At 40.6% G+C, this 72,089-nt stretch overlaps 2 protein-coding genes across 2 annotated transcripts; both read left to right on the top strand.

Moving 5' to 3' along the window:
- Nucleotides 1-10,357: 10,357 nt before the first annotated feature.
- Nucleotides 10,358-16,918, top strand: Cav2 (caveolin 2). The gene is made up of 3 exons (XM_036181220.1): nt 10,358-10,727; nt 11,051-11,238; nt 15,659-16,918. Exons 1-3 carry the CDS (start codon nt 10,578-10,580, stop codon nt 15,807-15,809), a joined length of 489 nt encoding a protein of 162 aa, XP_036037113.1. The 5' UTR covers nt 10,358-10,577; the 3' UTR covers nt 15,810-16,918.
- Nucleotides 16,919-36,167: 19,249 nt separating this feature from the next.
- On the top strand, nt 36,168-68,382 carry Cav1 (caveolin 1). Its single transcript, XM_036181237.1, has 3 exons — nt 36,168-36,294; nt 37,644-37,808; nt 66,179-68,382. Exons 1-3 carry the CDS (start codon nt 36,265-36,267, stop codon nt 66,518-66,520), a joined length of 537 nt encoding a protein of 178 aa, XP_036037130.1. The 5' UTR covers nt 36,168-36,264; the 3' UTR covers nt 66,521-68,382.
- The last annotated feature ends 3,707 nt before the right edge of the window (nt 68,383-72,089 follow it).

Genomic DNA, 72,089 nt, shown 5'->3' with positions numbered 1-72,089 from the left:
TATCATGTTATTTCTTCTATATCACAATTAGGAGAGAATTTCTCTTTTCCTTGCTCTCTTAAAAAGCCCCACCCCTTTAAGACATGCAGGTTAGAGGATCCAGCATCCCTCATCCCTGGAGGAAGAGGATGTAGACTCTTATCATGCTAGAGCAGCAATATTGCCAGCTTCCTCAGGACAATCTTCATACAGGCCATTTTTCTGACGAAGTAACCAAATGTCACTTTTCACTTTCAAAATGCTTCAGTTTGAATCTAAAGACAAATGGACACTAGATTTATACCATGAAGGTTAGCCAGAATCATTCAGCCTTTGACATCTTCTCCTCCACCACCATTGCCCCAATGCACCAAAACTGTATATATCTAAATGTGCTGTGGATTTTTGTTTTCAAGTTTTGTGTGGTTAAGCTAAAAGGAAAACCCATGCCTCCAGATGGCAGCCAACAGGTGAACAATTAGAATGAAGAGACAGAAATGGCAAGAGAAATAGAGTCACAAGCGAAGAATTATGAGAGAGAATGTCTTAACTCAAAACCCAATCTACTGGCTCATAAGCTACATTAAAAAACTATGCTGTAAAGCAACATGGCTCTTCTGACATTCATATTGTCTTTTCCAAGGAAGGAAGTCAAATGAGAATGCATTTTCCATTCCCCAAAAGGATATTTAAGTAAGGTTGATTATTTTGGCTCCTGTTTTGCTAGGAGTGTTTGCCAATGAGCAGTCCATCCCTGGGCATGAATATCTGTCTCAAGCTGGTACTGGATCCTGCTTTTCATCTACCCCATAAGTTCAATAGAATAACAGGAACATCTCACTTTTTACTCTAGACATAGTCAACCTTAATATCTTCTGTGCATGTTGAAGTATCTAATATTTTAAAACTTTTCAAAACTCATAGAACATTGAAAATCAGAATTTTGTATGTAATTAGTCACTCTCATTTACTGACAGTGAAGGTGTGAGTTACAAGTATCACTACAACTGAACACATTTTTGTCCCTTAATACAAATCTTCTCTTAACTTTATACCCCAAATCAATATGTATAGATCTTCAGCAAAAAACTTATTCAGAAATGTCCATGAAATGATGTCTTGTCATCCCCAATTTTATCAGCTTTAAAATGGAAAACTAAATTGTGTTTGTTCATACAATGATATACTACATAACAATGAAATAAGATAAAATGAAAATGAAAGAACCGCTCTGATATACAACATAGGTGAATTTCACAATCAGTTTCTGAAATGAACTAAACAAATAGAAAAGTACAGTGAGTAAAACTATTTGTGCATATAAAATTTTAAACAGAAACATATAGGGAGAGGGGGTGGAGGGATAAGGATGGGCATGCAATAGGCTTCTGGTACTGGTGACATTCTGTCTTCATTTGAATAGAGGGTATAGAATAAATTTTCCCGATGATAACTCATTCAGCTATATATTTACAACCTTGTCACTTTTATATGCATATATAATGTGTCTAATAAAAATATGTTTTCAATTGTGTGTTGCTACAAGAACCACTGGATAGTGGATGGAGGAAGCAGTTAGTGAGATCAAACTTGTAGTCTGTGGAGGCTTTTTCAATTATCTGAACTGAGACCAGGGAGAGGAAGCAAAATGGAAGAGCGTGGGAGCATTGATTTGAGAGATAGACATATGGGTCAGGAAGCAATAAGCAGCTCATAGACATTAAAACTGATTCCTGAGTTTGAATTTTAACCAACTGTGTGATCAGAATCAGAGTTGATTTGGGATAGAAACTAAAAGCTAGATTTTTGGACACACGCAATTTGAAATAGCAAGGTTATCAGCAGGGTGTATCTTTGAAGTCTGGAAGCACACGTAGAGCACATTTAGAAGCTTCAGCATGTAGATGATGTATTTAACAATCAAATTGGAATGCTGCAATAACTCTTGTCAACTCTATGTATTCAACCTTCCATCACTATAGGTAAATGTGTAAACAGACTGACAGGAAAGAAATGTGTATGAAACAGCATCACAAGCAAGACAATAACTCAGAAAGAGATGAAATTTAATAGAAATGCCTTAATGGATTTAAGATCCAATTATCAACTACTATTATCACCTTTGCATAGTGACCTAACCAAAGTAACAGAAAACAGAGACTTCAGTTTCCATTGAAGTTGATTTAAATCAGAACTGTAATAGAGCAACCAAAAATCAGTCTGTAGAGAAATAAAAGGAAAGTGATGCAATATTATATGTTACCCCCAGCTGCTCAGACCCCAGACCAAGAGTTTTTCCTCTGAGTGTGATTTTTGACACATTGGAATGGGCTCCAAAAATAAAGGATATCATAAGATTGAAAATCATCACACATGAATAGCAACTGAAACGATTTGGGTAGCTTAGTTAGAAAAATGTTCAGTGAGAAGAAAACCTGGTGTTTAAAAACTAACCTCCACTCAATGGAAGCTAAGCTTCAATACTTATTTTTTTTTTGAAAAGCAAAGGCAGAATTAAAATAAATGATAGATAGGTAGGTAGGTAGGTAGGTAGGTAGATAGATAGATAGATAGATAGATAGATAATTACATAGCTAGATGCTGGCACAAAATAACAAAGAATTTTATAAAACCTTATCTTTAGTTTGCTTTATAAACTAGCTTCTTGTTGTTGTGATATTCCAGCAGAGCCTATAAAGGTGCATGGTAGGAAGGACATTGGTCTAAGGCTTTTAAGTTCTTCCCAACTCTGAGATGCTGAGAATGGGCCAAACTATGATAGGGAAAAGCAACATCTTAGGAAGAAACAAGAACTCTGGAGGAGAACAAAGGAAGGAAGAAGAGCAAACTTAAACATTTTCATCATGTGAAGCTTAATTTGACTGGTAATAAAAGAACAAGAAAATAAATAGGAGCAGGGCAAGGTGGTGTGCACCTTTAATCCCCACACCCAGGGAGAAGAGGCAAGAAGATTTCAGTGAGTTTGAGGCCATCCTGGTCTACATAGTGAGTTCCCAGGACATCCAGAGCTATATAGAGGGACCCTGTCTCAAAAAAAAAAAAATCTACAATACAAAAAAATAGGCAAAGTTTTTCCAAAATGATAAAATAATAACTCTATTTTTGTCCCAAACATTTAGCTAATTGTGCTCTACTCCTTCAGAAAATACTTTGCTTTCATAATAAAAGTCTTCAGAGCCAAGTCACTTGAGTAACATGCCCTTTACAGCAACATTCTGCAAATTCTACTGCTTCCAAATAAAGCAGTGTGCAGTTTTTCAGGACCACAGTTGTTTTACTATCTAGGTTTATTTTCAGTGTCCTGTTTATCCAAGAGCTTCCAAGAACAATGGTTTTTAAAAGGGAAAGGACATGCTTTTTATTGAACTGATTAATTACCTAAATAAATATAGACTGATAGTGACAATCAGAATTTCATGTTCATTCACCATAGGGAGAATTGTAATTCTGTTTACAAACAATTATTATCCCTCCCAGATAGTGAAATGGCAACAGAAATACAGGTTGTATAGAAACAAATGGCATTCCAATGAAAGCTTTGGTGTTTCTCTGGACGTTTGCATGTTCTTAATTCTCCAAAGAATTTCCTCTTCCTCCTCCTCCCTTTCTTCATTTTTTTCTTACAAAAAGAAAATACAATCATTTACTAAAATTACTTTGCAATACAATATTTATACATTTACTAATTAGTTAACTAGAAAAAAACTACCTTATCCACATACATAAGAATGTCAATAGTCCTGTTGGTAATGTATTATAATTGAATAACCTCATTTTTATTTCCTCTTCTATCCAATACTGGGGCTGTTTTAAATGAGAGATTAAGAACTTAACAAGCATTTGGTAGACAGTTTGAGGGCTAACTATGCTTTGGGGACCTACAAAGAGTAAATACAGACACCTATATTTTCTATTTTTAATGTCTTTATGTATTATAAAAAATCTGCCTTACAGGTTTATGCCACTAAGGAACAGAAATAGACAAACATGTTTTTAAAAAAATAAGCTCTGGAACCAAAATTCTTCCCAGATATTTATTGATAGGAAAATCTAATCTAAAAATTCTTCTGCCCAGCCTCTTGGCTGCATCCCAGTCTTCCATTTACTCTGCAGAATTGGATTCCCTTTGCTCTCTGCTCAGAAATGACTCTTTCATGAGCTGAAGGATGCCTAATGGACACTAAAACAGTACTTTATGAGAACCAGGTGGGAGCACTCTGTACTGTGTCCTTATTTTTCTACTGAAAATATGTGATAAGGTTAAAACTTAAGAGGAACGATTCTTGCCATCTTTTCTTTCCTGTCCTTTAAACTTTGAGGGGGTGGAGCTGTTCTGTCTTGCCTTGGCTAATGTAGACTAGGCATGCAATTTTTACAAATTGGCATCACCTCTAAATGAAAGCTGAAAAATATTTGTAAATAAGAGAAAACTGGGGCTGGGGAGATGGATCCTTGGCATGGTGGCTATGACTGTCAACTTGACAGCATTTAGAATTACCTGGGAGACACACTTCTGGCATGCTTTTAAGGGATTAATAGATTAGGTAAACTTCTGGCAAGCCCCAGAAAGGCTATCTAGATTACGTTAATTGAAGTAGGAAGATCCATCTTAACTGTGGGCATCACCAGCCCATGGGTTGCAGTCCCAGACTGAATAAAATGGTGAGAGTGAGCTGAGCACCAGCATTCACCGCTCTTTTTCTTTACTGTGGACTCAGTGTAACTAGTCGCCTTGAACTCCTTCTACCATGCCTTCTCCACCACCGTGAACTGTTCCCTCTAACTGTGAGCCCAAAACAAACTCTTCCTTAAGCTGATCTTGTGGCATATTTGATCACTGTGAGGGGGAAGTAACCTACATAATGGGGCAAGCATGTGGATTTCGGTTCCAATCTCAGCCCCCCATATGACATCTGAGCAGTGTGATATACATCATGCACGGTAAGTCTAGGGCTAGGGAGGCAAACACAGGTGGATCCTGAGGGCTAACTGGCCAGACTGTCCCATCAAAATGATGAGTTCCAAGTTCACTGAAAGACTCAGCAGTCTCAAGAGAGCAAGGTGAACAATAATAGAGGAAGGTACCAGGCCCCAGCCTCTGGCCTTCACATGTTCACAGAGGGGCAAGTGCACCTGCACACACACAAGTACAGCACATATATGCATGCACACATACACACAGAGAAAGAAAATTATTATTATTATTATTATTATTATTATTATTATTATTATTATACAAGACAAAGCCTTAAATATGTGCTATAAAAATTTTTTTGTCTAAGATAAAATCTCAAATCAAGCACCAGTGGACGGTTCTGTGGTTTAAGGCACTTTTTACTGAAACTAACAATCAGATTTCCATCCCTGGGAATTGTGGAGGAAGAGAACCAAGCCTCTCAGACTGTCCTCTGACGTCCATGTATGGGCCGTGGCATGCACATACAAAATTAAAAGATAAATGTAATAAAAATGTTTAACCTCAAATCAAAAAAACAACTTTGTGATCCATTGTTGAGATTGGGAAAAGGCAGCTCCACATTGTTGCAAAAACCAGGATCCCACCTGCATAGAGAGGAAATTGCGCTTCTTAAAAGTGTAACTTAAATTGAGTGCTCACAAAAGGTTAATGAGTTCCTATTTCATGTTCCGGAAAGATAAAGCATCCAAGTCCTATAGAGATGTCTCTTTAGTATATACAATACTCCAGAAATCAATGAGATACTTAAAAGGCTAAACAGGAACATCCTTTACTTATGGAAAACAGGATAAAATAATGCTAAAATTAATCATCTCTCATTGTTCTGAATGAGAATAGAATGCCCTCTCCAATCACCATCAACGGTGAATACAGACTTGTCAAGCATGCTCTCCTTTCCCCTGTTGTTCCTAAGAGCCAGGCCTTCCCACACAAAAGGTGATTCAGAACATTATCATGTATGGCATTTTTTTTGAGCCAGGGAGGTCCTATTTGAAACAGATAAAATATTAAGCTGGCACCAATTATAAACAAGCTACTGTGTCTGAATATTAAACTAGAAATTCCTGATTTACTGATGCAAGACTTACTTTACATGGGATAGGGAGAAAAGACAAATGGAATGTAAGAAAAAAAAGGGGGGGACCTTTCATAAAGTATCTGGCACCACTTCACAAGTGTGATAATTGAAGGTCTTTAATGACCCCCACTTTCTATCTGACCCTTTAAACTTCAGGCAGGGGGCAGGGTCCAGTATGTTGTCAGGAGATGGGGGATGGTTGAAGGGAAAGTGAAGAAGAGAAGGAAAGGTGTGATTTGAAAAAGAAAGTAGAGAGCTATTTGAGTAAGTACTTATTCAAAGTCCCCTGTGCCACGGAGAGAGCAGCTCAAATGAGAAACAACAGTGTCTCCAATTTCTCAAGCTTTGCTCTGTGACAGCGAAAACCTGATCAGCAGAAGTCTGGCTGCTCTCCTCACAAGGATGCGAATTCCTCAATTCAAGTCACCTAGAACGTGGGGAAATTATTCAGTAGGTCAGATTTGCCAAAAATCCCTGAATTTCATGTGGTCTTCAGATGAAATAGAAAGGATCAAGACATCCCCTAATCCATGCTTTTCAGATGTAATCCACTAAACAAGCCCTGCCTTTGTGAGGAAACTATGCAAGCTCTGGCAAACAGACAAGGTTTGGAAGTTGCTTCTTCTTGGGGGTCTCCTGATGGAACTGCATATCTCTTAGCCAATAACCAATAATGCACTGAAATTTTGATAACTGGTTATTTTGAAAATGTTAATGGATAGACAAAATCCTTAATCTTAACTTCCTTCCTTCCTTCCTTCCTTCCTTCCTTCCTTCCTTTCTTTCTTTCTTTCTTTTCCTTCCCCCACCCCCACAAGACAGGGTTTCTCTGTGTAGCCCTGGCTGTCCTGGAACTCGCTCTGTAGACTAGGCTGGCCTCGAACTCACAGAGATCTGCCTGCCTCTGTCTCCTCAGTGCTGGAATTAAAGGTGCGCTCCACTACTGCCCAGCTCCAAGCTTAACTTTTTTATATATGTACATGTAATTTTATGTTGGACTTAATTTTTTAAAGACATGAAGCTGTTTCACAATTAACAAAAGGGGTTTCTGATAAATTAGTATAATTTCAAACATTGTCTTAATGCACAGTGAGGCCTCCATTTTTCCCATTCATGTGGCATTATTCAATAGTGTCAAATTCTAAGGCTCCCAGATCTAGCAACTGGGGGAAGGGTGACTTGGGTCCTCAGGGGACATTTAGAAATGTCTGGAAACATTTGGGGTTGTCATGACTGGGCAGCAATAACGACAGCTAGTAGGGTAGAAGCCAGGGATGTTGCTAAACATTGTATAGTCCATGGGACAAGCCCTCATAGCACAGGATGGCCTGGCTGAATATGCCAATAATGTGGAGGCTGAGCAAGCCTCCTCTAACCCAAGTGCTTTAACTATCAATAAATTCTTTGCATGAATAAGCAGTTCCATGAATAGCCAATGATTAAAGCTGTATGTGAGCAATACAGGGCACCAGAAGATATGTTTGTGATTTGAGAAGAAAACTGAAGAGGAAGATAGACTTTATTCACATGCACACTCACAAACATGGTAAAAATAAGCAAAATTTTAAGAAAAAGAACTTCATTCTTAGACAATGTGAGGGGAAAATGAAGGAACAAAATCCTACTCACAAATACTAACCTATGATCAAACTGAAGTCCCCCATTATTTTAATATGCCATCTAAATCTCCATCTTATTAGAAGCCAGGACATGTAATAGACAGAAAATGAAAGCAACTGCATGGATTCAATATGAGATGTTAGGTCCCCTTCTTTATTGCGGAACATGTTTCTGAGGCTCATTGGAAGGTAATCCAGCACTCTGGAAAATACAATTGTGTACGTAGCCCTTTAGCTCTAACGCATCTCCTTTACCTTCCTTCTTGGAAAATGTATCAGGTTAGCACGCATCGACCATCTTTGCTGTGGGAATCATGATGGTTTAATTCCCTTGAGGACAATGGTAACTGACACAGTCTAAGAATATTTTAGTAGGATAAGCAACATCATTCTTATAGCAATGCTTTAAAAAGCTTGATGAATTGCAATAGTGAAACGGGCAAGAATGTCACTAAAATAAGAGTGTCCATCCAGTTTCAACCAGTGTTAGAGGGATATTGTCAACGTGTGAGTCTTCCTCTTTTAAATTCTATATGGAATGCACCAAATCTAGACAGCTTCTATTTTTAAATTATATATGGCATACACCAAATCTGGACAGATTCTATTTTTAAGTTATATATGGCACACACCAAATCTAGACAGCTTCTACTTTTAAATTATATATGGTATGTACCAAATATAGACAGCTTCTATTTTTAGTTTTGGCTTCCAAAAACATTTTTTTTAAATAAAACCTATAATTTTACAAATGAATCTGTAACTGAAACTGCCTAATAAAAAGCATGTTAGTTTTACTTCTTAATTGCCTCCTGTTTCTACTGCCTGAAAATTTCAGCAATTATTTGCAATGATTCTGTCAGTTTCCCTAATAACTGCATTGAAAATGTGAAGGTACTCCAAAGACTTAGAAGGGATGAAGCTTCAAAGCTAGATGCTCAGCCACCATGCAGACTGCAGTCATGGGGTTTTCTTCTTTTCATGAAAGACATTACTTTTGAGGAAATGTAAGTCTTATCAAAGATTAGTTGGATGTCAACTATCTCTTCCATATACTGGTAATGAACATGATGGCCTCCTGCAGACTTCTGCCTTCTGAAGGCAGCATCTAGACCTGTAGTTCTCAATCTTCCTAATGTTGCAACCCTTTAATACAGTTCCTCATGTTGTGGTGACCCCACAATCATAAAATTATTTTTGTTGCTACTTCATAACTATACTTTGCTACTGTAATGAATCATAATGTAAATATCTGTGGGGTTTTTTGTTTGTTTTGGTTTTTTGGTTCTTGGGGGTTTTTTTGTTTTTTTTTTTTTGTTTGTTTGTTTGTTTTTGGTGGTCTTAGGTGAACATTGTGAAAGAGCCACGACCCATAGGTTGAGAACCACTGATCTAGACCCTATCTAATTCTCCAGAAAGTCAGCCTGTTTGAATGAATGCAGGAGAGTGAACTACTGATAAAACAGCAGTAAATGTAAGGCTGGTGTCATCCCTTTGAATTCAAAAGAACTTACATGAAACCAGGAAGGGTAAGTATAAATGCAGGGGTAGCTGGAGTCTTGAGTAAAAGTGCTACACGAGGGAGAGGAGGGGCTGCCAGGTCCTGGGATTCAATCCTATGATGTTCTGCAGGCTGCCACGCTGCCAGCCACACACTGCAGGAGCAGAAGATTCACATTTTGTTTAACTATAAAAGACATAGAATTTTGGCTCCAAAATATGTTCCCCATTCAGCTCCTGTTTTGTTGTTGTTGTTGTTGATTGTTTGGTTGGTTGGTTGGTTTGTGTAATTTTTATTATTCCCCAAATAGAGTTTTCTTTTTCAAAGAACCCTTCCAACCTAGTTCCTGCAAGGGATTTTGTATGTGCAGCTGGCGCTGACCCCTGCTGTACGTGGTACATGGTCCTCCTATCTTTTGGACCCTGGGCAACCTGCAAGCATCCTTCTAAATCTATATTCACTAAATTCCTGTTTCCCGCAAGCAAATGTGTAATTTTACCAGCCAGTAAACCCTTTATGCCAGCTCCTCCCTTCTAAAGCTCTTGAGAGAATGATCAGCAGGCTCCTTCATGTACCATGGCATGGTTTTGTGCTTCTGTTTACGCTGCTCCTATGAGAGTATTGCAGATCTGTCTGCATGTTAGTAATTCCTGAAATCTTTGAACAAAATGCCGACTCAAGGGAAAATCAAGAGTTAGCTGTAGTTTGGAGGTAAAGAGCAGACCTCTCCTTGAAGTACGAAGGTGGAAACTCCCAGACCAAGTCTCACATATTCAACTCTGGGGAAACTGAAGGGCTGCTGGGGTTCATCACCTGTCAGTCAGTAAGCTTGGCTCCTAGCCTCACTGTGAGGCAGCAATGCTGATGGGATGCTTACTGTGAGTTAGGGACCAAGTAAAAGTTTTGCATGAATTAACATCTATTCTCTCAAGATGAGGAGCAGGTACCAAAGACATTAAACGAACCAAGGTATAACTGCAGACTTTCCTATTGCTTACCGCTCAAGCACCTCGAGACCTCCCTCCAGTTCACACATGTCCCTGGCCAATCTGCTGGCCTTTAGGCACCCGGGTCTGAACTGCTAGCCAAGTGGCCCTGGAGGTCCGCTTTGCCCAGCTCCACCAAGCCAGGAGGTGACTCATCGGGCCTCTTCCCCGTGCTCCTTTGGGCCCTGGCAAGCAACTGGAGAGGTGCCCTCCTCCCACCCCGCAGGCCCGGCGGGGCGGGGCGGGGCTCGGCCAGCCCAGGCCGGGAGCGGGAACCGGCAGCGGGAAGCGGCCACCGCCCGGGCAGCGCGACCTAGGCGAGGCGAGGCGGGGCGGGGCTGGGCGCCACGGGAAGGGGTGGCCCCCGCTGCCCGGGGACCGACCGACCCGAGCCGCTCACGCAGCGCCAGCCACGATGGGGCTGGAGACCGAGAAGGCTGACGTGCAGCTCTTCATGGCTGAGGACGCCTACAGCCACCACAGTGGTGTCGACTACGCAGATCCTGAGAAGTATGTGGACTCGAGTCACGACCGGGATCCTCATCGGCTCAACTCGCATCTCAAGGTGAGTTTCAGGCAGGTCGTCACCGAGGCTGGAGGCTGCTGTGGGTCCCTGGCTCTCTGCAGGAGGATGCCCCTTCAACTCCTGGCCATCAGTGATGACTGGTCCTGTTGGCCCCTACAGACAGCCCTCAGGCTCCCTGCACAGCCAGGAATGTTTGCCCCAATACCTGTGTGCCCACGGTCACCCTAAGAAACGCTGGGAATACTCTATAGCCATCTTTCCTGCGGAATTCCCCCGCTTATAAGGCCTCTGTCCTCCACCACCATCCCACCCCTCCAGACAGGTTGGGTGACAGCATGGGTCCTTGTGTCTTGTCTCTGCAGCTAGGCTTCGATGATCTGATTGCAGAACCTGAGACTACACACTCCTTTGACAAAGTGTGGATCTGCAGCCATGCTCTCTTTGAAATCAGCAAATATGTGATCTACAAGTTCCTGACGGTGTTTCTGGCCATCCCCTTGGCCTTCATTATGGGGATCCTGTTTGCTACCCTCAGCTGTCTGCACATCTGGTGAGAAGGGAAACACGGGGTGGATCTGCCTTCTGAAGCATAGGGATGTTTTTACCACCTGCCCCCTGCCCTTCCCATTTCCCAGGCCGGTTTGCAGAGAGCGCTCTTGCATTGGGTCCCAAGCAGTAGCAAGACTTGAGAAAGCTTGAAGGGCAGTGTGCTTTCTTTAGAATAATAGTCCTTTAGAATAATAGCTAAGAGTTTAAACAGAAGGAAGTGAGGGCCTCTTTCCTGGGTGTGATTTTTCCTTCCATGCAGAAGGCTGAGCTGAGGGCGGAGGTGGGGGCTGGAAGGCTCTTTCCTGCCACAGGCTGCTCTCTCAAGGCCCTGTTGTGACTTGTGCCTGTGGTTCTGGGCAGGTCCTTTCTTTCTTTCATTGCCTTTTATTCAGGCACCATCTGTGCTTGGGTTAAACAAGCGTGATCTCAGAGCAGAACACCACAGTCTGACCAGACAAGAATGACAGGCTTTGGTAAACAGTGCTGTGGTCAAGTTTTGCTATTGGTAAATGGTAATAATGGGACCAGGGGAGATGGGAGGTGTTTGCAATGATGGTGTTGCACACCCACCGTGGATGAATGAAAACTCAAAGTATGCAGCAATGAAGTAAGGCTTCACCTGTGAAGCACAAATGAATATTACATCTAGTTACAAGAAAGAAATATGGAAACCCAATGAACATCAGTGGGATGTTTGTGAGTAATGTTATTCACATTCAAAATGCATCACCCATTTTATAGAACATTTTTAAGCACTCAAACTTTTCTTAAGGGAAACAGCATATTCCTTCAAGAAATTCTTTGGTGTTGAAGGCTATCCACTTTATTCAAAGAATCCTCCTCAGTGTCACAATAGTACTCAGGTTGGCTCCTCAAGGAGGTCCTGCGACACGTGTAACCACAGGTGCCACCGTGTAGTTCTTGACTTTACAAATTTGATACCCCTAACATTCTTTCAGTCTCTAGCTAACTATAGCTGCTGTTAGCTAGTTAGTTCTGCACACCAAGTCTGTTAGATGCTCAGTCTTGCTGAGCAAGCACACAAAATTTTCTTCAGCTCGCCCATCACCTGTGAGGGGGATTTAGACACAGGTGTGAATTGTGAGAAAACACCATTGAACTCTAATGGAGCAACTGGGAAAGGAGGGTTGCTTTGTGAGGGAAAAAAAGGGCTTTTAAAAGATAAACATAAATTTAGATGACCAGAGCATAAACAAAGAATTTAATCCCTTGAACTTGTAAGCAGCCATGTTGGGAGTGCCAAAAGAGTGCCAGAGAAGAGAAACCCTCTGCTTTATGCTTTATGCCGATCCACACAAGCCAGACATATAGTTATGTCATATCTGACATTCCCACACATGTGGATTTTTCCCATGCCTAAATCAACATATAAAACTGGAGAGTCCTAATTAATGGAAGGTCTAAGTCAGTTCTTTTTTCCTGCTTTCAAAAATGTGGAAAAAACAAAACAAAACAAGGATCCGTCATGTATCGTGATGTGCTAGCTTTGATGCTCTTTGGAGGTACAGAGTGCAGATTGATTGACCGTGCTATAGGTCTTCCCACACCTTCTGTGGAAAAATTGAGAGAAAAAAATTTTCATTTGCTAAATGGGGGATAGACATTAACAGTCCTACAGTGACCCAAAGGATGCTTTTCTCCACCTGGCTTACCCAAGAGAGGGAGGAGTTTTGCATCTTTCCACGATGAATCATCAGCCCACCTTCCCTTTTAGCCACATGATATGTATTATTTAACTTCAGCTTGTTTTTCAAATTGCATTCATGTGGGACATTAATATTTAACTGTCCCATAGCTGTCACCAGGTAGCTGTGAATTTATGCTTAAATATTACTTTGTGCCTGGATGAAACAGCTTTATCATTAATGGATTACATCCCTGGACAGATAAGCCAGATCAATGGGATACTGCATTGAAGAGGAAATTCGTGTGAGCAAGCTTGGGCTTTGTTTCCTTTTCTTTCCTTTTAAGTAGTTTATTTTATATTTTTTAAAAAAGGGATTGTTCATTGTTTAACCAAAGTTAAGAAAATAAAAAAGGGCTTTTAACCAAGTGAGAATGTCACCACACATCTCATTTTAGATTTTTGTTTTGATTGTGATTATTGCTTTTGGAAGACATTAAGCTGGTCGTTTATTAATTGTTTTGGTTGGTTGTAAGTACAGAGCTCATCATGTTGCCCAGATTGCCCTTGAACTCCTGGGCTCAAGGAATCCTTGTGTCTTAGCCTCTCCTGTAAGTTGGACTGCAACTAAACCCCACAACAGCTAGACATAAGATTATTTGCCCAAATAAATAACAAAAACTAAAATATAAACATCTAGTTATACTGGACCTTCAGCCAAATGTTAAGGTCTTTAGGACTTGTGAGATTATTCTGTTTGATGCATCAGTCAGATCCACTCACCATTCGGCAAATAAGCTCACTATAAATAAATGCATCATAACCAAAGAAATGTGACTGGGGCATCTATACTCGTATTTGCCTGGAATGTGATACAAATAGATGTCCAGTTGCTGTAAACACAGTGTTCAGCATCCATTCTAAATGTTTGCAGTACAGTGCATGGCTGTGACAGCATAGACATTATGATGCTGTAGAATAAAAACAAATACCAGTCCCTGATCTCAGGCTATTTATCCAACAGCAGCACACAGAATCTGGAGATTATGGAGTTTTCATGGGAAGTGTTTGGTTAGCTATGTTGAGCCGTTTATCATTTATCATCAGTCTAAACTGTGTGCAGTTTTAGAAGAGAAATGATTCACAATGTTGAGAACAGAACTTAACTTCTACACCCAAGGATTGTGGAGCTCTCTAATACAAAGAGAGAGTAACTTGAAGAAAATAAAATATGTTCATCACATCCAATGAGCCCAAATCTTCAAACATGGGCAACTGGAGTTTGTTGCATCGAAAATGCTTAAATACCTTTTAGAGCCCAGAGATATAAGGGTGATGAAGATAGAAAGGATTAGCCTAAGGAAGAGTAGAGAGAACAATTGGTTCAGAGGGAATTGGGTTTGATTAACAAACTTTCAGACATAAAGTTCAGACTTCTATTAATTTGAGGTTATTTTTGCTAAATTTTTTTCATTACATATTCTGATTTTGACATAGGTCTTTCTATTAGTATTTATTTTATATGACAGGACCATGTGGACATCTCAGAGACATACAATAAGGCTTAGCTCAGATAACTGGCCCTTTAAGATTTCTGGTCTCTTTTTAATTTGTGGCAATGTGTGGAAGTGACATTCAGTGAGAAGCACGTGGAATAAGAACTGAATAGTTACCATCAGTCAACTTTCAGTCTGCTGGTTAGTTCTAAAGCACCCATAATTAATTTTCTTATAGAATTGTTTCAAATATTTAGCAGTTGGAACAAAACATAACATAAGCATAGTCTATGTAGATGGGCAGTATGAATAATTCAGCTTTCTAAAATATATCCATCAAGCACACAATCGCTGATCCTTTGGGTTGAAGGCAGAAGGTCTTAAGACATATTTAAGAACAAACCAAGAAAATGGACATTAGTCTCAACCCTCCACCTGGGTAATAGTAAAAATCTTCTCAAGACCTCTCTAGTGCCCAAAATTTACAATACCTTCGTGCTCACAGGAAACACTGTTTGGAGGATTACACAAAATTCACCTGGGTGATATAAAGAATAGTAAGCCATCTTGAGAAAAAGTATACGAGTGTGGGAACACACCTTTTCTCTTTGAACTACACCACACAGCCCTCTGTGGTGAGTGTAATTCCTATGAAAAATAATAATATGAAGCAGTTAATTACATAAATGTTAACCATATAAAACTGAACAGAATACTAAGTGTATTTCCATTCAATTCTTAACAGAAGGTGAAGTTCAGCATAAATTCTAGAAGGAAAGAGAAAAATTCAAGTATCTATTTGCCAGGCTTTTTGATAAATTTGAAAATGAAGAGGTTTGTTTCAGTACATTAGAAGCACAGCCAGCAGGCTCCCACCCAAGAGGCCTGGCTAAGAGAAGAGGCAAAGAGGCCACAGGAAAGGCAGGCAGGAAGTAGATCCTCAGAGAAACAGGAAGTGCTAGTAGGTAATGTTTAGAAGCAGAGATCTGGCAGAGAAATAAACTGCTTTGTTTATTTTTGTTCTACCATTTCCACTAGCATCCAACCACCAGAAAGAATATCAACATTTATCATCCATAAGCCTGCTTTTAAACAGCTTACCTCTTGCACTTCTTATCACTCTGGACATTGTCCACTTATTTATTTTGAACTGTCGAACCATATTAAATAAGTTGAGTCATTATTACATTTGTTCATGCATGTGTGTCAGTCGCCTTGGTGACACTAATTGTTAGTGGCAACACTAACAATGCTTATATTTCCCTCTTTCCCCATTCCAGGATCCTAATGCCTTTTGTGAAGACCTGCCTAATGGTCCTGCCTTCGGTGCAGACAATATGGAAGAGTGTGACAGATGTTGTCATTGGCCCATTGTGTACAAGTGTAGGACGCTGTTTCTCATCTGTCAGCATGCAACTGAGCCATGACTGACAACTTAGACTCCAGGCCCAGATAATTGGAGACTGTACTACTTGTTGATGAAACACTGAAGCACTACTGTTCTATTCACACCCCAAATGTTATAATCAAGAAGACTGTTAAGATGGGACCCACGTTCATAAAAGTTCACTGACAAATCTTAACAAATAATGATTTCTTCACTAAAAGTCAAGGATTTCATATCTAATTTTATAACAAGTATTGGCAACACTCAATGTAGGAACAGACAGTTTTTGCTTTAGTAGAAAATATCCATTTGTAGTGATGACTTGGTAATGGTCAAGGGGCAATTTCCTCAAATACTACAATAATTCTGTGCATAACTGCTCATAAACGTATGGGGTTTCTTATTCTCTTTTACTCTAGGAGTAATACTTTTAAAATCACTTTCACAGATATCGTCATGAGGCTAGCTAGAGATAATATATACAAACATTCTAGAAACTTCATACAGTAACAAACGCATATACCTATGATAATAACTATCAAATATAGTAAGACAAATAAATGTGAAACATAGTCCTCTGCAATATTAGTAGTCTGCAAGCCTATTTAACAAGATGTTCCATTTTGCTGTAGATTTTGTTCCTAATGCAAGTGTTACTCTAATCCAATTGCTTTAGAATGTTTCTTTAATATGTCTGTCATCCTATTGATCTCATATGTAAGGGAAGCATGGCTACCACAGGGTGACTTTCTTTGTAAGATCATCTGTCACATATGAGAATTTTGGGGGCTTCTTTGGATTGCAATGTAAAATGGGCTGTCTAGGTTTCCTATCTGACTTTCCCAGCAAATGTTTTATGACTGGGGTTCATCTGGCTGTGACCATAAGACATGGAGTTACTTTTGTTTACTAGACTTTTTTTCTCCCATATAGTTAGAAGCCTAATCTGTATCCTACATTCCTATGAATGCTGCAATTGCTTTCAAGTAATTCTGGTGCTAGTTAGTGATATTTTTATCTGTCTCTAACATCTAAGTACAATTTTTACTACAGTGGCTCACATAGAGAAACTTATAGGAGAATTGACAATTGTGAGGGTTTATAATACTGAAATACATGTGTAAATTAAAAGTTTATAGTTACAAATTTTCAAGATGTTTTCTGGTATGAATTTTGTGACCTCTAAACATTATCCTGGTTATGCTTTTTCAATTAAGAGCCCTAATTTAGCATATGCTCACTATGGTCTTTAAAAAATTGGCATGTAAAAAATTTCCACATTATAATTACCATAATTTTTCAAATTTCAGAATTATTATCAAAACCTGAATTAGCATTTTCTTAAATATCCTTATGGGTATCAAATCTTCATTCAGTGAAAATTAATAAAACTTTTCCAATTTTCCAATTCTGGTCAGTATTATGTATCGGTGACTAAATTGGAATTCTATTGCAAACCAGATCAAAAGATCATGTCAAGAAACTAAGTTGTAAAGCTCAAACTTATTTTTTAATGTAGTCACAAAAGAAACATTTCAAATCATCCTAAAAAGAGTCCATAGCCTAGTAATAGCCACAAAGCATTGCCACTAACATAATTATGGAGACTGTATTATGTTAGTTTCTACAGTCAGTCTCATGACTTTATATTACTTTTTATAATTTAAGCTTTAAACACTTGGATATATTGATTAACCAAAAAAAATTAATAACAAAACACCAACTGAATAAATTATAAGCTTCAACCTTTTAAAATAGTTTTGACTGATTTTTAAAGAGAATTATGTATAATTATATATAAAAACCTTTAATTTCTAATATATATAATTTCCTTTTTCTGAATAAGATTATTTTCAGGTGATTTTTATTGAAACTTATCATGAATCATTTTGTACTAAAAAATTCCAATTATGGATAAGGCAAATCTAAGTTAAATATGCAGATACATTGGTCCTTTTATCTGGGGCAGTTGGAATTCAGAGGAAAAGAAATTCCCTCATTATCTAAAATAAAATCTAAAAAACAGTAAATGAGTCCATTGATTTTATTATATTTCATCTTTCTTCTGCTTACTTTATACATCTGGAACTGAAGAGGAAGAGCCTTTTCAAATTCAGTTCAACTTATTAAGACCTCCAATAACAAGAGCATGAGTTATTGTTCCTTGCTTTCTTGCTGTATGTGTTGGGAGGAGGAGATGGGTAAATGGCTGAAGTGTTTGCTCTGCAACCACAGGACTAGAGTTAGGATCTCCAGAACCCACATAAAAGCCAGGTCAGCTTGGCAATCCTCTTTAGCTCCATCTCTACAAAGAAAGAGATGGGAGCCTCAGAGCCGGCTGGCAGACTAGTCACATCCACAAGCTCTGAGGTCAAACCCTGCTTCGGTGAATGAGGTGGAAATACAAAACTTCCAACATCAAACCTCAGGCCTCTGCATGCAGATGTATGCATGCACACCCACACGTGCAAGTGTTTGCACACATGAGTCAGTGTGTACACACTCACCACAATTCACATAAGAAAAAAGAATGTTTTCCTTAAAAATTACGAGACTGCTCATTAGTTCTTGATTCTCCTAACACTTAAAGAGAGTCTACAAAACGTTTCTGTCACTTGATGAATAATATGTAGTGGCTTACATTCAACCACTCTTAATCTTTGTAAAATCTCATTTTACTAATCCTAAATAAACTGCTGTCTCTGTTTCTAAGTCTTAAATACAAAAGTAATAACAATATAAATCACCTGTTAAAGTACCTTGTGTTCCAAAGCCAGATTTACCCAAAATTATTTTTGGAAAGTAAGTATGTGAAGAGCAATTGTTGATATTGGCATTGGCTTTCTTGTGGTCAATTAATCTGACAATAAATCAGATATTTGGCTTTTTAAAATACACTTTATAGGTTGAAAGAAATTTAAAAGTCTCTCTTTAATGGTCATCTAAATTCCACTAACTTATTTCCAAGTCTTCCTTGGAAAGCTGTTGCCTGTAGGAAAAAGACCCCTGCCCTAAACATCAGGCCTCTTGGTTCCACGCTTAGCACTACCAGGACTCCTTGGGTTCACATCCTGCAGATGGCTTAGCCTCTGTGTCTTGGATTTCTTATCTATAATGAAAAAACTGAATTATATGGTCTCCCAAGAGCTCCACATCCTACTGTTTTCTATAACAGCAAGATTTGGGTATGTCTCTTCTTACAAGTCTAGCTATTTAGGGACTATAAAATAATGATGATGATGATGATGATAATGACTATGATGATGCTGATGTAATACAAATACAGTCCCTGTCAATTATTCAGTTGAGATACTAAATATACATCCACAGATATACTTTCATTCTCCCACTGATTATAGAACTCCTTTTGTAACTTTGACTCTTTATGACAGAAATTCCTAGATTTTTATGAGCTCTAATATTATTATTCTATTCCTTAAATTAACATATTACCATATATTTTAATTAATGAATTTTAAATTAATTTCTATTTCAGATTAATTTGAAGATTTACCAACAAATCAATGTTTTACCAGTATTATGGTTTGGATTTTTAAATGGTCCCCAAAAGGTTCATGTCCAAAAGGCTTGGTTATCTGCCTGTTGTACTATTGTAAGCTGGTAGAACCTTTAGGAGTCTGGATCTAGACAAAACAAGTCATGTCCTTGGAAATGTGGCATAGAAGAAGATATTGGGATCTGAGCCCCTTCCAGTCTCTTTCCCTTCACTTCCTAGTTACCATGAAGTAATCAGTTTACTCTACCACACGTGTTATCTCTTAATACAGCCCAAATGCAAAAGGGTCCAGCAATTGAAACACATAAAAAAATATTAGCTCTAAAAAACCCTCTACATCTCCAAGTTACCCCAGCTCTTTGCCACAGCAGTAGAAAGCTGATTGAGAACCACTCACCCCCGTTGTCATCACCACCATCAGCTCAGATGTCCCAACTGGCCTCACTCTCTGCCTTCAATCGGTTCTCCACACTGTGGAGATCCTGGAACGGCGGCAGCACCAAATGTATCCAGGCAGTGTTTTCTGAATGAATAACCAGAGGCATAAATAAAAGCAGGGACAGTCTAGGTGCTTCTAGAATTAGGAGAAAGAGTCACATTTCAACTTCCTTTTTTATTTACAAAAGGAGTATGAAAGAGACTGATTTGGGTAAAAGTTTCCTACTTGGATTTTCATGCTCATAAACCACCAAGGGAAAACTAAACCTCTCATAAGGCATATGAGCTACAGTCCCTCCTTTGGGGCAACACCAGTTGTGCTGGTCACTCTGCTCATTGCTGTGACTAGATCTTGGACAAATACAACTTCAGGGAAGGTTTATTTTGACTTGTGCTTTAGGAAGGGAAACACTGGGACATGGTGGAAAAGGCATGGAAGACTGCCGGGCAGTGGTGGCGCACGCCTTTAATCCCAGCACTTGGGAGGCAGAGGCAGGTAGATCTCTTTGAGTTCGAGGCCAGCCTTGGCTACCAAGTGAGTTCCAGGAAAAAGGCGCAAAGCTACACAGAGAAACCCTGTCTCTAAAAACCAAAAAAAAAAAAAAGGAAAAGAAAAAGAAAAAAAGAAAGAAAGAAAAGAAAAGAAAAGGAAAGGAAAAGGCATGCAAGAGGAGTATGAGTACTTGGTCCTATTAGCAGTCAGGAAGCAGAGAGCAGACAGAAAGACTCTCTAGACCCGCCCCCATAGACCCTTTCTCCAGCCAGGCTCCACCCCCTAAAAGTCTGTGGCTTCCTGCACTTCTGTCAACAGCGGACCAAATTTCGAACTTGTGACATTTCTCACTCAAGCCACGCCTATCTTATTTGTTCATTGTCTTACCTGAAACCTACTTTCAAATCTTCAGGAGTCCCTACAACTTGGAAACTTGCTTGTAGGCATGCCTCTGCACCCCTGAGATGGTCGCTTCTTTTGATACCCCATTTCCCACTGAAATAAACTGAAACATGATTTCTGTAAAATTTAACATGTCAGAAAACACAGCCTATACATTGTATCATTTGAGTTCTGGTACAAATTAAACGGCAGTGAAGAGTCCATACAAATGGCTCCATTTCTGTGGCTGCAACTTTATCACTGCAGCATGTTTGTATAAGATAACAAGGGCTGCCAGAAGTTCCGTGGGGTTGCACACAGTAGGCGGGAGAATTCTGAAAAGTCGGTAGAGCCGCATTGAGAACTTACCACAGCTAATGCAATTCATCACAAATCAGGATATAGGACATTTCCTCTGAAAAGCAAAGAGGAGGCGAAGGATGTCAGTGACTAGAAATTCAGGATACAGACTTAAGGAATAAGAATAATTTGGGTTCGATTCACCCAGTGTCTTTTCTCTTCACTTCGAAGTAGTAAAAATGAGCCAAAGAAGGCTCTCCTTGTCATAGTTTAAAATCATTTTGTACCCTCTAGCCTTTCTCTGGCTAGCATCTGAAATGCTACCCCAGGGATCTTACCTCTGATGCCTTTTAAGTGGAAAATAGCCTTGAGTGGGGTCACATTTCAATTGATTGCAGCCTTATATTTTAAACTCCAGTATGAATGGGTAGTCTAAAGGGGACATTGAACGCTGCAGAAGGGATCCCAGGAAGAGCCCTGAGTACCGCATGGAGCACATACACAGACCAAGAAGAAAGCCAGGTTAGACGCACAAAGGCTGGCGGCTGCAATGGCACTGACCTTAACCCTGCCCAGCTCTGTTTTGGGGACCTCGGCTTCACATTCCTAAGTATGGCTCAGTGGAAAGTGAATAGGAGTGGAGAGAGTTCAGTCCACAAAAGAGACTTCTTTTTCTCCGTAAAGAAGAATTGCTTTAGTCTTACTGAATGAAAGTGGGCCTGGGAGGGAGGCTGGGGGCTCTGCGGGAACCATGTCCCCTAAAGACCATCCAGGGAGCAACAGCGAAGATGAAAATGGAAGTGGAGCTGTGACCACTGTGTCTCTCTCACTTTGCCCTGCTCCACTGTTGACCCCAGCTGTGGAGTCTGTGACAGAGAAAGGATACCACAGAGCAGCCAGAGAAATCAGAGGACACCACTTCAACAATTACCCCAAAATAGGACAAGGACACCTATCTGCCTGCACTTGGACGTGTTATGTTACGCAGCTTGGCTGCGCGGCTGGAGAAGTCGTTCTCCCATTATGAGAAAAGGTAGAGGTGGAGAGGGATGAGAGACAGGAAGAGGCGAGACCCTGTGGGAAACAGCCCTGTCGCCAAGGGCAAACAGCAACAGGTCACCTCTAGAGCGTTCTTTTCTTTCCCTGCCTCCCAGCCACTTGTCACTGAGCACCATCTAGTCACAAAAGGGGAGAGAAGGGCAGAAGGCAGGTCCTGCTTCAGCTGAATGGTAGATCAGTTCCAGGCAACTGCTGTCTCCGCTAACTGGGACAGTGAAACAAGGACTTGTTTGGGACGAGGACAGAACCAGGCTGTTTTTCAGGGAGGTGAGTGGCAGGGATTAGCATGCTTATTGTAATCCTTCATGCATACAAGGCTGAGAGTTGCACTCTCAGTACAAGCAAGGACAGGAAGGTTCACACTGGCTGAGTACTTAGGAGCTGGGAACTTCATCTGAACCTTATGATGTGGATTCTATTGTTCCCATTTTCTAGATGATGAATATGATGCCTGGGAGTTGAGGGATTTGCTCCTGATCACCCCTGAAATTAGGATTTGAGATCCATCACCCCTAAAATTAGGATTTGAGCCACGAAATCTGACACCAAATTTTGCACGCGGTCTCCACACAGACATCTGCTTTCCCTAGGATTCTTTCTGTCCATGGCTTCTCCTGTCCGTCCTATTAGTATTCAATCCTATAACCTTCTAGAAGCATATGTTTTCATTCTCCCATCTGAGTCAGTCCAATGACATAGGTCCTCTCCCAACCTGAAAGCTGTTCCCCAGCTCTGTCTCCTTCTAATATAGCTCAGCACCCTGCTTTGCTAGGCACAGCCTTTCTTTCTTTTTACAATCTTACTTCTAGCTCGTACATTCTGACCAAAGTCAGAAAATTATTTTTCAAATGCTATTATTCGCAGGTAGAAGTTCAAGTCCCTCACAAGTCTCTCTACAATGTGTCTCAGCACAGTGATTTATCTAACCACCAGGCACATCGGCACACACTAACAGTGTCATCAATTTCTGCTTAGGCTAATCAGTTCTCTAAGCAGAACATATTTGGTGTCTTTATTTGTTCAAAAATTGCTTTTCAGTGTGTCCAACCCTTCATTGTTATTCAACTCTGTCTGTCATTCTGTTTTTGAAACCCAAGGAAAAAAACATACATACATTTGTTTATTTTATTAACATTGAAGATTTTACGATAATTTTCATAATTGAAAGTAGAAGATCATATTAACAGTTTAGTTCTATATTGTCATACAGATGTTCAATAGATGTATGCAACATGAAAATGCAACAGTAGTGTATCAGTAATGTATTACGATTTTTTTTTAAAGACGAGTCTTACTATGTAGTCCTGGCAGTCCTGGAACTCACTATGTAGACCAGCCTGGTTTTGAACTCACAGACATCTGCCTGCCTTTCTCTGCCTCATGAGTGCTGGGATTAAAGATGTGTGCCACTAACCCAGGCTGTGTATTATGATCTTGCTATCAGTGTTAGTATTGTGAAAATTTTGTTTATTCTATCAAATGTGGTTAGCCCTCCAAAGACCAATAAATCTTATAAAAACTTTTATGCAAGTCTTTTAATCTCCTCTACCTTGTAAAACATTTATGTAAATGTGTTTAAATTATGTTTTTAATATTTACTTATTTTTACTTTTTATGTGCCTGAGTGTTTTTGCTTACATGTATGTATGTACACTGCAGGCACACTTGGTGCCCAGGAAGGCCAGAAGAGTGTGATAGGTCCCTCAAACTGGAGAAATAGACAACTGTAAGCCACCATGTGGGTGCTGAAAACCAAACCCAGGTCTTCCAGTAAGCCATCTCTATAATTCCCTATGCAAATTTCATCTCCATGCAAAAGCCCTGCTGCATGCCAGGAACTTAATGACCCTTAGGACCCAATCCCTTCCCCCTTTCCTTCAGGCAACTTTTCAAATTAGCCAATCAGGAGTAGACTGTGAGGTTGAACCTCAGCCAACAAGGAGGAACAACCAAGATCCCCCTTGAACTAAGAATAAAAGGCAGAGGCCATCTGGTCTGTGGGTGCTGTTTCCTAGCTCTGTTTTATTATAGTGCACCTCTTTGCCATTGATGTTCTCTTCTCAGGGTACTTTCACCTTTTTAGGTATTTCTCTGTGCAACACTGAGAATATTCTTTTGTAATTGTATATATATGTTTATATACATCAGTACGACTTTTTAAATTTTCTTTTCCTTTTTTTTACTTGTGTGTGTTTGCATGAGTGTGAGGAGTAGATATAACATGATGCACATGGGTATGGTGGTCTACGGTTGATCTTGAGAATCTTCCTATACTCTTTCTACCTTAGTCTTAGGCAAGGTCTCTCAAACAAACTCAGCGTTCATCATCATGGTTAGTCTTGCTAGCCAGGTTCTCCAGGAGCACATGTCTACCTTCTGAAGCTGGAATTAAGGTGAGCCTCCAACTGCACCCAACATTTATGCTGGGTTTGGAGACATGAACTCTAGTCCTCTTGCTTGTGTGACCATATGTAGGAAATAGATGAATTGAAATTAGTACTCTGTGACATAGTGTCCATAAGGTCATCTTCCATGATGGAGTGATGTAGTAAGGATCCTCCTAGAACAAAGGGAAGGCAACATGGCATAAGTAACTGTAACACAGACCACACAATTAGAACATTTACTGCCATATGGGGAAAACAAAGAGGCTAAGACATAAAGGGGAACTAGAAGAGGGTAAGGCAATATTACAGGGTGCTCGGGGCTCAGCCTTTAGATGTGAATCTATTTAGCCTGTGGCAGCACAAATAAATGTAGCTTCTTGGCATAAAGCCTTGGTGTCCTATCTCTTTGTTTGAGCATGTACCAACAGTGGAACTTTGAGGAGATGCAACTGTTTTGGAGTCACCCATACTCTGCCAGAAAGTCCATTAAACTCATTGGTCTCGCCATGGTGTAATATTACTTTGGTCTGTCATTTTGGTGCTCACCCGGAATGATTAGACATTCCTTCACATTGCCTCAAAATAAATTCAACATCGCCATTTTGCAAGTATAAAAAGTAAATGAGTATTTTCTAGTGGCCATGAGCATGGCATTTCCTATGTTCATCTTTTACTCTAATTTTTCAATGGATGTAATAAAACAATGCAGTGCTTTGCAATAATGGTTATACCAGGGGCTGGGAAGGTGGTTCAATGGTTAGGAGAGCACACTGCTCTTGTAGAGGACCCTAGTTAGGTTCCCAGCAGTCATACTGGGCAGCTCAAAATTGCCTGTAACTCCAGCTCTGGTAGATCCACAGTATGGGGCAAGACACATGCATATACATAATTAGAAACAAGAAACATAAATATCTTAAAATACATTAAACCAGACTCCTGTCATAGGGCAAGGAGACTATGTTGCTCAGTCTTAGCTATGACTAGTTCATATCTATTTTGGATCTTCTCTTCCTTTACTTCATCCCTCCTCCCCCTTCTCATTCAGTCCTGTGAACTACATATTTTAAATGGCTCTAAAGGATGAAGAGTTTCATCATTTTGCTGTGAAACCAAAATTAATTGGACCACACAACATGGTTTTGGTTTATTTATAACTTCGTCTTAACTGACCTAACAAAATTTAATGTTTTTCTGATTCAACTATGTAAGATGTAATACACCAAAATAAATAAATCACCAAGTGAATGTGTTTCAAATACCAAACAGTTCTACATACATATATGTTCCTACAAAACAATAGTTGTAGAGTCAACAATATCAGAGATGGGAGTAACAGTGGACATAGGAAACTTTGACACAGTGATACATGAAGAGAAGCCAAAGATACAACTACACTGTCTTCTTCAATGCAGATGCAGGCTTGCAGAGAATCTCAAAAATAGCTCACATTAGGACTCGATAACAGAAACAAGATGAAGGCTCTCCAGAGACCTAGAGCAAACTGGATTGGTATCAATGCTAATGCTCTGTAATCAGACTGTGCAGATGTGCATAGGATTCAGGCTAGGACTGTGATCAAAGCACTAAAAATAATAATAAAAAAGAGAAAATCATTTGGATCAGCTAGAAGATACAAGTGAGCAACCAATTGAATCACCTATATACATTCTGTTTAGTCAAGGGTAAGATTCTGGGATGATCAAATTTTTAAAAATTAGATCCTTAAAAAAGTGTGGAAGTCTTTTGGTTTGATTTGCCCCAGAGGTTGATTGGAAGGTCACTAACAGCATAATAACTAAAAATAATAATGATAATAAAGGCACCTTTGTTTAAAAGGACACAAGACACATACATGTACATACTTGCATGCCCACCCACACTGAATGCTATAGCCCTAAAGATATTCAAATAAGAGAAAAGACAAAAAGATTATGAAATAATTTGTCTAAAAGAACTTTGGCAATGATTAACGCCTTCTACCAGGGGCAGGCACAAAGGAGACAATGCTTTATGCTGCATGGTGAACCAGGAGTTTCTTCCACAAGGAAGCATTCAAAAAAGAAACTATCTGAGCCTAAAGTCCACAGTTGAAGTCTCCTAAACAGAAACCCTCTGGAAAAATCACTAGTCTGGTGTGCCTGAACTTGCAGCTCACTGGTACCAGGTGATTTAATGCAATTCTGTCCCTTCCTAAAGGAAGAAAAGAACTACAAAAAACAGTCATGCTGGTTACATGATTTTTAATTTCACACCAATGAGACCAATTTCTAGGAAAAACCATCATTTCCCTGCAAGCAATTTAGCCAAGGTAACCTGTGGGGTTCCCTTTAGATGATGCTCTCTGTCATTTACTTACCAACATTTCCGTATCAGCACATTACTTCCTCTTGTTAAATTGGATTCCCTCTCCATCACCCTGCTGCATTTCTATGAACCATCCTTTATTGCAAAGTGTTTTAGTGTTTGTGTTTTCTGTTTGTTTCTTTGTTTCTTTGTTTTATCTATGGCTTCTGTACAGGTGAGTAGCACTTACTGGCATGGATCCTGCTTTTTAAATGTCTTAAAGTCCAAAGTTTTCAAGTTTCCTCTCAGTCAGTACTTCTAAAGGCACTACAGCTTCCATTGCCTGGGAATTTTAATAAAATGCAATTCTGAGTCAGTGTGTCCGGTTGGACCTGGGACTCTGCATTTCTAGACATTGCTACTGTAATACTGAATCTCTAAGTCACCCTCTGGGTGGCATGGCTCTAAAAAGCACTTTTAGTAAGATGTGCAAAAAGATACATATGAAAGAACTACAGAGAAAACAGTGACAGCATTCATGTATTTTTGGCCCTATGAAAATGTACACCAGATAATTTAAATATTAGAATTTTCTCTATCCACGTTAAAACACATTCACATGCCCTCATCTTCTCTGAACTAAGCAGAGTCAACTAAAGCTGAACTGTAAAATTTGCAATAAAATCTAAACCCAGTTACCAGCCATATAAAAGCAAGGTTGCAGTGTTTTATTTTCTCTGAGGAAAAAAAAAAAGAAACTTTAAATGATTGTGGAAAAGTTAAGTTCTATGTGAAAACCAAACCATTCAATAGCTAATGCAAAACTACACACACACACACACACACACACACACACACACACACACACACACATACACACACGCATACACCCCAACACTTTTTTAAGACTTACATATTTATCATTGTATCATTGCCTTGAAGGAAATGGTATGGAGACACATTTTTCCCCGGTAAAAGCAATTTCTGGTAAATAGTTTATTTACTAGGGAACTCACCAAAGGAAGTAGAGTTTCCTTTGTTAAATAATAACTTAAATCCATATGTGTCTGTAAACAAAGGGCTATTGTGGAAGACTCCACCCAGAGACTTACATTCGCACAAGGATGATATAAGAGCTTCATATATCCACTCTATAATTTTATGATATCAAAACTAATGCCATTTTTATTCTTTATCATTTCATCATGATCAAAACGCATGTTTTGACACAATATTATTAAAAATAATAGAAAGTGTATAGTATTGCAATATGATACAAAAAAATCTCTGTGGATAGTCTTCAAAACAGTATATATCTTAGCTTTGTTTTAGTACATCAAAGTACACTAGGCTACATTACATTATGTATTGCAGCATGATTTGTAGTCAGTTCTGGATAGTATTTATGAGACACTTATATGTTCAAGGAGTCACTATTTATTTAGCTTGGGCAAGATGAAATGTTGTCATTACTGAGCTACTGAAAATCTCTCAACTAGATAAAATGCAGTAATTTGCTTCACCACTTGCCTTCATATTTTCTGAACACTTCCACATGTAATACTTATTTATGGTAAATATTTTCACGTTTATATTAAATAGAATTGCAATTGTATTTTTATTATTGATATACATCTAATCATATGAAGGAATAAACCAAATATTTATTTATTTTTAACTTTTGGCTTTCAGAATATATAATCCTTTGATCGTGTTATGGTTGACTAAAAGTTTGGACTAAGATTCCTTGTCCTGAATAATGGTAATGCAGTTATGAACCAGTTATAAACATAAAGTAAATAGATCATTCAATATCATGGCTGCTAATTTGATTTGGTATGTGTCATCATGATAAGGTAATGACTTGAACCTAGAATTTACATGGGCTTGAAGCACAACTCCCTACCTTGGAATATTGTTAATATACTGCATAATGCTTTCTAAGAATGAGATAAAGGATAGGAATAGAGTATATATCAAAACTTAGATGAAAACTTAGAAAATCAGTAAAAAAGGACAGTCCCTAACACTCCCCTGGCTTCCCTTTCTTCACACCCTTACTATGGCTTTCTCATTGGTAACATTTCGTTTCTCCTCCCTTGACCTGGGATTAGGCCACATCATTTTCCTTATGTCAGCGGACACAGTAAAAGTCATAATTCACCATTCCAATTTTAGGCTTTGGAAGCACTGTCCTCTTGGGCCTCAGCAACTTCTTGGAGCATGAGAGGAACATGACCCATTCAGCTAGCTGGTACAAGGAAGATGAGAAGCATCCAGATCAGCCTCTTCAGATCAAATCATCCAACAGCAATCAACTAGCCCGTGAATCTTACAGAAGAAATGGTGGTTGTTTGAAACCACTGGAGTTTATAGTGGCTTATTTATATAGCCATTTATATGAAACAATAACTGTTTAGTAGACCCTAAAGTGTAGTTTTTAGATATGTATCATAGTAAAATCATTCTGGCTCCCTCTAACTTTCACATTCAGTTAGCTATTGTACCACATAGACAGAGACATAAACTCACGATGGACTGCCAGTCTGTCACAAGTTGACCATGCTTTCAGCAATTTTTGATGGGACTCAAAAATGAATTCACTTTTTTGTTTGTTTGATTGGTTGGCTGGTTTGGTTTGGTTTGGTTTGGTTTTGGAGACAGAGTTTCTCTGTGTGGTCCTGAATGTCCTGAAACTCTCTCTGTAGACCAGGCTGGCTTCAAACTCAGGAACCTACCTGCCTTTGCCTCCTGAGTTCTGAGATTTACAGGGTTTGGTGCTCAAAAGTTTTCTGGAGATTTTATTCACAGTGAATAACCAGTCAGATTGACTTAGAATTGAGTAGTAAAAGGTTTACTGATTCAAGTGTGCACTGATGTAGTGAAAGCTAAATAGAGATCATATTGTTCCACTATTACTATTTTGAGATTAAATAGAGGAATAAAAGCTTTACTATGATGCTGTGCATGAAATAGAAGTGTTATTTGCAACTTGAGTCGGCTGGTTGGTTTGTTACAGTTCAGACATAGTAAATAGAGCCCAGAGATGTTACTGAGCATGATGATACTTCTTCCCAAAGTGTTCTGATGCCCCCCAAAGTTTTCCTTCCCTTCCCAAAGCAAGACTATGATGAAAAAAAGCAGAATAGAGGCTCTTCATCCCCAAAGTCTTGCTCCTGTTGGATTCAGAGCATAGAAACATAGAAATATTACTGAGTGAGTCGGGGCTAGGCTGCCTGCTCAAGGCAAATGAAGTTAAGAGAATGAAGTAGCAATATTTTCTACGTGTGCATTCATAAGCAGATAATTTAAGAGATTCTGAGAGCAAAGATAATGCTTCTTCTTTCTGGACAGGGCTCATGCTGGTAGCAACACTCTGGAGTTCCTCTGAGCCATGGCAAGCCTAGGGAGTGACTGTGTAATTTGGGATGGGACACTATGCTCCTGCATCATTCCTGTCATCCCAGCTCATCATCTTCCCTCAGAGCCCTGGGGTCAGGACAGAAATAGTAAGAAAACATCACTGGTCATAGGCTAGTCAACTTCCCCTCACTGGAACGAATACTTGAGTTAGGCAACTTGTAAGGAAGAAGGGGTTGTTCTGACTCCCAGTTTGTCTCCAGTCCATGGTCAGTTGTTCCTATGGCTCGGGGGACAAATTTAAAGCAGCACATGGTGGGAGCATTGAGAAAGACAAAACTGACTGCTTTACGGTAGGGATGTAAAAGAGAGGAAGCAGAAGGAGCTGAAGTCCTACAGCACTCTTGGTGAGTTTGCAGACAGTGACCTAAAGGTCTCACTTCATAATGTTTCCACCACCTCCCAACAGCACAACCCTGGGGACTCTGGGAACAGTCAAGGTGTAGATCAGAGTCTCTCCTAAGACATGTATGGAAGGACCATGGAGAATGGGGTAGGGGTATCCGCTGTCTGAGGACAGACAGTTGATGTACCTTTCAACAGTTGTCAGGCTATAAAGCAAATGAAGGGACTCCGCCATGTACATGCCTTGAAATTCCTCAGCAATTCATAAGCTCTCCTTTCCATACACCACTGAGAAAATGGAGAAATGGAGGAACTGCCCTCAGTGAAGTTTCTGCCACACCTAAAGGAATGGGAGTTTCTACGAGAAATTGAGTTCAACCGTAGTAAAGGATTGTTATGGTTCACCAGGGTCTTTAACCGTGTCTATAATATTTTCCATTTAAATTCTAAAGCAAATATGAAACAAGACAAAATGATTATACCATCAAGCTTGGTGGGGCCTGATCACATTATTTGTTCACTTGAACAGTTGGATTATTATATGGTAAAAATATTGTGTGGCGGTTTAAGTAAGAGCGGCCATATAGGCTCATCAACTTGAACGTCAGGTCATTACGAGTGGCGCTACATGACAGGGATTAGGTGTGGCCTTGTTGGCAGAACTGGGGCTGGGATTTGGGGGTTCAAATGACTAAGCCAGGCCCAGTGTCTCTTTCTGTCTTTTTTCCTGCTACCTGCACATACAGATGTGGAACTCTCAGCCACTTCTCCAGCACCTGTGAGCCTGCTTACAGCCATCTTCCCGCCATGAGGATAACAGACTAAACTTCTAAACACTCTAAGTCCCAATGAAAAGTTTTGTTTTGTAAGAGTTTTGGGGGTCATAATGTCTCTTCAGAGCAATAGAACATGGATTAAGACATATTGTAAAGTAAAATGTATCCATTCCATTATTGAAGTTGCGGTCTAAACTCTGTCCCCAAGGTTAGTAGCATCCACCATGATTTAGATAGCTTCACCAATACTTTTTTTTTTTTTTTAGTTAGTTAATTTACTTTACATCCTAACCTCGGTTTCCCTTTCTTCCTCCTCTCCTCCCATTCCCTCTCCCCTCTGCCTGACCTCCCCTCAGCCCCTCCCCAATCCTCTCTTTCTGCTCAGAAAGGGGGAGGCATCCCATGGCTATCAACCGAACATGGCATATCAATCAACTTGCAGTAAGATCAACTAAGCACCTCCCCTTGTAGTAAGGCTGGACAAGGCAACCCAATACAAGGAGTATGGTCCCAGCAGGCCGCCAAAGAGTCAGAGACAGCCACTGCTCCCACTGTTAGGAGTCCCAAAAGAGGAGCAAGTTATACAACTGTCTCAGGTACGCAGAGGGCCCAGGTCAGTCCCATGCAGGCTCCCTGGACATTGGTTCAGACTCTATGAGCTCCTATGAGCCCAGTAGTTGATTCTGTGGGTTTTCTTGTCTGCACCCATACTTTAACTGTGTCATCTTATGGAATGGTCACAGCACTCTTGATGGGTATGCAGCAACTATACTGTCCCTATTTTTGTCTTTTTTTTTCTAATTTATTCTTTCGTATATTGATATTTCATCCCAACCACAGTTTCCCCTCCCTCCTGTCTGTCCAGACCCTCTTACATCCCCTCTTCCCCAGATCCACTTCTCCCCATTTCCATTCAGAAAAGGGCAGGCTTCTCAGGGATATAAACCAAACCAAACATGACATGTCACTACAATAAAAATAATAAAATATTAGTTAAAATAAAAATAATAATAATAAATGTAAAGCTAATTAAAAACAAGATGAAAATAGTACTCTGCAGGAATCTTGGTCAGAAAAACATAGAAACAGGTTTTTTTTTAATAAATTAAATAGAAAAAAATACCTTTAAAATACAGAAAGAAAAGCCAGGCATGACACGCTTATAAAGTCCAGTATTTGATAGGTAAAGGCAAAGAGATCAGGAGTTCAAGGTCAGCATCCTCTGACACAGGGAGTTTAACTTTGGATGATGATGATGAAGATCAAAATGAAACCATAGAAGGCTCCAGGTAGGCTTCACGTCAGACAGGGGAGGAATTAACAACATAGCAAGTGTTCATTCAGAATGCTGTTACTTTCCAAGTAAAACCAGAAAATACAGAAGGACGGCCTCCACAGAATCTGGGAGACAAGTTGAGCAGGGAAAAGTATGTGAGGTGGTAATGATGATAAACTAGTGACTATTCAGCTATACAGAGCAATGGCTAAAATGTTGACATGTTTATACATGTACGTATAACTAGTAACTCCCTTGACATGTACCCTTTATCCAAAGGGTCATTAGCTAATTATCAGTGCCCTGAAAAAAGCCCCACTGTCACAGCTGAAGTCTGGAATGAATGGTGAATGACTCTGTCATACTTACACGAACACACACACACACACACACACACACACACACACACACACTTACAGTCCTCCCCAAAATCTCTTCTTTAAACTAAGTGACAAAGACTCACAGGTAATCTAGACATCTGAATGTTGGAAAATATTGAAAAGATTTTGCATCATGTTTGAAGATGTATTTATTTTATTTTACCCATACAAATGTTTTGCCTGCATGCATGTATGAGCACCATGTGTGTGTCAGTAATGGTAGAAGCCACAAGAATGCAGAGGGTCCTCTAGAACTGGGTTTACAGACAGCCTGACCTACCATTTGGGAACTCAACCCAGATCCTCTACAAGAGCAGCAAGTTCTCATAACTCTCCTCAGCTCTGAGCCATTGCACCAGCCCCAGCTTTTGCTTCTTAAGACCACTGGTGTTACTGTATGTGGTCAGACCTTAGGCTTCTAACCACAGAGTAGAAAGAAGATAAAACTAGATGAGAAGATGAAGAGGAATTGAGCTGATGAGAATGGGAAAAGGGATGCATGGTAGGATGCGGAGGCTGGAAGAAAGGAAAGAACACAAAAAGCAGCTAATTCATTATTTAGCCATGAGCAGACTCCGTGTCCCACAATTTACCAGATGCAGTTATTTGTCAACTTAAAAAATGGTCTATCATTCAACAAAATTTCCTGAGAAGGACTTTTAGTGTGTGGAAACTTGAGTTTCTTCATCTCTAAGGCATTGGGAATTAAGAATATCCATGTCCTATTTAGTTCAGCATCTCTGCTAACACATAACCCACAAGTTGACCTTCAACATTGCTTCTAACATGAAAACAAAGCAAATAAACTGCAATTTCCACTCATTTCCGGTCAATGATTTAAAGAAAGTTATTAACTTGCCTTTAAGCCTAAAGTTATCTGTGTGGCTATCAAAGGAAAGACTTGTTTACGTCATCTATTCACTGAAATCTTATACCTAAGTTAGCAAGTTCTGCGTCTTTACTTTCTACGGATTGGGGTGGTTTCTCCCGGCCAGCTGTAACAACCAGCACAAGACCAGCTTGCCTTTGGTACCTGCTTCTTGTCGAGGCAGGTTACTTAAAACAGTTTGTGGGTTTTCCACTCATTAAGAATTCATCTTGGCATCGACAACGCTTCACTGATCAGTATGATGCCAAGTGCCACTGGTGATTTGACTTGGATCTGTATCGTGTCCCCTGACGGGGTGTCCGGTCTCCCCCGCCACCGCCCCCACAGAGGTGGCTTTCCCTATGCTGAAAACTAGTTAGCCATTTGTGGAGGACCTCTCCTGAAGCTCATTTCCTTTGTGGAATGCAAGACAAGCTCTCCCCACTCCTGTTGACTTCTACGACAAGCTCTCCTGTGGACTTCTTCTAAGATGAGCTCTCCTAACTCCTGTGGACTTCTTCCCAGTCAGAATTACTCACCAGTAGCTGCAAACTGAGTAACAATAGGTGGGAACCAGTTACTACATTTTCCCTAGAACAGAACCAGCATTGCTTTGCACCAAATATTGATGAAAGAAAACGTATATTGCTGAAGGAAAGGGCACTCCAAGAGATCATCTGAAGTGGCCAGTACAGGATATGTGAAGCCAGAAAGCATCCTTTTTCTGGTTGTCTATCATGTGCCTTGGCACACAAGTTGATAGAAGACTTCAGAAAAGGTAACAGCAGAAATAAAACCAAGGAAACTTGCCTTTTGGAATATCTTTAATCTCACGGTGAATAATAGCCAGCATAAGTCATCTCATGGTTGTTTGTTTGTTTGTTTGTTTGTTTTTGGGTTTGTTTTGGTTTGGTTTTGGTTTTTTGAGACAGGGTTTCTCTGTGTAGCTTTGTGCCTTTCCTGGAACTCACTTGGTAGCCCAGGCTGGCCTCGAACTCACAGAGATCTGCCTGGCTCTGCCTCCCGAGTGCTGGGATTTAAGGCGTGCGCCACCACCGCCCGGCAAGTCATCTCATGTTTATCACACTGATTCTTTCCCTGCCATTCCTAGTTTAAATTGATCCTTTTATTTTTACAATGCACAGTTAATCACCCTTATTTGATCAGTATAATATATGAAGGTGTGGAAATATCACATTATTAGCAGTATGGTTATCACATGCTAATCAAAATAATTAATTCAAAAACGGTTTGCCTTTTTTCCCCATGAGCAGGGGCCGAGTCTGCTTAAGTCACTGGTCTTTTCCTGTCTTTCCAGCTAGATGATCAGTTCTTCGGGATGCTATTCTCTACTCTCAGACCGGTGTTTCCTCTTCATCTTCCCCCTGATGCCATGTTGCGGTCTCCTGGTAGCCATTCTTACATTTTTTTTTTTTTTGAGCTGATTCTTAAAATGTATCCTCTGTCCCTTCTAGTATGCTATGGAAGTGTTTGCTTAAGTAAAAACATCGTTTTCAGTTTGTAGGGGGTGAATTTCTTAGCTGCTGTCTCTAGTTAGTTACTTGATTCTTTAGTAAAAGGTTTATTTTATTTTTCTTTACAATAAAATAAAAGGAGGTTGGCCAGATTTTGAAACTGATATATTATTTGTTAACTTAAAAAAAAAAGTCTAGTCCCTTTGTCAAAAGCTGTCTCCTCTCAGTCTCACAGCCAAGTGTGTCTTTCTGGGCAAGGATCCTCTAGGGCTGAGGGTGTAGTTCAATGGTAGAGTGTTTACCGCCAGGTAGAATGCACCAAACCCTGGGTTTGATCTCAAGCCAGGAAGAAAAACCCTCTCGGGTAACAAACAAACCTCTAACTAAAATTTTCTACGGTTGAAAATATTCAAAGTGCTTATGATTACAGCATAACCTGTTGTTAGAAATTTCATTTTCATTTTTACAGAGATCAATAATGACATTACAGGCACCCACGCAGATTCCTTCCTTGAATTTATATGTAAAGTGCTCCTTCGGTTTCTAGTCATCTTACTTCCCTTCCTCTGTGAAACTGGGAGACAGATCAGCCCTGGGAGGTAATGGAATGTGGGCGAAGCTGGGAAGCAGCTTAGGACAGGGCAGGATTCCTTCTGCGCCCGGGTGCCCATACTGGGCATCTCTGCAAACTCTTGTGCTCCCTCCACCCCTGCTGAGATGATGCACTGGGAAAACATTCGCTCTCCCAGGGATGCCTCTCTGTTGGTTTATAGCTGGGAAAACGTTGCCCCAGGTCGAAAATATCTGCCCCAACAGCCAGCGCTGATGAAGGCTTTCTCACAGGCTCTCAGCTCCCCGCGGGCGCTCCCCGCCCTCTGCTGCCAGAACCTTGGGGATGTGCCTAGACCCGGCGCAGAGCACGTCCCAGCCAACTGAGAGCAGAACAAACCACTGGCCTGCAGCCAAGAGGCTCCCTCCCAGCCACCGCCCCCCCGCCAGCGCCTTTTCCCCCCTATACAATACAAGATCTTCCTTCCTCAGTTCTCTTAAATCACAGCCCAGGGAAACCTCCTCAGAGCCTGCAGCCAGCCACGCGCCAGCATGTCTGGGGGCAAATACGTAGACTCCGAGGTAGGCTTGGGTGAGGGCGCGCCGGCTCCAAAGTACCTGCTTTTGCTATCTCCCACTCCAAATGCTCGAGCTGCTTTTCCTAAGCCCGAGTCCTCTCTCCACCTTCAGAGCACTCCCCTGGTGCTGGCACCGCTGAGGAATGGGCCTGGGTGGGGAGGTGAAGAAGAGCCAGGAACGTTTTAGGGCTTCCTTTTGGAGAGCGGACCAACAGAGCCCACCGGGAAGAGGATCAGGGTCCTGCCTTGGTAGTCCGCCGGACTTAGGAAAGTTTCCCAGGTGGCACTGTTCGCAAGAACCCCAGGGACAAGCCCCTACTACTGGGAGGCTGAGAGCTGGTGCTGGGGGGCGGGGGGAGTATTTGCCCACAGTCCTGAGGACAATCCCCATCAGGAGCCTAAAGTGGCTGGCTTGGGCGGTGGCGCGCATGTATTGCACTTAGCAAAGTTCTTGAGCACTTCAACAATTTCTGATCCTGAGCGGCGGCCGGGGGGGGGGGGGTTCCGAGGTGGGGAGGCCTCCTTCCTCACAAGTACCACCACCATTGGCAACTACTTCTTGGCACTCAGGTGGCCTAAACGTGGAGACCTGTTCCCCAACGTGACTACCGCTCTGCCTCGAGCAGACAGCCTAGGGGTGATCTAAGTAAGGGTGGGTCGGGGAGTCCTTCAGGTGACATGTCCTAGAACATTGGGGGCTGGGGGAGGGGAGGCTGGCACGTGCCTCTGCTCGGAGATAAAAGTATGTTAGATTTTGACCCACCTAATCCACCCCCACGGCTTAAAGAAAACCATGAAGCAAAAGGGGCTAGAAGGGTAGGGGACGCGGCAGGTGCGAGGGAGACGGAGGAACAGAGAAGATGGGACCACTGAGTCTGTTAGTATGGTCCAGTTGGATCTTAAAGATAATGGTGGAAGGATCGTGGGACAGGATTAACAGCGTCGGGGTGGGACAGTGGAGCAGGTGAGGTTGTGGGGACGCTGGTGGCCTGGCAGAGAGAAGGGATACAGAGCAAGCTGAACGCGGACCCCTAGGCTGGGGAGTCGCGGCCGGGAGCGGCGGGGTGCAGGAGGGCGCGCACAGGGCTTTGCCCTGACCCCTGGCGGCGGGCGCGGGAGGCAGGCGCTCCCTGCCTGGTACCGAGGGGTGTGGTGTCCTCTCCTCCGTCCTCTTAAAAAGCTTGCGGCGCTGGAGTTTTCTGTGCGCAACGCCTTCGAGGCTGAAGCTAGCGAGCCTTGGAGCTCCAGGCTCCCCCGACAGCCGGGCTGACTCCTGACGCTTGTTTTTCTTTCTGAACTTTTCTCTCCACCGCCCTTGCCGCCCTTCCCTGGCTTGGCCGGCTGCCCTCACAGGGACATCTCTACACTGTTCCCATCCGGGAACAGGGCAACATCTACAAGCCCAACAACAAGGCCATGGCAGACGAGGTGAATGAGAAACAAGTGTACGACGCGCACACCAAGGAGATAGACCTGGTCAACCGGGACCCCAAGCATCTCAACGATGACGTGGTCAAGGTAAGTCTTGGTGGCTGTCTGGGTCCCACAACCCTGCTCTCGCAAGTAATTGTGCATCTTTTCATAGCTTCGTCACACAAGCACTGTTTTCCTAGGCTTGGCTGTATGTGAACCCCTGCAGTCCGTTGTCAGAAGTGTCTCGTCTGCCTTCCTCCTCCTACTGGCTAGTTCAGCAGGAATTTAGCTAAAGTGAGCCTTGTAGGAGTTCAGAGAACCTCAGCCACAGGTGGGCTCCCACATTCCTTGGGAAAGGAAGATGATTGTGGTTCATTGCCGTGTTATAAGTCCAGTGACAAGTCGTTTATGTGTTAGCAAAGTATTTGTGTGAGACTTTGTACCACCGGTGAAGGTCAGAATACAAAATGAGCATATTCCTTCAGCTAAAATAATCTAAAGTGATTAGCTTAAAAATATTAAATGAGTGGAAATGTTTAACACTAGTAACATATGCAGATAAATGAACATATTTGTATGCATATTACATGTGTATGAATAGTGTTTTAACTATAAAAACACAGCACATGTGCAAGGCTAAGCCAATTTACCCAACTGAAATAATTTCCACCTCAACTTCTGGATCCCTCTAGCTAAATGTGGAAAGATGCATCTGTGGTGACAGCCAAGGTCAGCCTGCCCTGGGCTAACAGAACATTCAGGTTGGAGTTCTGTTTCACACTTTCACGATATACTTGTTGAGATTACAAATGCGTTACTTTCCTGGGTGGTTGTCCGAATGTAGGTTTGACACAGTGGTCTGATTATCATTGTCATTTTGTTATTCAATTTTGACCCTCACAGCAATTCTAGCTCAAGGAATTTATTGTCTGAATCCGTGTGGGTTGAGAAATCCTGGACTTGAGCTGTCCTTGGCAGAGGGTTTCCTGAGTGGCCTGGAGGGCCAAGGAAAATCCTGGCCTCAGGGGTTCCAGTGGGAAGCCGCTGTCCTGCCCCGCCCCTAAGGCACCACTGAGCAGCTCCGGAGTTTCCTCCTCCAGCATACTATCTATGGATGGGAGGAGCTCCAGCGCAGTTTCACCTTTATGAATAATATATTTCAAAAAGAGAAACGGTTTAATCTACAGCCGGAGGGAAAGTGTACCTGTCAGAATTTACTCTTAGTTTGCTGCTGGTAGAGAGAAAGGGAAAATTGGACCGTTTTCTTCTGGCCAGATTGTGGAATATTTAAAACCAGCAATGAAGGCAACTCATAAACTGGAAGTTAAGATTGCTAAAATCTGTTTATTAGCCACATTTCCTTAAAGGGGAAAGGATGCGTTGCTTCTCAGCCATCTTGTGCTGGCTGCTTTGATCAAGGGGGGCACTGGAAGGATTTCAGATGGGCTCCCTTCGCTGGACCCTCCCTCTTGCTGCCCTGTGCTGGGAGAGGGATCCCCTGGAGCCAAGGAGCCTCCTGGGATGAGTCAGAAAGGCCGGCAGTGTGGATGTGGGTCTCCACATAGCATGACTAAGTGGAGAAAGAAGGCCCCGCTGGGAAAAAAGACTTCAACACAGATGGAAAAAAAGGCATGACAGGCTTGGAGGAAATAGCAGTTTACAAAATATCCTCTCAAGGGCGAGTGTGGGGATCCTCACATTAGAGAAATTACAAAGCTACAGCCACGCCTGCCTTCTTGCTCACAGAAACAGGAGCAAATCCAGACAGTCAGGCAGACAAGAAAAACCCACCTTGAGAAAAGAATTAGGCAAGATTTAGGCAGAAGCCCTGCTTAGGAGGATGTCTTCACTGGCTCTGCAGAGAGACACCCAGGCTACCCCTGCACATTCTGCTCCTCCCCTCCCCCACAGTACTAGCTAGAAAGTTTCCATCATCAGCGAAATCTCTGCCGGACAGTGTCTGGCTAGAGTGTCCCCTGCTCTTCACGAATACCTTAGTATCAAGGTGAAAAACAACTAAACAAGCCCTCTATGTAGAGAGGAAATGAGGCCCCAATTTAAAGTGTGAACCGCATTGTGCATTGTGCACATACTTCAAGTCCTGCGCGTCAAGTGTGGAGGCGTGGCTAGCCTCCAAAGCCTTCTGTGCTCTACACTTGCTCTTCAGTAACACAGAGCATAATTACCCAGGCACTGGTGGCAAGAATATAAATTTAAATGTAGAATTGATTGCCAACAAAATCGTTTTCCTATAGAGGTTCGTCATTGCACATAATGATTTATCTGCATATACACATTTACCCCCAAATATTGCGATTTGAATGTTTTCTTACCTTTCTTCTACTAAGTGGTTCAAACTCAGACCCGCCATTCTTCCTCTAACATTGCTAGGTTTTCTTATTATATTAAGTATATTATGTTCATCATATACTTATTACATGTGATTAGAATTTGGAAGTATATAAAGAATGTTTTAAAATGTATGATTTTTATATCTTATGAATTACCAATCAACTTGTTACATTGTTATGATGTGTTAGACTGAATGCTTGCTTTTTAATTCTTAAAATAAATCCAGCAAATAAGAATATTACTGTAATGAGACAAGAGATGCACATATTATTAAAATCTTAATCTTAAACACACACACAAGCACCACGAGTCCTCTAGCTTAGCCTTGACTGCCAGGACACATGTAGCTAGATTTTTTTAATTTTTTTTAATTTTATTAGCACATTTTATTTACTCTCTCACATATGGTTTTATGTTTTCACTTCCTTTTTTTTTTTACTGGCATGCAGTTTTATGAGGCTTTTTTGTAAACCTTGTCATTTTAGAAATAGATAAAATATATGATATAATAAGTCAAAGTAAATAGTGTCACATATTGCAGGATAAAAATGTTTTTAAAATAGTGAATGCCATTGACTAACAGTCAGGAAGATGCTGCTATGGAAAGAGCAACAGGTGGATAGAAGATTCATTACAGACACTTTAATGAAGAGGGTCATGAAGGACGTGCAGTCTGACAGGTGGAAGACCACAGTCTGCATGCAATAGCTTAGGGGTGTGCAGGAGGATGCAAGGAAGAGAGACAGGACTGTCTCACACAGACACTTTTTAAAAATATTTTCATACAGATATTTCATATATATTATATTTTGAAATATATTATTATGTACTATATAATGTATTGTATGCAATGTAATATAAACTATCATATTATATTATAAAATATATTTCATATATTATATTTATAATATGTTGTATTTTGAGCATATTTTCTTCTATACTTCCCTACCATTTCCCTTCCATTTTCACCCTCCTCTTCCCATTTGTCTTCTTTATTCTCCTAAACACTTCTACACTTTTTTCTAGTTTCTGAGATTATAATTACATCATTCCCCCTTTCCCTTTCCTCCTTCCAGCCTCTCCCATTGTAACCCCTGGCTCTTTCTCAGATTCACAGCTGCTTTTTCTTTCATTGTTATTACATATCTATGTGTACACATAGTTCTGAATGCACAGATCCGGCCTGTTCGGCCCATATAGTGTTCCTTGTGTGTATATGTTTTCAGGGCTGATCATTTGGTATTGAATGGATAACCAGTTGGTGTGCTCTTCCCTGAGGAAGACAATTTCTCCCACTCCCAGCCTTCCTTAGTTACTTGGGATTCTTTGTCTAGGGTTGAGGCCTCATGATCTTTCCCCCTTCCTTAGCACATCTATTGATGCCATCCTCTCTCAGGTCTTGTTCAGTCAGCCCTGTTGGATTCATGGATGTTGCTACTCCAACATTTCTAGGAGACAGAGCGTCACAGTAAACTTCCTGTTCCTCTGACTCTTAGAATCCTTCCAGCTCTTCTCCCACAACAACCCTGGGTATTAGGTATAGTTGTACCATACAAGTCTTAACATCTCACCCTGACTGGAATCTAGAGATTCATATGGCACAATGGAAGCCAATAAAAATGGGATGAGTGATTCTGACCAAAGAGCAGAGGCCTGAATTTCACACATACTTGGAGAGTATAGGCCCCCCAGCCAGCCATGCAAAGCTTTGGAAGAATTCAAGTATGGCCTTGGTGTGAGAAGCTCGAGTTTTGGAAAAGACTGATGCAGCCATGCTGGGTAAGCAGGAAAGAGTTGAAATACAAGTGGCCCACAACTCACAATGGCTCAACCTGATTATTCAGTTTTACAAATCTACAAAAACAAAACAAATTCAGTAGGAACTAGTCTTCAAAAATGTGAATCTTGACCTTTCCCTAGTCTGGTGATATGTAGTACAATGGTCTCTTATGATGCTGGGCAGTGGCAGGGAGCCATAGCTGCTAGTTGGCCACAAGATTACAAGAAGAAACAACCACCAGTACTACAGCGTACCACGTGGCTAAACTATGGTGTTCAGTATGCTAGGCCCATTAAATGCGTCCTTGACATGAAATGTTTTCAACTTAAAATAAACATAATCAAATGTAATCCCTAGTAATTTGAGGAGATACAGATGTGAAAATGAAAATGATGTACACACACTGGGAATAGAATCATCTAAGCACAAAACAACATAATTTGTGGGAATGTAATAGCTTCCATTCTAGCTTCTAGTTCCCCCCTTTGACATTAAAAGAAATTAAGGGTTAATGAAGTTTAAAATGTTTTCCATAGTTTCAAGGAGTGCTCAAACAGGTATTTTGAAATGCACAGCTAAGGAAGAATAGACAAGTTTACATGATTCATCATGGATTATTATTGTGGGGAAAAATGAGTTTAGGGATTCTGAGATTAGCATTGAGACAAATCAGAATACCTGGGAAGAGGTCTTTGTTCAAAAGTAAAAATATATGTTTGTTACTTTCTCTCCTAAAACATGAATATAATGATTCTTAAATACATACACAATTTTCCTTACTCATGGAATGATGGCTTGTATGTGTTGTGTAGACCAATGTCAGTGGAGTTTACTGATGCATCTACAACCCTTTTATGTGAGAAAATAGTGTAGAAAAATTGTGATTAATGTCAGCTAAGCATCACATAAAATTAAAGCACTTTAATATACATGTAATCAAAGCACAGTTCCCAGGCTATGTGGCATCTTTTTCTGTAGAAATTGATAGCAGTTTTACTTATTATGTTCTTTGTTTAAGATTCTTCATAAGATGGTAATTAATATTCTGCATCACCTAAAATCATACCTGGAATTCAGGAATTCCAGTTTATAAAACCACATTGCAGTCATCTTTGATTGGAAGTCTTTACACTTTACTGAGCAAAGAAAGATGCTAAGATGAGGAACATTACTTATTTCTAAGCATATGAAGTGATTTTAATTTCAGCCAGACACAATATGTGTGTGTGTAATGCTTTTTTAAAAGTTGCCCTTTTTATCTCCACCTCTTAACTAATGTTAGAAAACAGTCACAAACTTTGACTTTAACTGTATAAAATATATATTACTTATTATAACCAAGTATACTAGATATCATTGAATTATGAAGAGTTCATGATGTGGGATATTTTTCCATTAACAGCAAGCAGTGCTGGCTACATTTTAAGAGGGTTGAGTTATGAACAGCTGCAGTGGGGAACAGGGTCTAAAAAGTCCAGAGATTTCAAAAGCCACCTGCTTATGCATCCTGTGCACTCAAGTGTATACAACAGCAGGCATGTTTTAGTTCTTCTGAGTTTGCCCCACTTTGAAATAGCAGTCCACTGTGAATAAATGCCTAGAGAGAGCTGGTTGCTAGGAAGAGGGACCTGAGTATACTGACCTGTGGGGCTCTGGATCCTTCTATGACCCTATGTTTGTAGTAGGGGAAGGGTAAGGAGGATGAATTCCTGTGAAGATGGCTTATTCCAGGGTGCATATATTCTTTTTTCTGCTCTGGAGAACTTGTATGTATATGCATATATGTATACAAATGCACTCTGTGGAACTGTTTATTATATGATATGCATTGTACATAAGATTATATATTATATATATAACTTATATGATGCCAGTAAATTATCTTTGCAAAGATATTTTGTCTTTGAAAGATACATATGTGTTTGAAAAGAATGTAGTAAAAGAGCCCTCTTCTCCCACAATAGGGAGAAATTCAGAGATGTCCTGGTATAGTGGGAAGAGTACTGTGCTAAGAAAATACTTATAAACAATGTTCTCTTTTGGAGTTCTGTAAACTGTGATTAGATTGTATAAAATATTACAGTTAATATTTAATATTCTTTCCTCCCATATTGGCTTTTGAATTTTCCTATTGAAAATGTGAAATCTGATGCCTTAAGAAAATGTGTAGCTCCTTTACAAACCCTAGAGGTTTCACAAATTTAGTCAAAGCATCAGAGTCAAGAGAGGAATTCTTAAAAATCCAGATGCCTGGGAATACCAAGTTCTATTCAATCAGAACATATAGAAAGCAGGCCGAGTACCTACATTTTCAGAGCTCCAAATGATCATTCTCCACATGATTGCATCATGAAGTCAGCTTTAGAAAAAGTTGTGCCCAAGTTGGCTTAAGGATATATACTTGGGTTTTCTTCTACTCCAAGAGAACAGATGAGTTATGGGGTAGAGGCTTTGTTTTTCATTTTTTGTTTTGTTTTGTTGGTTGGTTGGGGATTTTTTTGTTTTTTTGTTTTTTTGTTTTTTGTTTTGTTTTGTTTTGTTTTTGGGAGGTTTTTTTGACATTTGTTTGTGACAGAATACTATTTGAGGGTCTGGAATTTTAAACCTCACTAGAGGATTTTGAAACAACATGGAGTATTCCCAAGTCAGCCTTGCTCAATGGCTTTCCATCTCTTGAGGCCATTTGAGTTTAGAGCCAACTGGAATCCCAAAGCCCCAGGGTACCCTGAGTGAGGCAACTATATATTCCACATTGCCCCATACCAGACAACACTGATCAGTCTTGAGCAACCAGGTTTTTTTTAAACCTTGAGCAACTGTGAATTCATACCCAGAAGTGCCTCAATTTGAAAGAAAAAAATGTTCAAAAACATGATCAAAATGCATTGTCAATCACCTGTTACTGATTCTTATGCCTGAGGCATACTCGAAATCTCTCTACTCACTTGTCCAACAGATCATACAAAATGTTCACATCCCAAGTGTACCCTGCCTCCCTCCCTCCCTCCACGTTGTTCTCCAGCATCACACCTTTCCTGCCCTTCAACACAGCCAGCAAGCTGCCCCATTATCTGGATGTGCAGTTTCTAAACTCGACCTACTCTATACTAACCCATTAGATTCTTTCCATAAATCACAGGGTTAAATAAACTAACATGCCTCCATCACATACTTGTCAGTGACTCAATCCAAGAACTAAAATGTTTAACTATTTTTTCAGTTAGTCCAGGAAACATAAAACAGCATATTTTCACATGAGCCATTGTTTAAGGAGGGGGAAATGTTTTTGAGTTCTGTTTTAAAGGAAATCTGCGTGATCCATGTACTGGGCGACTACCACGGGATTTAGTTGGTAGAACAGTGGTACACCTGCAGAGAGTACATATTTCCTGCCTCTCCCGGAAACTGTGTTGATGGTTCAGATATAAAATACATCTTGCTTTCTTTATTGAACCTGATGAAGATGTCTCCTGTTGGTCATTACTTCATGGAAAGGGAAGTACAAGTTTCCCTTTAGCCATTGTTGCCTGTTTGGGTAATTAAAAACCAGGCATTTTTAATTTTGAGAATACTTAAATATGGTTTGGTGGAGTATATCTCACAGTAATTTAAAAGTTAAAATTTTAAAGCTGCATTAAGTATGCAAACTTTTACTGAGCCCAATAACAGCATTATATTATAGCTAGACCATGACAGATTCAATGCTAGATATTTGTGTTTAGAAATCATACTGGGTCATGTGTGTTGCAGATATCAAACACAGTTACATTTCTCATTTACAGTGAATATTGAAAGACACTGAGCCCAAGTAGTGAAAAAGTAGGGTATGGAATGCAAACAAACAAAAATTTAAACATTTTTATAAAATCTTTGTCCCTGGCTAGCCACCTGCTCTGTGCTAGGCTAGGCTACACACACCCCAGTTCCAACTTCCCTGCTATTCACTTCTTTTCACACAGTGCTACCATGTATTCATACATGGCAGGCTTATGTATGAATTCATACATTCATACATACAGCCAGGCTCAGGCATTACCTGAGTAGTTGTTGAATCATGCTCCACCCCAAGAGTATAAGATTTCGTGGAGAGATATGCATGTAGGTAATTGTGAGTAAGATCATATAACTAAAGCAATCAGACACAACGCAGAGAGTTCTTCCTAGTCTTCAAAATCAAGTGCATATTTGTGCAGAAAAGGTTCCCACCAAGAGCAGCCAGGGAGGTGAAGGTGCCTGGCACCAGCAGCAGCTTAGTGTGGCCAGAGCCACATGCAAACCAGAAGGCAGTTCAGCACGGCCTTCTTCACCCAACCAGAGTATTTATATCTTTATAGGTATCAGTGACCCACAAACAGGCTTTGGGGCACCACGGTCAGCTGATGGTACAAGGCCTTTCAAGGGCTGGTTCCAGCATCCTGGTGCTAAATGTGTGCATGTGTGAAGGAGGGAGAGAGGAATGGGATGCCCCCTCCAACACTTCCTACAGCATGGCTCAATGGCAGCTCCAGCAGTCCTGTGAGCTACATGCTTTTGTTACTATCAACAGCACACTCATCTTGCAAAAAAGAAAACGCAGGTTGCTCAGAGCTGCACAAATAGAAAGTAGAAGAGTCTAGATTAGAACCCAAACAGTAGAACATAAAAGCCTGGGCTCTTAACCACTGTAATCCTATACCCCACTGCAACAGGTCACACTCCAGGGAAACAGCGATGCAATACGTGATGGCAGCCTCACCTTGAACAAATAGGCATCTTTGATGTGGTCTATGTTGGGAGTGACAGGAATATCACTGTAGGCCCTGACTCCAGATCCTGATGGGTTGGTAGGAAAGCAGAAAAATTGATGTACAAACCGGTGTAAATTCCCAAGGAGGCAAAGGACACTAAGTTGCAAAGACTTGAAACAAGCACAAACTGCTGGGGCTTCTCAATGAGTGGAAGTAGGCATTGATGGGAGAGCTTTTAAAGTGCCTGGATCATCCAGGCTCGTGAAAGTGCCTGGGGCGGGGCTGCTCTTGCTGGATGTGAAGGGTGGGGTAACCACCAGTGAACAACGAAGCCGGTCCCAACAAGTACAAAACAAGTGTTCTGAAGGCTCTCGGTTGCCTACTCAGTCGCTATAGACATACGTGCCATGGAGCCATACATTGTGGAAACAGGAAGCTATTGAAATAGTCAGATGTTGGTGGGAGAAAGGTCTATTGAGTTCTGCAGGGAGTTTCTCTGAGACTTCCTCCCTAGGCATTACATGTTTGTTCTAAAAAACAAACGCCAGGAACAAAAACAGACTTAACTAGTGCATTTCACAGGGCAGCGTTAGTCTCTTAGAAGAACACAAGTGTTACATCAGTCATGCCTCACTGTTTGCCTTCCCGAGGCTGCCAGCAGTAGAACACGGCCAGAAATGGGCATACCCGGACAGAGCAAGGGAAGACCGGGCAGAGCAAGGGAAGACCGGGCAGAGCAAGGGAAGACCGGGCAGAGCAAGGAAAGACTGGGCAGAGCAAGGAAAGACTGGGCAGAACAAGGAAAGACGGACAGAGCAAGGAAAGGGCACTACATTTGTTAGAATCACCACTGATTCTTTTTGTTACTTCAATAAATCCTTGTTTCTTGTTTGTTCCTAAAAAAACAAAAAAAAAACCAGACTTTTTGTCTGTTCGTTGTTTTGTTTTTTGGAAATGGCATCATTGAAAAAAAAGAAGAAAAAAATAGTTCTAACCAATTTCCCAAGCTATTTTTTGATAAACCCCTTCCGTTTTCTGTAGTTAAATAGATCTGAGAATGAATCATTCCAATAAAACATGCTCAAGAAATACCTAGGAAGACCAACTCCCCACCAGACCCAGAGTACATGGAGTCCCAGAACACTACCGCACATCCCACCATGCAGGGCCCCAGCCATCCTGCAGCAGCAGGCTGGGATGCCTGAGAAGCAAAGTCTGCTCTTTCCTTCAGCAGTTACGTTCTGACTGTTAGAGCATTGTATATATAGCTTTCAGTCACCGTCTCATGGCTCACTAAGAGCAAAGTGGTCTCCTCTCTTTCTTTTGAGGAGAGTGGTCTATCTCTTTCCAGCCTGATTTCATGTCTGAGTTCTGCAGAACCAGGCAATGGTCCTCACTTCTATAGCTGCCCCAAACCTCCAGGTAGACCCCACAGCCCAGCACTGAGTCAGCCACAAGAAAATAGAGGCTCAATTGAATCAATACTCTGAACTTTTTTGATTGATTTAGTCTTTTTGAATGAAAACACAGTTGGATTACATTATCACCTGGCTTCATTTGTGCCCTTTTAATTGACTACAGCTTAAAACTTTGTAAGAAAACAAAAATCAGATGCAGTGATAAAAATTTCCAACAAAGGAAAATGTGTTCTATAAGTATATATGCCTACAGATATACATATTTGTCTGTATTTATAATATTGTATGTGTATTTTTAAGATGTATTTTTTCAATGTTTTTTTTTTTAAACTCCAGTATCAGATGAACACAATATCATACATCTTCCTTGAGCCTTCCAGTGTTGACCTCCTTGGGTGCCACAAGCTCCAGGGTATCCCAAGCACACTCCAAGGATGCCATTAGCTGCTGCCAGGCTTCCCCACTTCTTCCATCACTTCTGCTTTATCACTCTGAGATGCTGAGCGTGCAGAACTTGAGGTTTTACTTGCTTAGAGGATCTGAATTGTCATCCACTATTCCAACAGCAGAGACATTTCCTCTTATCCCAGAGCTGCACTCTTGCAGATCACAGATCTTTTGTCACAGAAAAAGGTAAAAACAAAACCAGAACAGAGACAAAATGGAACTCTAGGGTCAGATGGTACTACTTCATTACTGTGTCTGTGCATTGAACAATGAAAGGTCAACTTTTATCTCAGATATGCGACCTAGTCTTGTCTCCTATAATAGCAGATAGATTTACTAGAATATGTCTAAATCATCAGCTTGACTTCCAATAGGAGTCCCAGCAACAGAAAGAGTGTAAAATGTCTGTATTATTATTCAGTTCAAAATGTATAGGAAGAGGAAGTGCCATCAAGGAAGAGTGTTAAGTGTAATGAGAATGTGAGAGGTGATGTATGATTTGGTTTCAAACATGGAGGCCAGAACCACAATCTTAGTACATACAATGTTTTGTCAGAGACTGGAGTGGACAAGTTAAGAGGTCTTTCATCTCACAAATGACACCAGTTATTAATATCCTTGATTAAAACAAAATCAAAGTGACTTTGACAAATTACAGATAGCCTACAAAAATAATGACCATTACAAAGCACAATTTTGTTAAAGAAATAAAATATATAATGAGAAGCAGATAATTAAACATGAAAAACAGGAAAGAAACAGGGAAAGATGGTCCTTTTTAAGTGAACATGTGATGGGGAAAGCCAATATGCCCATTGAGCATAGTGGAATAGAACTCTCCACCATGATTCCACAGTGCTCTGGGATCATGACCTCCTTTGAGGACCAGGACCTGTTTTGAGAATCATTAGTGTAAATATGCCCTTAATGGATGCACACACAAAAGCCCTTGGGCAATGGAAGATGCAAATTAAGTCTCTCAGTTGCTCCAGAACATTATGCATCTCCATAGTCAAATGATGCTTTAAAGCAAGTGTGATTTGATGTCTCAAAAGAAATGTCACCTTCAAGATTCTTTACCTTACCAGGCTACAGATTGCTTGGTCTTGAAAGGGACTAGAGATTCTGGATAATATTTTGAAAAATGGTACTTTGGAAAATACCAAGGAATGACAGCCCTTTGCTTATTGTCAGATTACTGGGAGATTTACAATAGAAATATTATTCATATAGAGCCATCATTCAAGAAAAGAGAAGGCTAACATGATTTGCTTAAAAAGAAAGTATAAAATATTATCAAGTAGTAACAATGGTTAATCCCAGGAATGTATCACAAGAAGCAGCTTCCTGATAGTTGTGTATTTATTTCCTTGTTTATACAACTTCTCAAATCTTCCTCCTTTTCTCTACAATTACAGTTTTGTGTATGACAGCACATACACGCAGCCTGACACAGACATATTTGAACACCTTCCTCTATTTCAGCAGAGTGCCTACCTGATTTGCTTGGGTAAAGAGTTGAGTAGCTTTGCTTTAATCAGCAATGGAGAATGAGAGTGGTAAACATCCAAAAGCAGAACACTGAAAAATGCATGCATTGTAGCGACCAAAAGGTCAGCACGAAGTATTATCTGTGTGGCAAGCCCTCCCTCCACTCCCTCCTACACAGCACATATTCACAGAGCTGGCTGCTTATATAAACCCCATTGTGGTAGAACCTTGAGATGTAACTTCATGAGAACGTGTGGCTTCCACAGAGAACCTCTTCATCCAGCCTCAAATCATCCAGAGAGCATTTAAAAACCCTGTACATCTGCATATTGGATGCAGAAAATCTGATGTAAGTGGTCTATGGTAGGGCCCAAGCTCTATGGAATCTTCCTTTGTAGCTCCTAGATACAGCTGATATATCGTCAGAATTAAATTCATGCTGGGTTAGACTCTTGAGATCTATTAATAAAAAGCCATGTGTCGTAGTAATATTTTTATAACCATAAAGGCAGTAAGGTATTACTTCACTAGCTCCTTATTAATGGTGTGCCAGAGTCTTAGCCATTTTGCCAGAATATAATGTGTTCTGCTGTAGCAGCCATAGGAGATATACTTTCCATGCAGAGTGAAGTTCATGGTACTTGTAAAATCCAGCTATGGCCTGCCTTCCGTCCATTTGATTATTCTTCTCTATTCTCCCCCAAGAGGACAGTCTGTTGTTCAAAGCACCAAAACGTCACCTCCAGTCCTTTTCTCTTACCTACCTTGGAGATAACAACTCACACTGTTTTTTCTCCTAAAAATGCTGTAAAATACCTGTAGCACCAGTAGCCCAGGGAATCTTCAGAGAATCCACACCAGGCAGTTGCTCCAAAGTTCTCCAGTGTCTCACAGAGAAGAGAATCCAAGTTACTTACTGACACTTACTGATGCCAGTCACTCTTCAGAGCAGAAGGTGAAACTAAGTCCAAAAGTAAAATTTCATTCTAGTCCTCTCTTGGACACGTATCTCTAGTGTTATTTGGGGCCTTGGAAAAGTCCTATCTACTTCCTGTGTCTATAATAATCAAAACGTAGAACCAAGACAATCCCTAAGTCACTTTCGTTTCTAAAAATTTTTGTATAGTTGTATATTGTATATTTGTAATTTAAGTATACAAACATTCATACAACAGTAGAAACCCAGAAATATACCTGACAAAGAGGAAGATTTTGCATCAATAAATTGTGTGTGTGTGTGTGTGTGTGTGTGTGTGTGTGTGTGTGTGTGTGTGTTGAGACAGGGTCCTATTAAGTAACTATGGCTGCCCTTGGGACCAGCTATGTAGATGAGGCTGGCCTTGAATTCACAGATATCCACCTGTTTCTGCCTCCAAAGTCCTAGGACTAAAAGCTTATGCCACCAAGCCCAGCAAATCATCACTAGTATTTTTATTATGGATTTCTTAAATTTTTCCAGTTGGTGCCTTTGTTCTTAATACTGTAACTATGGCAATTAATGATCATCTTTGAAAGACTGAACTCGAAGGTGGCCTGCTGAACCCATGTGTTCCCCAACATGTGCTTAGTTCTGAAGACGATCTGGAGCTGGGGCTCTTGTCACACATCTGGACTCTGTGCTTCCCACTCCTCTCTTCTGCTGTCTCCACATTGGTCACTTGTGTTCCAAGATGAGCCAGAAGTCACTTCTACAGTTGGCTACAAACCTCCAAGTTTTCCTTTTCCTTTTCTGTAGCTAGTCAATTCATCCAAGTTCAGCAAGCAGAGAAGTCATAGTTGAAGCTTTGGTTAGAGCCATGGTCTAATAAAGACCTAGCTAAATCAAAAATTCCTGTGAAGCCAGCAGTTGTCAAGTTCACCTAGTTCGTGTGGCCTTGTTTCTGGAGTTCCTTTACAGGCCATCTGTGAGCAATAGGATCAGATGACTAACATGCAAAAAGGCAACATTACTTTGAGTCATACTTTCCTGTCAGGGAGCTGTAAAATTTGTTTCTCCCCAACTGACATAAAGTTTAGCATTTAAAGGCCCACATGATTTTAATCCCATCACTTAGCACCCCAGCTGTGTGACTCTGAAGGTAAACATGAAGTCACTTGAGTTCTAGGCCACCTGAGCACTCTTAGAAGGACTCATCAGCTCTAAGCAAAGCTACACCCAAACCTGTAGGTTGGAATCCGACTTTTCATTATACACAAAACTAAATTAAGCCATCTTCTTTGCCGTTAGTCGGTCTCTGTGCATGGTTTTACAAAAATTATACCTGGACTGAAAAAAAAATGACTACACCAGTGATTTCAGTTTCTAATCCATGAGCCAGATAATAACATATTCAGAACTCTGTTTCTTAAAGAGGATGTTCGGAAGACAGTGATTGCTCTTGTAAGGAGGAGGAGGTATGACTTACAAACATCCAGTGTGGTGCTTTAAAGGAGAAAGGCCCCTATAGGCTCATATATTCAAATGTTTGTTTCCAAGTTGGTGGAGCTGTTCAGGAGGAATTAAGTATGTGTCCTTGTTGGAGGAGGTAGTCACTGGGGGTAGGCTTCAAGGTTTCAGAAGCCCAGGCCAGGCCCAGTCTCACTTTCTTTCTCTGCCTTCTACCTTTGGATCATGTTGTAAGGTCAGCTGATGCTCTACTACCATGCCTGCCTGCCTGCCATATGCTTCCCCCACCCCCATGATGGTCATGGATTAACCCTTGAAACCATAAACAAGGCCCCAATGAAACGCTTTCTTTGATAAGCTGCCTTGGTCGTGGTGTCTCTTCATAGCAATAGAGGAGTAATCAAGACAGCAAGTTTCACTAATTCATTCATATATTTAACAAACACTGATTTTTGAAACACTCTATTTCATAAACTTAGAGTCTAGTAGCAGAAACACACACACATATACACATATATACACACACACATACAGAGGGGGGGAGGGAGAGAGGTAGAGAGGGAGGAAGGGAGAGAAAGAGAGAGAGAGAGAGAGAGAGAGAGAGAGAGAGAGAGAGAAGCATACCATTAAATATAGAGTAATGAAGTGATAACTTGGGAAGAAAAAAAGGGTTCAAGTGAGAAACCAGTGTGAGGCTAGAAGGAAATCTTCAAGGCAGGATGAGATAGAGAGAAGTAGCCAGGTAGACAGTAGTGGGGAAGCAAGCCAAGCACATCCCACAGCCAGTGAGAGGCCTGGTAGCAGGAATGGATTTGGGCATGGGCCTGGGTCTAGGCCTGTGCCTGGGACATGTCATCCTTGATTCCTCGAAATTCTAGTAGTTAGTGATCTGGAGTCATGAGGGATAATGACTTCCTCTCTTACCTAAAAGCAAATGAGTCCATCCCAGAATGACAACACCCATCATCCCTGGCGATGATTCCTAAGTGAGTCTGCAAAGCCAAAGTTCGTGTCTATTTAATTACACCGTCCCCTTTGCTACAGCCCACAGCCAGCCTTATGACCTTGACCTGGCCCTGTTTCCTCAGTTCATTTATTCCATCCTCAAAAAACAAATGCTTCCCAAATGTTAGATGGATAAATAAAGGGCTCCACCAGGCCACGGCCGTGCAAAGCAAACATCCCTGCAATAAACAAAGGCAGTCCATGCTGCAGATACTTCTAAACTTAAGGGATCACCTCATCCTAGCTCATTATGATGTTTTCAGGGCAGGATTCTCAACCAGGTGCAACTTTTCCTCCCTTCCAAGGGGATATCTGGCAATGTCCAGAGACAGCGCTACTTGTCACAATTTAGAAGACGTTACCGGCATCTAGTGAGAAGGCTTCAGGGACACAGATAATAATCCCATAGTGCACCCTCACAACGGGGGCTAATATAAACCTAAATATCAAGCTGCCAATCATGTCCATGTGGAAAGCCCCACTGTAAAGGTCAGGGGCTGTGTCTGGATAGTTACTTTGCTTAAAGTGTCAGTTCTGTACAATGGGCTGTGATCCTCCTTGCGAGGATACTTGTGTGGATCCTTCCCCCTGTTTGCCAAGTCGCGTCAGGGCCTGCAGAGGTTTATTTGATTCATTTTCTATTTGTTTAATAAACAGACTAAAAGCACTGGAAAGAAAAATATTCCAGCCGTGAGGTAAAGTGAATGCTGTTCATAATGCTCCTTTGAGCGGAATGGTAGGACGCTGCATCTGCCACCAGGAAGGATGCTGTGACAATTGCAAAAGGAGTCCATTCTGTTTTAAAAGCTCAAGCAAACACATGTAGGGGAACAGCCTGCAAATGGTGAAGACATGTCTGCTTGTTGTATCTTGAATAAAATATAAAAAGCCTTTTTTTCAGTATGGTAATCATTCATATCTATCCCATGGCATGTCCAGAAGCTTAAAGAATAGCCAACACCAGAGCATAAACACAGAACTCAGTGAGCAAGCCAGACCTCCAGATGAGCCCTCTAATTGGGTGTTAGCACAAAAAAGATTTCCATACATGTAGTGAGGCAGGCCTTTTCTATTGGAGACAGCACTTACCACGCTCTGGATGGCTACAGTTATTCCTCCTGCATGGCAAATATAAGTGGGCCCAATAGTCATTCCTGTCTGTCCAAGTTCGCTAATACGCAGTCTCCAGCTTCCTATCTCTGGACTTTCTTGGGCTATTTTTACATGGTTGTCTGTTCTCTGTCACCTGTCTGGTGACACTCAACATCAACAAGTGGCTCCAAATGGACACCAGAAGTCCGTGGAGAATAAAAGGAACCGGGAGGAACTCAGCCTCCTTTGTAGAGACACATCCACAACTAGACACTTTGTGATAAGGAAAATGTGAAGTTGTATGAACGAAGGATACTGGATTCCCTAAGGAGACTCCTGGCCAATTGGCCTCAATTACATAGTATGGTGTTTGGTTCCCACCCGGATCATCCTAAAAGAGTGCACACTGTATCTGAAGAGGTATGGAAACACTTTGGAATCCCTTAACCCTGACATGGAAAACAGGGGTGTAGTTGCATTTCCTAGGAGTTCCCACCACCCAAGTGTTACAAGCTGGGTGATATTAAAGCAGCAGATATCCCTTGTCTCCTGGACTGAAGACACGGTGTCCAAAATCAAGGCACTGGGAGGGAAGGCCATGCTCCCTGTGGAACCTCTGGTGGATCTATGTCTTCCTGTTTCTGGTGGTTTGCTGATCGTTCTCAGCAGATTGTACATAGCAGCTACTTAACACAATTCCCTTACTCCATCATTACTTCACTTCTCCCTGTGTTTGCTGGAAAACCGGGTTCTAGTTTAGCTTGTAATGGGGACATAATTCAATGCATGGCAAAATATAAACAAGGAATGTACACCTGTGTTATCAGGCCAGGGATATTCAGTCTACAATGGAGAAATGTAATGTGGACCTCAGTACTCCTTTCTGACCAAGATGACTGGACTAGTGCTCCTGGTACATCTGGCACTCTCCTAGACATATTTTATAAGTTAACCATAAAATACTTAGAATATCCCTTTGACACTGACACCACCATATCTGCATGTTCTAAGTAAGAAACCAAGGCAGGCTGGAGAGATGGCTCAGTGGTTAAGAGCACCGACTGCTCTTCCAGAGGTCCTGAGTTCAATTCCCAGCAACCACATGGTGGCTCATAACCACTTGTCCACTTGTAATTCCCAGCAACCACAGTGTGGCTCACAACCACTTGTAATGAGATCTGGTGCCCTCTTCTGGCCTGCAGGGACACATGCAGGCAGAATACTGTATACATAATAGATAGATAGATAGATAGATAGATAGATAGATAGATAGATAGATAGATAAAAACAAACCAAGGCAAGGAGCAGATTAGCTGTTTGTGTGATGTGATACCACCACAAAAGAAGGCAAATCCAGCCCCTATGGTGTTGACCTGGACAATGTATTGCATTTCAAAAACAATACACTCATATGCTATTGCATTAATTCAGTTCTACTTATTGAGGTTTGTAGAGCTCTCTACTAGCAGCTTTGTTTTTCTAGACCTCCTGCATCAAACTCCGAGTGGGAGGGAAAGATGCCCAGACATCACACACAGACCACTGATTCTGATTCAAGACCCAGAAACCTAGGTTTTCACAGTATCTCCAGGAAACTCTGAAGTATTTTAGTGTTTGAGAAACTGTCCGTCAGGTATAAGGGAGAAATAAAATGCTATGGTTAAAAAAGAGAGAGAGACAACAGAAAGGAACAGCAAGGCAAGGGCCCCAGAGGTTGAGAAGAATGAGGTTGCTGAGGACTGGACATGAGGGAGAGAGTTCAAGGCCAAGCTAAAGTCCAGGCTTCTCACTGTAGACCTTTTCCTGCCCTGTAATCCATACCCCAGTCTCTTCACTTGCTCACACTTGTCAGCTTGCACAGACACTGTGGTTATGGATGCATCCTTCCCCCTTGCTCCTCAAAAGACAGTCCTGGGAACTTTTGAAAGGTGAGGTTACTTCCCATCTCCCACTACAAAGCAGCAGGCCTTCAAGCCAAGAGCATGCATCAATGTTCCTCCCCAGATTTACATTTCTCTAAAGCTCCGGGTGGGTCACAGTGGGGTTCCGGACTGTAAGTGTTTGTAACATAATCCAGACCCTCTGCCTTCAGAACTGGCTGCAAGAACCCCGCAGCTTCTTGCCCAGTGGTGCCAGTTTTGCCCAGTAAAGTCTGCCTCTGAGAAAACACATGGGAATTATGGCAACGCTGCTGTGTTCTGGTAACGTTTAATTGCGTTCTTTCTCATCCTTGTCCATACCCACATGCTCATACACAATATTATTCCATCAGCTTCAAAGGCCTCTCAACATGTTGGAAATTTGTGTGGGAACAGAGAAGGGGTTTGGAATACACTCTCTGCATGTGACTAGATTTGGTATACACATTAGAATTTTAGAAATATGTATTTAATTTTGAAAAAAAAATACATTTGTTTTTATTGAATGTAGGGTGATAGAAGTACACCAGGATTTCTACTGAGTGGTTTTTTGTAATAATCACAGTGAATTTTTAACCAGTTATCCATAGATTGTAGATTAAAATTAGGAAAACCTGTTTTGAGGGTGTTTCCATTCATTTTTCCATTAGCATCCTGATGCCATCAAGCATATCAGGACCCCAGAGATAGAAGAAGGAAGGAAGCCAGAGCTGCAAGGCCAGAGGATACAGCGTAAATGCAGCAGGGCTGCCATGAACTGCAGAAGCTGTGCAGGCTCCAGTTCTCTTTATCACTGAAATAAGTCTTATTTAACGTGAAAGCCTCGGAGGCTAGAGAAACAGCTGTGGTTCAGAGAGGGAAACCTCTTTCTGAGGATACAAGTTCAGTTCCCAGCATCCTATTCAGATGTCTCACAATCACTTGTAACTCCAACCCCAAGGCATGCTACACCCTTTTCTACACTCCATAGGTACCTACACTCATGTGCCTGTACTGACCCACAAGCAGACAGATTCACACACAACTGATTTTAAAGTGAACTAAAAATAAAACAGGAGCCTCAGAACCAGGCTTGTAGTCTTAGCACTCAGAAGGCTGAGGCAGGAAGATCAGTTCAAGACTAGCCTGAGCTATGTAAGGAGATCCTGTCTGAAATAAGAAAAGTGCAGACCCCAGATCCCACCCCAGAGAGTCTGATGAGAGTGGCAACTGAGAATATACATCTTAGTACTTTTTCCTTAGAAAAATCCTCTTGCCATGTGGCTCATGCTGAGAACTTCTGAAAACCAAGAACCGTAACTGTTGAATTTTGGAGTAATAAATTTATAAGTCTAGATTTGGTTGTCTAGGTGTGTTTTCTAGATCAAAATGTCTCTTGGTCTTTGGAGTACATCTGATGTTCTGGCAGGGTTCTCCTGAAAAATAGAACCAGTGGAATGTATGTCTTATAGAAGAAGAGTTATTAGAGCAGCTTACACATAGGGGCTGTGTAGTCTAACAACAACCACCTGCATACTGGACAGGCTGAGAATCCAGTAAATTTTTCAGCCAGAAAACTGGATGTCTCGGTAGACCCAAACAGGTTCTGTATGCCAGGAAGATTTCTGGAGAGCTGATAGTATCCAGTCCACAGTAGAAGGCCAAAGAAACTGGAATTGGATTCCCTCAGAAAGAAGCAAATGCAAGCAGACAACATTGCTTTTCCTTCAGAACTCTTCAGATATCAGCCACTATTGGAAGGCACCACCCATCTTGAGACAGTTGATCCACTCTGGAAATGCTGTGGTATGGGTTGGATTGTAAATACTGGGTTGATTTTAGATCCTGTTAAGGTGACAATTAGGACCAGCTATCACGTTTGATTATAAGCTGAAGCCATTTGAGGCATATGGGTAGATAATCTTATACAAACACTGTAAATGGTCTAATTATTTTCCTAAGACTGTGTAGATTATAGAAAATTTAAGATGTTATATTTCCTTCTCATATACTTATGGATTTTTGCCTCAGCACCAAATTCTAAGAAATTAGGTATACATTCACTGTGAATGTTTGTATGTAAGTATGAAAGTTAAATTGCCTAATATAAAAGACAAAATTAAAATGATAACGTAAGAGTGACTTGTTTTAGAATTGGATTCATTATCTACACCTTCATAACCAATTATTCTCAAATTTAGAAATGTAGAGCAACAAACATCCATCACTTTACCCTTTCTGTGTAGTGGCAATGAAGGTGTGACCTCTCTGAGTGGTTGTTCGGGGTTTCTCACAAGATGCAAGGCAGCTGTCAGGACTGAATCCTGCCAAAGCCAAGGTTGGGGAGGTAACATATCCAGACTCATCCACATGGGTGGTGACTAACCCTTTCCTCTCAAGCTGTTGGAATGAGGACTTCAGTGTCTCAATATTTGATAGCCAAAGGCTGCCTTTAGTTCTTACCCTTACCTTACTCTTCTAAGGGAATCCAATCATGGCAGCTAACTTCTAGCAGAGCAAGCCAGAGAGCAAGAAAGGCACATAGTCAGATGTTACAGTGTTTTGTAAACTCATCTTCAAAAAGACACTCTTCACTTTTGAAGGATAATCACGACTTCTAGCCAACAACTCAGACAGAGAGCAGTGAGAGAATGTGACTAGTTGGAGAGGGATCCTTGAGACCCATTGTAGATACTATCATATTTAAATTTCATTTTTATAGATGAGAAGCACATTGCACTGCTTCCTTCAAAGTTAATTTATCATTCTGATATTAATGTAAAGTAAACATTTCCTGAATTAGGTTTGGCTGCATTCTGTGGGAATTTCTCACAATGTGGGGAGGTTGAAGCCAGATATGGAACATGTTTCTAAATGTGTACACACTATGCCTACCAACAGAGAAGTGTGTTCTGGGAATTAAACCTAGAGCTGTGGTTTAAAATAATAGTATGGACATACCACACAGGAAAAGCCATGTGGTCAACATTGCCAACCCTGTTTCCACAGCCGGTAAATGGCAAAAGAGCATCATTTCCATCCCCTTGTCCTTTTACTCGTTCATGTCACCTCATGGTCGTGAGATGATATCACTTTATGTAATCAGCACATACTGTTGTAAGCAGGATGAAAGGGGTCTCCCCATAAGACCCAGTCTTTTTTATTAAGGAAGATCAAGTTTTCCCGGAGGCTGGAAATATGACTTAGCAGTTAAGAGTGCTTAGTGCTCTCACAGAGGACCAGAGTTAGATTCCTGACACCCACATTGGGTATCTCAAGACTTCCTCTAACTTCAACTTCAGGGAATCTGATGCTCTATCCTGGCTTCTGCCAGCTCCTAACACACACACACACACACACACACACACACACACACACACACACACACACACACAAAATGAATACAAAGTAAATCTTAAAAAGAAACACTTTCTTGAAAGTTCCACCCAGCAGACTAACTTAAATCTTATTAGTCAGAAATGAGTCACATGTATGTTCTCAACAGACCACAAGCCATTTACCAAGAAGACTAACATGATAATCCCAGGTATAAACTAACCATAGCATAACTCTGGCATCAGGAGACCTTTCCAATTACCTAAGTGGTTAGGACTCTGTTGGGACAGCAGTGTGACTGTGTTGAACAGACAACAGATGGGTCTTCAGCAAACATCTTGGTAGCTGCTTTGTGATATGTTCTACATATACATTTTAAACATGCTAATAATGTTCTAATGGATGTTTCTTATATTCTAATACAATCAGTTTTCACTAACAGTATAAAAATATATCTTCCCCAGAAACCAAATGTGAAAATATTGTGTATAAAACTACAAAGGTACCTAAATTGTCCTTGACTACTTCTTATTCTGAAAAAAAGATCCATATTTTGAGACAGAAAAAAACTTGACCATGTTTCTTTAATCCTGTGTACATGTAAACTGCCTTTAATATATTATCTTAAGATACATTTAACAGGATGGGCCTTCTGAGATTTATTGCATTAGCTAAACATTATCAAAACATAACAAGACAGATTGCTTTTCTTGACATCTGTTGCTAGATTTTGTTATGTTTCAGAAACAACCACTGCTGTGCAAAGGTATTTCAGCATCATTTATAAAATCTAGTAATATAAACTGTTGACTCCTGAGAAAGCATCCACTGGGACATGGAAATATTGCTGAAGCACATCCGAACTTTTGAACTGTGGGTCTACAGAAAGATTATTACCAAAATGGCAACATGTTCCTTAGATTACAGAACAGAAAATCATTTCTTCAGGGGGATAATTGAGTGTCATTTGAGGCATCTCATTCTAACCCACAGGTGCTTACACCACGTAGGTTTGTTCTCAACTCATCTTTTAGAAAAGCCAATTTCTAACTCCTAGGCCATTCCGAATCTGAGTAAGCAGGTGAAGTATTGTTCTAGGTGAGGCCAGCAACACTGAACAGAACATGATTCACAAACAGTCACCTAGTCAATGGCAGGGCAAAATTACACACCAATCGAGGTACAGGCACAATGGAGAGGGACAAGTAGAATAAGCCCCCTGGGAAACAGGACTCAAGAGTGGCTGTTTTGATGGAAAGTTAATCAGTCTGATGCTTTATATAGAGACAGTGAACACCCAGGGGACTGGCAGAAAAAGGCGCCATTGCTTGTCTAACAAATGGACCTATGGAGCCTCTGGCGATCAAGACAATGTTTCAATTCAAGTACAAGACCAGAAGTTGTTCTTTTTGGTCACAGAACACAGCCACCAGACTGACTGGGAACATGTGGTGATGGCAGGCAGTGGTGGCAGAAGCTAGGAGTGCTGCTGAGTCTGAGTTCTAATCCTGTGTCTATCATTTGATGAGTAGATACCCTCATTCTAGCCTAGACAGTGGTGGTCATTGGTTCCTGTGTTTTAAATGGGACTCTGGTTCTTTACGAATCCTTGGGTTTAAATTTCTACCAATCTACTATATAACTGTACTTTGGTTGGTGTGGTATTTTGCCCTGTCATTGACTAGATGACTGTTCATTTAAAGGAACTATGCTCAGATCCGTGTACTTGGAATGCAAGTCAAAATATACACTAAAATTAGCTTTTTAAAAAAGTATTCCTCATGGCTTAGTGATTAAAAGTGCTTGTGCTTGCTATACAATTACGGACATAAGAGTTTAGACCCCCCCACACACACACAGACATGCACACCCAGCTGAGCAGACACACACACACACACACACACACACACACACACACACACACACACATACACACTTACACACTTAAAAAAAGTTATCCATTTCCAATTTTCTTCACCCTGGCTGAAGTACGAAAATGTCATGAGCACAGTATTAAAGGGACATCTCTCTAAGACATATGCAGAGATATTGCCAAGCCAAAGTCTTAGATGGCAGGGGGAGATTTGTGGGTACCTAGAGATAGAATAGGTGCATGGGAAAAGGGAGGTGGGAGGCAGGGCTCTGGCTGTTTGTACACTTGGGAATTGTGAAATTAGCATTCTAATTTTAGCTTTTCTATCAATTCACTTGGGACCATGAGACTGTCTGCCTTGGTTTAATCATTTTGTGCCTCAGTTTCCATATCTACCATTTAGCTTGACAGTCCCTGGCTGAATTCCCAGGATAGTAAGAACATACTGTTCCAAGCAATATAAATATAATCAGTTCACACAACTCAAAATATCCCTGTTACCAGATGTCCTGACTTAAAGTGGTAATTCTAACAAGAGTCATTCCTTCAACAACTACAGAGTGCTTCTGGGTGCCAGTCTACCCAGCAAAAATTAAGCACCAAGAGTAGTGTTTGGATTCCCGGCAATGCAGAAGCACAAGGAGTGTTGACCTGCAATGTGACACATGCCAGCTTTGCTCTCTAGCATCTGGGTGACCTGGAGCAAATTATTAACTTCCCTTAATATCCTCATCTGCAAAAAGGAGTAAGAATGGGCATCTCAGAGGCTTGTGAGGAAGGTGATCACAAGCACAGGTTAGCCCTTTCGAGCCAGGGGTAGGCACTGAATTTGCATCTTTTCTGGGCTGCATCAATCATCCTTGCTTATCTATGAAAACCCTAGTCAGCAATCAAGGAGCTTGTCAATGCTGTTGCTTGTTGAGAAGTTGCCACATTCCAGGGCTTTGTACTCACAGGAAGCACGCTCCTCACTCCCTGGATGTCCCTGTAGAAATGGAGGCGGGGAGGAGGAAGCATCCTCTGGCTTTGGTGCTTCATTAGTCCCCCTTGCCTCTGGCCCCAGCTACACCTGAATGGCTGTACTGTTTCATCCTTTTAAGCCACCGTCAATTCTTAAGACTAAACTAGCAACATAAATATATTTATGTAATTTTTCATCGTTTTTTTCCCCCGAAAACCTACACATAATTCTCTGGGGGTAGTTGAATATTGTGCTCACTTCCTGTTTTTGGAAGCCACTGAAAATGTTTTAAAAGTACCTAAAATGAGAAAAAAAGGATTTCTAATATGTTTACTTAGATGTACAGTTAAGGAAATTGTTATGAAGAAAGTTTATGTATAAACACATGTTCCTAGATATCTTCCCTAACAGAATATACTTTGACAATATAGCCAATTACATATATTCACATATATGTATACACCCAGATATGCACACATATGTTGTACTGCTCCTAAGGCCATGCTAAGGAAAGGTTAAGTGTTGGCAAGTTTCTAAAGCTATTAACATGCCTTTTCGTTATTGTGAAATACTCTTCAAATGAAGAATATTTTTATTTTGGAAAGTGGCTCAGTATTTAAGAAAGCATCAACTTCTTTAGAACAGATTTGAGTCTCAAACCAACCTCTTATTCACCTTGACAATTCATTGTCATTTCTGGGGTAATAAGTAATAAACGCTCCCTTTAATAAAAACAAGGGGTCAATGTCCTTTATGCACTCAAGCAGGTGTGCACTCCCAGGACATTTGTAAACCATCATGGTTTATACTTTGATCCCAGATTTAAATTTTCCTGAAAATTTTGCAATTTTGACATCTTCAGTTTCACTTACAAAATAATGGCATCTTTAAACAGTAAAAAAAAAAAAAAAGGAAAGAAAAGAAAAGAAAAAATATATTTCTGTTGAATTGAGGGGAAATCATCAGTTCTCATTTTTCATTTTTTGGAAGAATTTATTATCATAACCTTGAAAACAGACAATTATAAATAAATATTATAATACTTTATAATTATAAATAAATATATTACATTATTCAAGTATTGATCTGATTTGCCTTGTATTTCCTGTGTGGTGTGTGCATGTGTACATGTACATGTGTATGTGTACATTTACATGTGTGTGTGCATGCGTGTGTGTGTTTGTGCACTGTGTGTGTGTGCACGTGCATGCGTGTGTGTGCATGTGTGTATGTGTGTGTGTATGTGTGAGCGTGTGTGTGAGCGTGTGTGTGTGTTTTAGAGGACATATTAGGTATTATTCCTCCAAAGCCACCCATCTTTTTTTTAATTAAGGACAAAGTCTCTCACTGGTTGGGAACTTCACAATTAGACTAGGCTGGAGAGCCTGTGGAGCCCTATGTCTGTTGTTTTTTGTTTTTTTGTTTTTTATGTGGGTTCTGGGGGCTAAACTCAAGCCCTTGTGCTTGTAACTGAACTATCTTCCTGGCACAAGTTGTGAAAAAAAAATGTCAATGTTTACCTCTGAGTCTAGTTCTAAATGTGCTGAGGGAAAAAAAATACAATGACTATTTACAAAATTATAGCTGGACTATTTTTGCATATTATACTATTAGGACACTGGGCAATAGAGCAAGAAACAGAATGTTCTGGAAAATAAACTTTAAGACTGGTAAGCATCATGTACTTTTTCCAAAAGACATTTTGGTGTGTTAAATCAAAGGTGGCTCTTTGGCACCGAGCAGCGGCCAGAAGCTCTAGCCTTGACTCTGAGTTCTGGTGGCTGCAGAAATAGCTACAGATCTAGCCATCAGTTTGTGTGAATTTCAGACTACACTAGAATCCTTCCCATAGCAGCCACCAGGAAGCAGTACCCCAGAACTCTCCAGCCTTCCTGATGATGATTGGTTTTCAGTCCTGTGCTTTGCTTCATTTGGTTTATATAAGGCCTAAGAATTGACTATGTCCGTGAAGAAGTGGATGCGAGTGCAAAAGGGAGGAGTTTGCACTAGCATTCCCTGTTGCTGTGTATCTGTCCTTAGAAAGTCGCCGTGGCTTCCCAGGAACCATTTCTAAAGGATTCACGATTCCTGGACCGCTGGTATTTATCTTGATCGCCACCAAAATCTGTGTTCCCAACTTATCTAATTCTAAAGTGAGGTTCTCCTGCTGCTTCGGCTTTTTTCTTTCTAATGTTCTCCTTGCTGGGATGTTACCTGTGTTCTCCCCAACGGTCAGGTCAGGAGTTTAATGGTCATCCTTTGCTCCTCTCTTTGAAGTAACCACATCTTCCCCTAATATCCAGAAATTATTTTCTCTTTTCTCTTGCTTCTTTTCTTTCCACCATTTTCCTCCTTCTTTCTCCTCGACTTCTTTCCTTTTATTTTCTTTTTATGACCACTTTCCCATCTTGACTGCACCGTCTTCACTTGGCCTTGCCACAGTCTCCCTGCTGGTCTCCTGCAGCTGCAAGTTTTTCTGTGTCCCAGCTGGCTGGCGATTGGGACAAATCTCCCCACTCGCATCCCCCAAATAAACATGCAGAGGCTTATGTTAATTAAAACTGCTCAGCCATTAGCTCAGGCTAACTACTGACTAGCTCTTACATTTAAACTCAGCCCATTCCTGTTAATCTGTATGTTGCCACATATTCTGTGGCTTTACCTGTGTGCCATTACATGCTGCTTCCTGGACAGTGGGCTGGCATCTCCTGACTCAGCCTTCCACTTCCCAGACTTCTCTTTATCTGCTTATCCCACCTATATTTCCTGCCTGGCTATTGGCCAATCAGTATTTTGTTTATCAACCAACCAGCACAGCATACAGAGTGACACCATCCATCAGTCTCCTTTCCCCTTTGTCCTGTGTAAATACACATATAAACACACACACACACACACACACACACACACACACACACACACACACACACCTGCACATGCACGTGTACACACATTACATTGTCAAATTCATTGATGAAATTCTACATGGTTGTGGCTGAACTTCCCTGCTCTAACATCCTCAAAGACCCTCACCATATGGATAACAATATTTTGGCCTCAACCTTTTCCCACCTGGTCATTCTAGTCTCCTCTGCCTGTGACACTCCTCATCCTCATTCTAACTGGCTCCTAAGGCTTGCCTCCCAACTTTTCCAATCTCCTTCTTTTCTTTCCCTGTCACACGCATGTCCAACGCTCTGCTAGAGTCTTGCCTCCCATCTCAATGCCTCAGTTCATCCATAACATAATTTCCTGAAATGATTCTGCTAATTCTGTTTGGAAAGTCATTAATGGATTCTAAGCTAACTAGTCCTCAGTCCTGTACATATGATTGTCTTTGAAGGTAGTAAAATTATACCACATTCTCTACATTTTACCATGTTTTGTGTATCTTTAGCCACGTTTCTGAGTTTTACTTTAAAGCAAGAAGTTTAAAAGTACTCATTTGTTCTAAAAGCAGTGTCAACTGTTGACACAGTAAAGAAACACCTGGAAAATATGTTAAAATTCTTTTGGGCTCCACCCTAGAACAATCAGATCTGAGAGGAACTCACATATTCATTTTTCCAAGTGAGTTCCAAGGAGGCAGATGCCTGATAACTATCTGGCACAGGGCTGGCAAGCAAACCTTAGACATTTGCATAAATCTCCAGTAGTGTCTCCCCTTTTCTTCTGTTCACACTCACATTCTGTGACTTCTTTCTTTCAGATCGACTTTGAAGATGTGATTGCAGAACCAGAAGGGACACACAGCTTTGATGGCATCTGGAAGGCCAGCTTCACCACCTTCACTGTGACAAAATATTGGTTCTACCGCTTGTTGTCTACCATCTTTGGCATCCCTATGGCGCTCATCTGGGGCATTTACTTTGCCATTCTTTCTTTCCTGCACATCTGGGCAGTTGTACCATGCATCAAGAGCTTCCTGATTGAGATTCAGTGCATCAGCCGCGTTTATTCCATCTATGTCCACACCTTCTGTGACCCACTCTTTGAAGCTATTGGCAAGATATTCAGCAATATCCGTATCAACATGCAGAAAGAAATATGAGTGACATTTCAGGGATGGAAGTTTTCTCAATTCTTTTTTTTCCTTATTATTTCCTTGGTGCCAATTTCAAGTTTCAAGTTGCTATCACAGCAGCAATTTATCAATGGTTTGTCTGGTCCAGAACAAAGAAGTCATTCGCTCAGTTTTCCTATGCACTACTTATCTCTTTTGAGCTACTGTGTCTATTTTTGACAGTCTGAAATGTTTAAACCCACTCCCACCCTCTCTTTGCATGTGGATCATTGTTTGATTGGCTAAAATACAAACATATTGTTGAGAGAGAAAAATAGTTAGAATTGGGGTGGGGTGGGAATGGAAAAAGAGGACCACCAACCTCAACTGCCCATTCTAAAATGATGATGTCATAGAAGAGGAAGAATTTCAGGCTAAGGCCTCACGTCCAGGGACATGACGGCAGGTTTTAAACAGATACTTCCTCAGCCATCTGAGGAGTTAGCTGTTGACATTACTCCTAACAATCACAACCTAGTGGGATCTAGTGACCACTGTTGACTTGGAGACAATAATCTTCATGCTCATGGTATCAGTAATGTCTTATTCATCTTGACATTTTAACCCATTATCTTGTGTACCTGAATATTTGTTATTACATATAATAAGACCTGGGTGCCTTCTATTTTTCCATGTTTCCTTTTCAAAGAGGTTCTAACTCATCAGCTCTCATTATTCTAGCAGCTTTCCTAAAAAACAAAACATAGAAAATCCACTTGCTAGTTCTCTATACTTGTTTCTGACTCTGTGATACAGAACCTGTTGAAATTGATATCTGTCCTTTGTCATGTAGCATCTTTCTCTATGTCAAGCCTGGTCAACATTAACCCAAAGAGATGATTTAAAGCAGGCAAATGGGGCTGAGCTCTGTCTGGGCCGGCAGGAATGGAAGCCAGCTTTCCCTGCCTCTCAGCAACGGAATGAGGTCAGCATATCTATTCAACTTCACTTATTTTCAAGAACTACCACACTTTCCTGAATCGAAACTAATTAATCACTGGGATGGTTTAGTGGCTCGACATTGTGCTCCCTTCCCAGCTGATCAGTGAGCCTCCAGGGAGGGCTATCAAAAGGAGGCTGCCAAAATGAGACCGCCAAAGCTGTTGCAAGCATGATGCCTTCTATGCATAGTGCTTGCAATAGTCTGTAATGCTGTGACACGTGACCCCTCCCCCTGCCGGGAGCCTTTGGACTAATCTAAGCATCACTTTGCTCAGAGAGAAGATGGGGGAGGGCAGCAATAAAAGCTTGAGGTGATGTTCTTGCTGGAATAAGTTCTAGTTCTTCTGAACCCAAACTGAGGAATTTCACCTGTATACCTGAGTCCCTCCTGAAAGCTGCCTACCTGAGACACCCAGAAGCTTTTTAGTCCCCCACTCACATTTCAGCTCTGCCCTGGGGGGTATTTTTTTTTTAATTCCAGGTAGGCTTTTCTTTTAATTTTCATACATTTATTGAAATTCTGCTTGACTTTTGTTTCCTCCCTCCGTTCCGCTGACACTTTAACTACCAACCTGCTACCTGCTTTGATTGTTTGCATTGGAAACAGACACTGGCATGGACACAGTTTGACTTTTCAACTGTGTACATAACTGAAGATGTGCTGTACTGCAGACTTGTATAAAGATAATCTTTATCTTTATACTTGGGAAATGGTTCTGCGATTCAGTCTATAAACTGTATGTCCTAAGACATGTCTGTTCTTCTAGATGCTTGATCTCATGTAAGTCAGTTGCTGGTTCAAAAAGTTACTGAAATTTTATATGCTTACTGATATATTTTACACTTTTTTATGCTGCATGTCCTATAAAGATTTCAAACCTGCACAATAAAAATGTTTAACAGTTAAACAGGTATGTGTGTGTATGTATGTGTATGTGTGTGTGTGTGTGTGTGTGTGTTTGTATGTAGTAAGCATGTGTATAATGTATACTTGCATGTTTGTATTGTGTTTGGGGGCAGCAAACTTCTCAAATATTAAAAATTCATTTAAGTGAGATATTTCTGCTAAAATTCATTGTTATACATGGATTACTTCAAATAATTTAATTATAATTCATAACTAAAAACAAAGAGTTAGCAATTTGCACAATGATTTATTACCTATTAACCTGAAATCAGATAACCCTATATGATGGATAATATTCTTGTCATCTAATTCTACCTAAATTTATATTTGGACTTCTGTCTTGAAGTTTTCCAAAGAAACAAACATGATAACAATGGAGATTGAGACAGAAACCAAGATAAAAATAGAGAAAACTGGATTTATCACAAGAACTTGGTTTCATGATTTTGGATACTGGCTAGTTCTAGAAGGTGAGCCAGGGTCCTGGGGATCCAGCTAAAGGCCTATGAGCTCAAGACTCCAGAAAAACTTCCAATAATAACAGTGGGAGAAACTAATATACCAGGTGGCAGCATCCAAGCAGAAGGACCTCTCTCTGTCTTGAGGGAAGGCCAGCCTCTTAGTGTGCTTAGACCTCCAGCTGACGGAACGGGGTCTCCCCATGCAAATGAAGGCAACAGTTAAAACACAGCATCCCTCAAACCATTCTTGAAGGAACCCCAGCATAATGACTGACCAGAAATCTGGACAGCCCAAGATCCAGTCAATGTTTTTAACTTTTTTTTTCTTTTTCCAGAGCTGAGGATCGAACCCAGGGCCTTGCACTTGCTAGGCAAGCGCTCTACCACTGAGCTAAATCCCCAACCTATCCAGTCAATGTGATCAATAAAATTAGCCAGCAGAAGCTTCCAAATTCAATTTAGTTGTTTTTTGTTTTGTTTTGTTTTGCTTTTTTAATTCCTAAATTCTTTTGGCTGAGAGAATTTCATGAGCATTACAGGGTTCTTCTCTTTGCTGAGAAAACATGAAAGGTTCTCAGCTGACAATTCTGCGTGGAATATGAGTTGATGATCCATGCATGATCACATGATCCAAGCAGAAATGGGACTTCCATTTGAAGGAGAATGAGTAAGGTGTCCATAGGCAGGTATCAACTATCCTTCTATCCTGTGATGTGAATGTCTGACTATCTACATTTGGACAAAAATCACGCTATATCATGGTTCATCCACACACATGAAACAGGTCCATCACTGGATATACAAACAGCCTCATGGTTTGGGGAGACCTTAATTCCATACTGACAAGAAACAACTTCACTTTTCACACATTTACATAGTTCCAGTAAAAAGACATGTCAGCCCAGGGGACTAGGGCTCAGTCTGGATAACTTACTTATATCTCCTCCAGTATGAGTGCTGATTTTCCAACATTTTATCTTTCAAATTTTCCACATTTTTAAGAGATATAAATTGACAAAAGACACCCTTACTATTGAAAATGGGTAAAGCCACAAAAGCAAAGATTTGTTTAATGAATACATAAAGGTATTAAATTTCTATACATCAAAAACATATAAAATAAATGGCAAAGAGAATGAGAAACCATTTGCTTTATATATAAATTTCGTAGCACACAGCATTATAATATTCTTGAAATATAAATTCATTATAATTTTGTAAATTAAGATAGTAAATGTGGGCCAGGCAGTGGTGGTACACGCCTTTAATCCCAGCACTCAGGAGGCAGAGCCAGGTGGACATCTGCAAGTTCAAGGCCAGCCTAGACTACCAAGTGAGTTCCAGGAAAAGGCGCAAAGGTACACAGAGAAACGCTGTCTAGAAAAAACAAAAAAACAACAACAACAAAAAAAGATAATATATGTGAAAATGAAAAGGCATAATTTATACACACATAATAATAGTAAAAAATTTTACTAGGCAAATTAAATTATTTGTGGGGTCTCCTGATAATTTTGCTTTAAAAAATAGAAAAGGGACATTTGATTAAAATATCTCACTATTTCTGATTCTCAGATACTTACCATCATGTACATAAAATATTTAAAACTAGTTGAGTTTGTAAAATTGCCCCCATTTTGCAACAAGATTTACAGGGTGTACTGAGTCTCTAGTCCCCATAACTAATGTACTGTAATATTGCTCCATCCCTATGTGTCACCCACCAAACCTCTTTTCTTAATTTGTTGCTTAGTTATCATTAACACCTAAGAAATCGTCACCAAACCAAAGACTAGAATGGGCTATATTACATATGCATCTCATGTCGACTATCAAATATTGAAGAACATACTTATTTAGAAATATGGTATTTTGTCCTGCATGAGGTCACAGACCCTAGGCCTCAGGAGGCTGAAACAGGAAGACCAACCTGGGATGTGTAGTCAGGCTCCATCTCAAGAAACCAAGATATGGGGATTGTAAGTACAAGGGATAGCATATGCAAGGCCCTGGGCTCTACCCTCTGCACCGCAGACTCAACTTGCATCTATTTTTTTGTTTTCACTTTTTTTGAGATTATAATTACAATTTCTCCTTCACTCTCCTCTGTCTAAACCCTCCCATAGACAACCCCTCCTTGATCTCTATCAAATTGATGGCCTCTTTTTTCATTCATTGTTATTCATATGCATACATATATACAAACATATATGTGTCTCTATATATATTTCTAAATGTAATCTGATCCTTTTTAAAATTTATGTGGATTGGTATTTTGCCTACATGTATGTATAAATGTGGGGATCAGATCTTGGAGTTACAGTCATGAGCTGCCACACGGGTGCTCGGAATTGAACCTGGGTCCTCCAGAAGAGCAGTCAGTGTTCTTAACTGCTGAGCAATCTCTCCGGCCCTGCTGATCATTTTTTTTATACTACTTGTCTAGTTTGTTTGCATGGCTGACCATGTGGTGTTGGATAGGCAAATGATGTGCTCTTCTCCAGGGAAGACTATTTTTCCTGCTCAGAGCATTCTTTAACTGCCCATAGTTCTTTGTACAGGGTTGTATAACACTCTAGCAAAATAAACTTTAAGACAAAACAATTCATTCAATATAGAAAGACTCACTACATAACTGTGGAAGATTCTATAGATTGATTAGATAGATGGATGGATAGATAGATAGATAGATAGATAGATAGATAGATAGACAGACAGACAGCTTTAACTTGGTGACTTGCCTGAATGTGATAAAGTTTATTTTGCTAGATAGTTATGGGACTTTACCATTCTTGCCTGATGTGTTCATTTCCTGTCTTTCCTTCTGAGCTGCTATGCAAGGCCGCACTGGTAGTACAGAATACAAAGCTATACTATACACATTGTAGTGTCTTTCAGAGAGACTGCTATACAGATAGTACCCCTTGGATTGTACATAGGTAAGCATCTATGGTCCTATACATTACGTCTTTTAGAAAAAGCCAAGTATGTTGTTTGACTAACAAGTTAAGTTTACATGTATATGTTGGAAACATTCTGTTTTTGAGGGTTGCTTTTAAAGAAACACACACACACACCACAGTTTATACCTCTCTTATGGTTTCTCATGGTATTTGGTATAAAATTACCTAGACCTGCATGGTCTTATATAGTCCTGTCCATGCCCATTTATCTGGCCTCATCTTGTCCCACATCCTCACTGCCTGTGCTCCGGACACACCTATGTTCCTGTTCCCCCATCTCTAGG

The sequence above is a fragment of the Onychomys torridus genome, chromosome 3 (assembly GCF_903995425.1).
Source record: "Onychomys torridus chromosome 3, mOncTor1.1, whole genome shotgun sequence".
Lineage (NCBI taxonomy): Eukaryota > Metazoa > Chordata > Mammalia > Rodentia > Cricetidae > Onychomys > Onychomys torridus.
The sequence above is the reverse complement of the archived record's forward strand: the minus strand, read 5'-3'. Positions and strand labels throughout refer to the sequence as shown.

Excerpts from the sequence above, each read along its gene's own strand:
- Cav1 (XM_036181237.1), top strand. The coding sequence starts at position 36,265 with ATGTCTGGGGGCAAATACGTAGACTCCGAG. Across the intron at positions 36,295-37,643 it reads GCAAATACGTAGACTCCGAG|GGACATCTCTACACTGTTCC; the intron begins GTAGGCTTGGGT and ends CTGCCCTCACAG. Across the intron at positions 37,809-66,178 it reads TCAACGATGACGTGGTCAAG|ATCGACTTTGAAGATGTGAT; the intron begins GTAAGTCTTGGT and ends TCTTTCTTTCAG.
- Cav2 (XM_036181220.1), top strand. The coding sequence starts at position 10,578 with ATGGGGCTGGAGACCGAGAAGGCTGACGTGCAGCTCTTCATGGCTGAG. Across the intron at positions 10,728-11,050 it reads GGCTCAACTCGCATCTCAAG|CTAGGCTTCGATGATCTGAT; the intron begins GTGAGTTTCAGG and ends TTGTCTCTGCAG. Across the intron at positions 11,239-15,658 it reads CTCAGCTGTCTGCACATCTG|GATCCTAATGCCTTTTGTGA; the intron begins GTGAGAAGGGAA and ends TCCCCATTCCAG.